Source organism: Diuraphis noxia, unplaced genomic scaffold (assembly GCF_037042655.1).
Source record: "Diuraphis noxia isolate RWA-SAM2 unplaced genomic scaffold, SU_Dnox_SAM2 contig0002, whole genome shotgun sequence".
In the NCBI taxonomy this organism is placed as follows: domain Eukaryota; kingdom Metazoa; phylum Arthropoda; class Insecta; order Hemiptera; family Aphididae; genus Diuraphis; species Diuraphis noxia.
The window spans coordinates 35398260-35470348 of record NW_028301712.1 but is presented as its reverse complement, the minus strand read 5'-3'; the positions used below and the strand labels follow the sequence as shown (position 1 = coordinate 35470348).

At 31.4% G+C, this 72089-nt stretch overlaps 3 protein-coding genes across 3 annotated transcripts; 1 reads left to right on the top strand and 2 right to left on the bottom strand.

Annotated features, from left to right (window-relative positions):
• Window positions 1-14969: 14969 nt before the first annotated feature.
• On the top strand, window positions 14970-15482 carry LOC149058384 (uncharacterized). The gene has a single exon (XM_089218364.1). The coding sequence runs from the start codon at window positions 14970-14972 to the stop codon at window positions 15480-15482; it is 513 nt and encodes a 170-aa protein (XP_089074490.1).
• A 4850-nt stretch (window positions 15483-20332) lies between these two features.
• On the bottom strand, window positions 20333-59457 carry LOC107165636 (acetylcholinesterase-like). Its single transcript, XM_089219634.1, has 6 exons — window positions 59195-59457; window positions 25000-25232; window positions 24748-24935; window positions 23357-24686; window positions 21533-21708; window positions 20333-21456 (listed from the first exon to the last, which is right to left on the bottom strand). Exons 2-6 carry the CDS (start codon window positions 25221-25223, stop codon window positions 21344-21346), a joined length of 2031 nt encoding a protein of 676 aa, XP_089075760.1. The 5' UTR covers window positions 25224-25232; window positions 59195-59457; the 3' UTR covers window positions 20333-21343.
• Window positions 27326-32687, bottom strand: LOC149058383 (uncharacterized). The gene is made up of 2 exons (XM_089218363.1): window positions 31485-32687; window positions 27326-30727 (listed from the first exon to the last, which is right to left on the bottom strand). Exons 1-2 carry the CDS (start codon window positions 32685-32687, stop codon window positions 27326-27328), a joined length of 4605 nt encoding a protein of 1534 aa, XP_089074489.1.
• Window positions 59458-72089: the final 12632 nt, after the last annotated feature.

Sequence of the window (72089 nt, the reverse complement as noted above, 5' to 3'; positions counted from 1 at the left end):
AGACGAGTGAACGATATCGACAGCTTGTAAAACGTATAGCAAACGACTATAGTGATGTTACAATTCCATATTATGGATTTGACCCAAACTGTAGCGGTAGGTTACTACAGTCAAAACTGGAATGAAAGTGCGTGTACAATATTATACGTGCATGAATGCGCGTTGAAAATAATGAAAAAGACAACTGACTACCGAGGGAAAGAAAATGAAAAAAGTAGATTAAACGCAATGCCGACACATAGTGCGTTAAGAATAATGGACCGAAATTGTAGATCATTCGAAAATCATATGTATTTTAATAATACAACTTTAATTTTTCAGTAAATAAAACGTATAATTAATACAAAAAATGTAATCTACAGTCGTATTTTTTCGGTTACTCTGTAGGTACCCAGGAGATTAAAAAAAAAATACATTTTTAAATTGTCATCAAATAAAAATTATTTTATAGATTATACTCTAGAAAATACCTCATCAAAATGTATAAATTTCCAGCAGATATCCTTATGATGTTACACTATTCTGGAACCTTTAGAACAGGAACTGGGAGTTGGGACATACCTTATACGTATTATAATCGTATAACAACAACAAAAACTGGATTATTTACGAAATATGATAATTAATTTAACGGTATTCAGTCTAACCACCGACAGCCCGGACAGGTAGTCTTATCGGTTGTCATATTTATAAATGTATTATTATATTATACCTACTAAAATACATAATATAGTTATATTTATGTATAGCTAGTAATAGTTATTTAGTATATGTTTTACTATAATATGTAACAATAAGTTAGTGTATGTTTAAAATGGCTTATATAACGTATCAGCAACACTAGCCCAGACAGTCCAGTCCATAATTAATCTTATTATGTTCACCAACTCTAAGTCCAGTGAAATTATGTATCTCCTTTATCTCCTAGTCAGTTAACCACTGTGACTACGCAATTAGACATACCTATTGTTTAATATAGGTGGGTTGAAAGTCAGTATTATTAAATCTGCAAGTTTCAAACTATTCGTTTTTCAAGATACAACCCTAGTTCAAAAAATAAACCAAACACTTTATTCGAATTCAACATAATAATTTTAATACTTTGGTTCGAATCACTAGTTTTTTACATACATTTTACGATACCTATTCTATTTGTTATTTATGTTGATCATTTATTATTAAACTAGGTATTTTTTTTTGAGCTTTTACTAACCATTTAGGCTCTTTGTTTCTAACCACAGTTCATGTGCGTAAGCTATATGTTCAAGTATCTGTTCCAATCCAGTTTTAACTTCTCAAACAGTGTTTACTATGCTAAATACTGGCCTGACAACACACAAAAACTCAACAACAACAATATGAATAACACGAAATATAATTAAAAAATTATAATACTATAACATCCTATATTATAATAATTCACAATATACCATTAGATTAAAAAATCTATTATTTTTTGAACAATGCGTATTTTTCGACCTTCGTGGGACTGCTGCAGTCTAATAATATTAGCAGCTAGCCATGATGCACACGTATATACATTGTATAGCCATATTCCCATATAGGTATATACTACCTATTATACCGGTACGACGGATAAATATTTCAAAACAATACGGTGCGCGAACGTTGTTAATAAGTAAGTGCGTACGGGCGAATGTGTATATAGTAGCTAAAAATATCGCGAGGTTTTTTTCTCGCGACCTTTGTCACGAGAAAACGAAATAAAACACGCGGCGGCGGCGATGGTAGAACGCTAAATAGTAAATCGACTTTATTCGAGATCGATAAGGGGGGAAAAGGGAACCACGACCGTAAAACTATTTCGACGGACGACCGTATACCAACTATATACATACATATATATATTATATATAGTTGGTATTATATATCCATACTACTACCGTCGGTATTATAAATTATAATAATATAGAAAATAAAAACGCATACCACAGTCGACCTACGTTCTGTAAAGTATTTTGAATATAATGTCTACGATCTATCTACGTATATTGTGTGGGTTTTGAACATGCATATTTTAGAATAGGTTCCTAATACCTATGTATTATATTATAACGCAATATGCATATGAAAACAGTCGTTGCTTCAGAGGTCCAGAAAAAAAAAATTGCATGTATCGCAAATAAGAGGTCGTTCGTCGGATTTTTTCTATAATAATAATATGGTGGAACACACACTGAAAATTACTAGACAAATTCACGAAATGTCCGAGAAAAAAATGCTTAATCGTTTTATAATTTAATTTGATGTTTATTTACATAAATTACTGTACTTGGACCCGGGTGATTGCTTTTTTCCGTGCGACGCACCTATTATACGTCTTATACAATATAGTTAGGTACGTGTCTGCGACCTCGAAGTTTCGCGTTTATAATTTGGAAAAATGCATGGTCGTTATACGTGCAGACCGATATTTTTACGTATTGCACGATGTGTAGTGTAGCCATAATAAGGTACCACGAAAAAACACAACCCTCGCAAGGCACAAAATGCCTTGGAAGTTGTGTGGTTAAGTCACGCGCGTATGTGTGTGTGTGTGTAGTGTGTGTCTAAGTCTGTGTTTTTGTCTGTGTCTGTAGTATATACAAGGTGGTTCACCGCGTTTTCCCAGGATGGCTATACAGCAAAATGCAGGGTAGCCCGCCCTGTATCTGCTGCAGCTAGTATATGATCTAATATCCAAAAATGTTCAACAAAAATGCTCTACGAATCAAACACAACGTTTGTACACGTTCTATACATAATATAATAATATAATATGTAAACGCTCTCGAAGAAAAATAATAACTTTGACTTGTATAGAAAGGATTAAAGTAACAAGGACAGAGACAGTAAGGGAAGAAAAATGGGGCTGGACACCGCCCTATCAGCATTCTTAGTCAGCTATACAAGTCGAACTATATATTACATGTTGGAGTGTATATACCAGTGGACTTCAGCCTTTTAAGGTGGCGGGCCAACTATTATTTTAAATATCCTAAGGGACGAATTTGTCATTCCATTATACTACGATATTATAGGCACGATTCAGTATAGTATCTTAATCTAGAATATAATGTTCATAGATTTTCTGTTATAATATTTTATATTGAGTATAATATTCCTTCCTCAATTATCGTTCCCAAAACTTTCTAAAATTATGATTAAAACCAAAATCGGAATATAACAGACCATCAATTATAAAGCTTTATGGTAAGTGTAGAGAACATTGTAAAAGACGGTCAGAAAATATACAATACGTTTTTATATTACCACCTCCTTTCATTCCTCAACCAGGATGTATTAATTTTTAAGTTCCTGCGATTATCTTTGTCTGCTTGAAATTATTGTCATGTTTTTATACCAATTTAGAAAATAACTCGTAGGTCGGAAAACAACAATAATTATAATACAAGCATGACAATGAGTGTATTGAATACTACACGATTATACGGTTTATTATCCAGAAAACTTGCTGGTTGTAGTGCTCTCAGCTCACCCCAGCGCAATAATATTTTGTAGTGATATTAGATTTTTAAACAATAATGATTAATCATTTTATGGAAACCCTGCTTGCCTGATTAACATAATTACTTGGCAATTATTATCGGAGAACTAGTATAGGAAATGAGATGGTGATGCACCTGAATTGCCTATCCAAAACGCCGTGTTAACATAACTTATATTTCTGCATTCTTAAATATTATTATCGTCGTAAAAAATAAAATATACGTTTTGTAAGAGTTACGGGTAAAATTGACCTGACGTATATGCACACAAACGATCCGCAGTCGCATAAGCGTTTACCGATTTCGCGATTAAAATATTATATTAAATTACGTACTATATGTATAATAATGCGCCCTCGTCGTCCGGACATACCCTAATCGAATACGGATGATGAGGGACCACCGCCCGGTCGTTTTGAAGCGAGAGACTAATATATATTTATATATATATATACGGTAGGTATACGTATATGTATTTAATATTACAACGTATTGAATTGACCCAAACGCACCGCCCGTAAATCGATAGAGATCACCCGCTTCTATATACATAATAATATAATGTATATTCGACCGTTGTTATTATGTATATATAGTACAATATATATGATACCGCGTTGCAGTACCACATATATATTAATATATTATATATCTATGCGTGGTAATATAATACGACGATTCGTAACTCGCTCGTAATATTTTATCATGCCGTTAAAATCAGCAATAGGATTTTTGTGTATTTCACTAACTGAAATAATAAGCCTTTACAGGTTAGGCAAAAAAATGTACATACATACACACATTTCCTTTATGTGGCTCAGAGGCAATGCACTCCGGGTCTTGACCACTAGCTCTTGTTGGGGATTGAATAAATGCATAAATATTTTGGTTTAAACTGAATTACTTGTTATTGAATATTTAATAAATAATTAATAATTAAATTTAATAATTAATTAATATTTGATCATTTATAAATTGTAATACCAAGAGTAATAAGCTCATACAAGATATCAAGATACAATATAAATCAGATATTGCAATAAAATTATTAGAATAATTATAATACTATTTAACACCTAATTAGTGTTTTGTTTCATTAATTAATTCTATTGTCCGAAAGCTAAAAAACCGTTTATTATAATAATACATTATGATATTCGAGTATTGCATCCCCTTAGAAAATTTCCGGTCGTACCACAAATATGACTGTGCATGCGTCCAAAGCAGTGTAAAATATATTTTCAACGGTGTGGTGATTAATTATATTATACATTTTTGTGCCGGATAGTGTTCCAACACGGAGCAACCTACCTATACCGGCTGTACCTTTGTTTTCAAACAATGATTTGAGAAAATTATTATTAAAAATATACAACGTACATATACACAAATATGCGATCGGCTGAATATCGAAACGGAGTATCCATTACTACATAAGACGGTCCTTTTGATGACCACCAATCATGTAACATGGCATGCAAAAAAGGAAACCATCATAGGGATAAGTGGCGGATTTGACACCCCTCTAGTCGTTTTACATTCTCAACAAGCACGTCTATGAATAGACGATGAAGTAAATAATGTCATTATCATAACCTAAACCCCAAACTATACAAATATTAAGGTAAACCATACCGACGGTAAGCACGGATATGCACAGCCGCATGCCTGTGGTTTACGAGTAGGTACGGGACACCGTATATATAAACCGAACAAATTTACGGAGCAAATTCATTTTTCCGTCAACATCTACTAGAAACGAACGACAAATTTAGTGCCCAGCGGACTTCAGAACTATTGGTACGGTGGCAAAGACACTCGTCAAAATGAGTCGACAACCCCAGCGACTCTACCTACACTGCTACACTATAACCAACACATGCACACTGTGTAGCAGCAAGCTGACGAGACCGGATCGAGCACGACACCATCGGGGTAGCTGCGAAGACATATTCGTCAAAACGAGAAGGCAACTGGTGATCCCGGCGTGTGCGTGATTCACTTTACGACGTAGCACAGAGTCAAATATACAATATTATTCCTCGTGCAATTACCAGCGGTTTTGCCAACAGTCGATCAACCATCGCGACTGGTTTAAAAAAGGTTATTTTCAGAACCACCAATATAATCCCACCCTAGTGTACCTGCATAGGTATTCGCTACGAGTTATATTTATCTGACCACAACTCATAAGAGACCTTGAATAATTAATATAAACGCATCCCTATTTATTATTAAATTCTCACTAATATATAAATGTCCCAATTTTTGTAATAATTAGTTGCTCCTCTACAGACCTAGCTGATACCGTCCGTCGCCGTCCGGATATAAGTTTCCCTACACATTATTCTTTTGTAAACATTAATAAACGAGCGTGATAAATGATAATACAGGAAAATATCCTGGGCTGCACACGAATTACCTTTCATATCTATACAATAGATTCTATAGGTAGGTAACCACCATATAATGCCTATAGAGGCTAGATTATATAACGATTTCCGCTATGTCCAAAAATATGAATGTATTTTAATAATGTATTTAATGTATTTTATTTTAATGTATTTTTTTACAAGTTTTTTTTGCCAATAGTTAAGACCGTTTTATGACTTTCTTTTTTACTATAAATATTTTTATTGTACCTAATATTAGTCGGTATAGGCATAATATTTTACTATTATATTTAATTTTATTACCATTTACCAATTATTACTGTTTTGTTGATCTATTTTTTAGAATATTTATAATTATTTGTTAATTAACATTATTGAAAATAAATCATTTAATTATTCATTATTCTTATATTAATGTTTCATACAAATATTTGTAGGCCTGTTAAATGATTATTAATGATAATTATTTTTTTTTTCAATATTCGACATTGACTTATTATTTAATCATTACTAATTATTCCTGTGGTGTATTTTGAATTTCGCTTTAATTTTGATTGATCTAATGGATTTTTTAAAACCCCGTTTTCTCTGAAACACACGCTACATAATAATAGGCACATGTCGTTTTTAAACCGTTACAAAACTATAACCATGATTTTTTTTTAAGATTTAAGTAACACCAATACTCATTTTTTTATTTAGGGCAAACTTTTTACACGCATAGATTTACGCGTATAGTTAAACCGTGTACGTAATGAGCGTGGAGGTGCATTTGTGTGTAGTGTGATTGGAGGCGGGTGAAAGGGACGCAAAAACGGTCGGTGAATACTAAACATTGCAACACGCGTATAAATATATGCATAAAATGTATTTGACCAACTACTGGCTTTCAGTATTTTGCATAATGGGACGTGATCGGAAATTCGTTAGCTTGTTGCAATATTATACATTATTATATATACACACGTGGGGTAAAAAAAGTTCATCGCTTTGGTGTCTCTTCCATGCCTCCTATTTCTTTTAAATACTCGAAAACGTTTATGTTTTTATTTTACGGGATCTTCGGTGGCGTTTTACCTTAAAAAAATCACGAATTTGTAGTACGGCTACAATTTTCTCATCGATAAATCTCGGTATAGTGCAGTAGTAGCTTGATATAACCTCCTGGTAGACTTGATACCGTTTTCGCTGAGGATATATTTCGAAGAAAACAATTTAAACCCCTGAATAATTGTATTGCTATATCAGTGGTAATCATCACGATTTTAATGGTTTTTGAGTTTTTGACGTTGTGAAATTAATATAATTTATGCTCTAAATTGTTAACACTTACATGAAAATTATTAAAATAAAAATAATAAATATTCTTGTACAACCTACTTATAATGATAAATATCAATTAATCTTAAGGAATGAAAATGATCAGACGCACTCGACATTTTAATATTCATAAAACTACAAAACCTTTAAATATTATCTAAAAGTTAAGTAAAATAAAATGCTCAAAACATATTTTATTGCAATAAAAGTATTATTATTATGCCACTATGGTGTTGTCAACACACATGAAAGTAAAACCAATACCAAATAGGTATATTAAAACCTATTGCTTGGGGAAGTAATATGCTAAAGTGGATCCCCCTCAGCCCTCATGCAGCGGTTCAAAATCGGAAGAAAGTATTGAACCACTTAATATATATTTAAAAGTGCTATGAATTGTAATTTATGACTAATACCATGTATATTTAAATAAACTTGTGAAATGAACTTGCCAGGTATGCTCGTACTAGTCTGAACACAAACGCAATTAAAACTTATATTAGGCAACCAACATTCCTTAACAATTTTATCATCAAGTAATTACAATAAGTCAATAACAATATAACGCCAAAGCTAGCCATTAAAATTCCGAGACACAAACCATAAAAAAAAGATTACGATAAGAAGATATTGCGCAACACCAACATTTATCTATGATGATGTCGCTTCAACTATCCGTTAACATTTCCAGACGTACACACACAAAAGAAGTAATGCGATAACAAGTTATTACGCAACATTAACACATAATTACGCAACTAGTGGTCCATACAGCATCTCTTACTTATACTTACATATCAACATGATACTTACAAAAACACCAAAATATCATTACTAACTTCAAACCTAGGAAAAACAAAAATACACTCAATATGTTATTAAGTAGATATTGACACAATTCTGTCATGAACAACAATTACATGCATAAGTTATTAAGTAAGTTCAAGAAAAAGTCACTGAATCATGACACAAGAAAACTTCATTAAACACAAACTACACATAATTCACACAAAAAACGCACTCACCTTTCACGCGAAACATACGACACCTGATCAAATACAAAAGAAAACAATATCAACAACATACAAATACATAGCTCAACAAAAACACACCCTATGCAAAGATGTCAAAAATCAACGACAGCAAAATATAACATTACGCCCATGCGTACACATGATGTGCATCATTCAACATCCATACAAGCGACAAGATATCAAACACCACATAAACGATAATGACAATAACGAGTTAGCTCTCAACGCAATGACATAATAAAAACGACCATTTGTGCAAAATCCCTGCAAACCAATGATAATGTGCAAAGCACGACGACACAACACGAACACGTGCATTTTCATACCACAGTGTGTCCATTCAAATAAAAGAGTTATTAATGGCAAACTTACAAGTTACAATCATACAATGGGACAACAACAATAATACCTAACTAAACATCCCTTTCATTCGAACACTCCCAAAGTAAAAGACAACATGCGAATCATGACACGACTGACACATAATAGAAGTACGGACCGCAGACAACCAAGACCAACGTTACGCAACCACCAAAGAGTGGGAACAAAACAATCACTTTTCTATATAAACGCCGTGCACAAATAACGAAACAACCAGTTTCCAGTGTTCACGTCCAAGCACGTTCCACGTCACTCAACAAACATCATCACACCAAGACTATCCACCACATTCAATGCACCATCATATTCCCGCAGATAACACGTTTCTTTGATGTTTAAATAGATATAACCATTGGGTTTTTGTAAACATCAGGTAGGACATTCTTTCGAGGTGTGAACTATCGAGATAATACTCACAAGTTCTGGATCAATGAAATAGGCGGGTCACTCCCGGGCTGATTTCTATTTCTTTTAACGGGATTTAAATCCTCAAAGTATATACATAGATAACACATCCATGATACAAACCTGATGAAACTACAAAAACGATACACCATGTCATACCTAACCTAACCATACGATACAATCAGCGGCAATCATAACTTGAAAATTGAAATAACACTTGTCAAGAGAAAAAACTCAATCTTTAAGAAATATGTAAAGGTATTCCAATTCATTCCAGGCATTAAATTCCTCACATCCATATGAACATTATTCAAATCGTGAGTACAGCTAATGATAAGTGTTTAATTGATAAATAAATAATTTTGTTAGGATATTGTATCTAATTCGTTGAGTGTTTATAACGTGCATTGACTGACACCAATCAGAGACACCAAATCACTCCGACAATGTTTTGCGTACGTACCTCGCTATCACTTAAGACCGAGTTTATAATACTGCTGTGTTACAATAATAAGATTAAGTAATGGAGTAATAATATCATAGATACGACTTCCATAATCTAATCAGTCATATATGTTCAAACCTCTCCCAGTTATCTACTTAATTTACTCCCCCCCTACAACATCTCGCTCTTCTTTTCCTTCTCCCTTTCTTTGCATTTTTTTTATATTTTTACTCCACTACAGAATAAATCGAATTGCATATTATAATATATAGCTATAATAAAGAAGTGCGTGAATATTAAAATTTAAAAAATATATATATAAATTTGTATGAATAAAATGTTGCTAATATCATATATTGTTCATATATTTGTTATGATTTAATTCTTCCGTCTGGAAACGTGCATATACAAAATACACCACGCACATATTATAAACGCAGTGATACGCATTATGTAGTGTAATAACGAAATAATATGAGATTTCAACAAATAAAAATTATATAATATAGGTACAAATTTAAAAAAACTTCTTACCGCCTTGTTTGTCAGCACACTGGCGATACTCAAAAGTAATAGAAATGAATAGTAATGGTAATTATAATGGTAATTATAATAAAAACAAGAAAAAAGGTGTTCCTTATACATTTGTATGACAAAAGAAGAATCTGTATGTGTCGTCGTATATAATAAGTGATACACCTTCTTGCCTATAATAGAATGCTCATTAATAAAATACTATTGTGGTGGTGCCGTGAAGGGCTGTTTCACACGTATTCATATATATATATTACATACACCACGGTATAAATTAATTGTGTATAGTGTAAATAGTAGGAATACAGGATGTCTCGTATTTTTGATTCTTACATTCAAACGTTTTTCCGACTAGTTTTGAAATTATTTTTATTTTTATTTTATTTTGAAAAATGCCGTTATGCTGGATGCGTATACGATAACGTGTCACTTAACATTGGTTAACAACACGACATGTACGTATATTATACTAACTTTGCAATTTTAAACAAAATCGCGTGGCTTTTTATTTTATTATTTGTATTGAAAACATATAAGTCCATAGAAAATATTCGTTCTATCCACATCGACCATCAGCAAATGGAAGTAGTGTGATTTCCTATTACATTTCTTAATCCTGCATGGCTGTACATGTTATAATATAATTTATAATATTAATTTGTGCTTATAGTTGCGTGTATTTTATAATATTTGGATATAAATAGGACTATGAAGATTAAAATCAATCGCTAAAAATTAAAGGCCTATTTACCGATTCATCATTTTTTACATTGGAAAAGACCACAGTCAAGCCCGAAAATTAACTTGTTATCAAGCCAATTGGACAAATTTTTTTAGACCTGGTGATGATAAGGGATGGATACAATTTAAAACTTGGATATGTTGATTTCGATTAGCTTACTGAACAGTAATATATCCAAACTTCTGTATTTTCTATAAAATCCTTATCACATATAACTAAATGTTACCTAGATAGATCTGTACATCGATAATATAGCCGTGATTATCAACGGTACTAAATCCAGCAAATCACCGCAGCTTCCGCGTTCTTCAAGACCTCAATGGAAACCTGCAAGGTTTTGTCTCAAAACAGCGTTTAGAAAAGTGCCACTGTGGCCTCATATTACATCGGAATTGCCACGTCTACCGAGTTTTTACGAAATAAATTACATGAAAAATAAATCATTTGCAGTGACAACCACCACATAACATCCCGTATACACACACTATATATACTATAAACGTATGTACATATATATCATCGTATAATTAATGCATGTGTGAGTGTGTGTGTGTGTATATACTATATCTGTATACAAGTAACGGTATTGATGTCCCTATACGCGCCCCCCGAGAGAGAGAGTGTATGTGTTTGCGCGCGCGTGCGTGTGTATGTGTGTGTGTGTATATGTGTACTTTATAACCTTCCCCCTCCACTGTTCCGAGCGTGCTGTTGAGTGCGTATATACAAGGCAAGACGTGGGGTGGAAGCGGTCGCGTTCCCCAACACCCAACCCACCCAAACCACCGACTCTTCAGCCCCTCTACCATAACTACCCACCAACGTATACCAGAGCCGGTGGCTCCGTCTCTGAGAATTCGATTGCTTATCCACGCGCGCCGCCAACGACTTTACTGCGGCGGCAGCACACAGCAATATTGCTGCAGGACTCGCGCAAAAGTTAGGTATAGCATATTATAAATACAATAATATTTAACTCCAAATATTATTACTTTCATCAACGATAATTATAGTTATTTTATGCCAGCAGCTAAAACCTCAACCACCGTCAGATTTTTCGGGTCTGGATAGCTTCCCACGAAACGTAATACAGGTATAATAGGTTGACATTTAATAGTCTTAACCAGATTCTTTTCATTAAAATTTATGTTCGAAAAAATTAAAACCATCAACTCTACTTATTATATTAATGAAATTGTCCATATTTGGTATGTAAAAATTAAATGATTTAAATTAAATAATACATTAATATAGTATAGATTGTCGATACATAAACATAGTATTATGCCTAATCAGGATCATATTAAATGTATGAAGTAAAATAAACAAATGATAAATAGCCGAATAGGTACTGAAATAAACTGAAATTTATAATTTAATAATATTAATGAGTTGATCATAGAATTAATTTTAAATTTAAATTAAAGTTAGATTGTTGACCCATAAAGTGCTCACAGTAGTGAGAGCAGCTTGGGCGCAACTTGTTTTAAGATAATAATTAATAATTGATAATAAAATAATAAAATAATTGTGGACTGTATAGTTAGATAATATTAAATATAATAAATTTATTTAGGAGAATAATAACAATATAATAATAATAAAAATTAAAGCCAATTATTTGTGATATAATAATAATGCAGTATATAAAAAAAAATAATAATATCAGTTTCAAATAAATAAATATAATGTAAAATAAATCAATATGCCTGTAGGTTACAAAAAATAAGGCAATAATATAAGACCCGTCGGTCATACACATAAACATTTGGTCGACCAATACTCACATAACAGTTGAGACACATACCTGGTTTTACACCCACGCTACCGCACCAGAGCCTGTAGTTATGTCAAATAAGTTACAATAAAAAAACAAATTGACCTTGCGTACGTGCGAATGTGTGTCGACAACAACTGTTGACGAAGAATTCACAATAGGAAACACTAAATTCAGCCGGGACAGGATCTCTAGCATACACTACTGTCCCCACGAGCGACAAGGTACACCAAAACACGTTGAATCACTACACAAATCGCTGGTAATTTTGACTACCCTAGACTAAGGAACAACAAGTGATTGATGGCAATGAAAATGCACGGAACGATAATTACCAGACGATGGATTCACAAAATCACAGCAACGTGGTTTGGGACGACTGCAAACAGAACGTGAAACTAGTGTTGTACGAACACGAAAACAAGCTGATTGGACAGCGGACAAAAATGAAGTGAAGTTCATATAACGGACGAGAACAAACGAAAAAACGAAATGAATGGTCTTTCAGTGCCACCACACTAAACAATAAACAATGGAACAACTAGGAACTTTGTGGCACTGAAAGCATGACTAAATAAAAAAAACTAAAAGTTTTATACATAATTACATAATCGAATAAATATGAAAACATTTATAATGATCCCACAGCTGCTGGCCGGTCGCACACGAACGCCTGATAAGCGTCCGCCGACGAAGGCTGCAAGTATGGAACGCATCATCGTTACGTGCACATGAAAACGATAACATAAAATAAAACATATACTACCCGCACATGGCGGGAATTCAAAATCTTGAATTAATTGCATGCGTAGACATAGGTAAATATTAATTTTTACTAAGTCACGCAGTTTGATTTGAAGAACCAAGAAAACATATGAACTTGTTATGGTAATATACCAATTACCAGTATCTAGTGCATTAGAACTATTCGAAGAAAGATATTTTTCGACAGTGAGTCGTGAAAAAACATATTTACAACCATTGAATACTTATAGGCTGAATAATTGAAAAGTTATAGTCAAGTTGGCAGGAAATGTGTGGATGATGCTTAAATCAAATGTAATGTCAATGACGATTTTGCTCTGATGAATTAAAGAAACCTGCTGGAATTCATGCTCTGGAATATTATATCATTGCTCCGTAGAATCAGTAATTGTTAATCAATGGTGTAAGATTTTTAATCAACAATGCAATGGTTAAATATATAGGTACACTATCACGAACCATATCGTCTAAAGTCTAACTTGCCAATTATTCACCAATTATATAATAGTGCGTGCATAATAGATTATTGATATTATTTTAAGGTCTGTGTATAACGATCCTTCAGAAGTGTAGTAGATATTAGGTTATTGAATTATTTATTTTTAAGTTGGCGAAATCGATGTAGTAGTACGGTTGATAGAATTTTTCAATTTGAGTTGAAACGATAAACACGTAAAAGAAAAACCATATTTTATTATTAAGACATTTTTTTTCGCGGAATAATAGCATATGCACAAACGGTGGGTGATGGGAAACGTGCTGGTGCATATCGACTCGAAAAAGATTTTAAATTATTTTTATCGCATATATTTTAATGGTGACTATATTATAGATGTATGTTCAGTCTACGGAAATAAGGGAAAAATATATTCGCGTTAAGTTTGGTGCTTTTTTCACGACTTCAAGATTTATAGTAACTATAGATTTGGGACAATATTTTCCGATGGGTATTAGGTTTGTGCATTAGTTAGAAATAATAATCAATTAAACTTGGTTTGAAATAATCAAGAGTAAATCTATTATTTTGAACTTTAAAGATATACTGATTGAATTTTGTTTTGAGGAATTTTCTCAGATATTTCGGGTTATCATATTTCCGGTCAATTTATAAGTATAAATATATTACATTATCATGCCGGGTAGACTTATATGTGACGACACAAGCTGGTAACGGGTAATTTATCGTTGTTTAGGGGGTCACGGGGGTTGTCCCGTATACACAAAATACATATTATAATATATGTATGTATACGCGTTTTGAGCTTGAAACGTTAAAGGTACCTGTATAATATTGTAATAAGACGTAATATAATAATATATTATAAACGACGGTGGCGACGACGACGACAAAAATCGGCACGCAGCGTTCCACGTATATTATTATAATTTATGAATCCAAAAGCTCGCGGACATACAGCGCCGGTGTAATATAATATTATACCTATGTATAGTATAGTCGGCCGCTGTGTTATTGGTGTTTTGGAGGCCTTGTTTGAACTCGAGCCTTTAATTAAGTACAAATATTGACATTTTCCTCGAGATTGCGTATGTATAAGTATATACATAATATAATAATATACACAATGTACACGCCAACCGCACTATAGTAAAAATTGTAATAGTAATAGTAGAAGTAGTAATAGTAATAGTAGTAGTACATCCAAATGGTACGGAACAAAGCCCTGAGGACAACGGTCGCTCTTTCCCGCTTGATGCCTAATGTTAAAAGCCCGAGGCCAATAAAAAGGAAGCTACTCGTATCAGTGGTTCATAGTCAACTATTGTATGAGGCTCCCGTGTGGAGCTCATCGCTATTATTTCATAACCATAAACAGGTACTGCTAGACCCCCAGCGGACAATAGGCTTGAGAGTCGCCAGCGCGTATAGAACGGTATCCATTGTCGCAGTATTGGTTGTGGCTAACATCGTTCCGGTACACCTTATGACGAGAGGACGGAGTGAGCTAAGACGACAGCAAAAAAACGGGATCGAGGACGCAAGGCACGTGGTTGATGAAAATATCTGGAGTTGGTGGCAACAGGAATGGGATGATGAAAAGGATAAAGGGGCGTGGACAAAGCAGCTCATACCTAGAATTCACGATTGGACAAGTCGATCACATGGTGTGATAAGCTACCACATAACACAGATGTTGACGGGACATGGCTGCTTCTAGGCAAAACTACATAACTTTGACCGTGCGGAATTCCCATATTACTTATTCTATGGAGATGATACTGACGATGCGGAACACACGTTCTTTAAATGTGGTCGGTGGGCAAGGAAGCTAGCAGATCTGGAAGCCACTGTAGTAAAATAAGTCATTACTCCAGAAACAATAATACCAATCATGCTACAAAACAAGGGGGGCTGGGAAGCGGTGGAACGGTACGTAACTTTAATCCTGAGGACCAGAGAAGAAGAAGAAAAGCTGAGGAGCTAAATTCGTTCCAGGTGCAAAGCACAGACGTGTAACATTGTGAAATTAAGATCTTGTGTTTTGAGTCTTGTTCTCTTTTATTTCTATTTATTGTATAATATATATAATTGAATGTTTGGTATTAGGAAAATATGTTTATGTATAAAGTTAATTGAGATGGAAATAAAAGATGGTGGCTCAGCGGCAAAAGCAAAGCAAAGGCAGTTCTCCCCCGAGTTCGGCGATAATAAGATTAAAAAAAAAAAGTAGTAGTTGTAAAAGTAATAGTAGTGTTGTAGTTGTAGATCGTTAACAACAGTTGTAGTAGGTATACTTTCAAAGGTGGGTATATTAACTAGTTAAAAAGTTAATTCTTTTTTAAACTTCCTACCGTAACTAGTTGGTTAATTTTTTAATTAACATTAGGGATTAACCAGTTTAATTTAATAAATTAAGTGATTCCATATTTTGAAAGTATTAAAAAAGTTTTATTCGTTAAAGTAACGAAAAATCTAAAGAGCGTAAATTGACACTCAATATATATAAATGAATCCTACATGTTAAATTTTTAATGGTGTATAATACCTCTGGTCTGTGGTGTAGGTAGTATAGACAGGTATTTCAGAATCAGCAGTACTATTATACAGGAATTCTATTAAGTTTTATTCATTTCACCAGCCTTCAGTCGACCAGATTTTAAAACATATACCTTACCCTCCGGCGACGACGACACATAACTTATTTTCTCGTTCATCTATGAGTTGATATTGTAAACTATTGTTATTATATTATGACGTGCTGTTTTTGCGTGTCAAAAAGTCTACCATGCACACTTGACTTATTGGCGGCAGCGACGAAACCGGAAATGACATCTGCCAAAAACAATGTTTCATCCCTTGCTCCCACTGGTTGCACACACACAAATATTACAGTGCACAGGATATACGTTTTTCGAACCCACTACGGTTTCTAACCCCCGGATAATTCTTCCAGTCCGTTCGTTTGTCGGTGGCGGTATAGTACATTTCGCGCTACGAAGTTCACGACGACTGAGTGAAAATATTAGTCGCGTCACAAATGCATCGCATTTCACGGAAATGAACGCTGCGCCTCGCTTGCTTCTATCATCGACTTTGACGACTTTTTCACGTAGGGTTACTGTGGACATAATCGTAATGTATGTTATTGCTTCAAAACGCGCATAAATCAGAGTTCATTCTTATCGTCTGAAAATGTTCGTTTTCAAAACATTTTACCCAACATATTTATTTGTATTTTTTTCATAATAATATTATTGATATACCACACTCCCCTGGCCCAAAAACCCATAAAACTTGCGGACGAGATAACGCAAGCGCGTTAGGTGTTAACCTGACCTAAAATATCACCTTAAAATACGGACCATAATAATATTTAAAGTAGATACGAGTTGTGAAATATTACCGTTATTACTATAAGTATAAACGTTAGTATATACATATATACGGTGTGATTTATTTTGCGTATGACACTCATTATGTATAGTTCTTTCAGAAAATTCTAAAGCTTTGATAATATTTCTTTAACATAATCTTAAGACGTTACAAAACAATATTTTTGGAAAAATCTAGATTTTTCACTATCTCTTATACCGTATTTTTTATTTTTATTTTACACTTTTTGATTTAATTTTTTAATTCTTATTTCGAAGCTGTATATTATTTGTAATATTTTATAAAAATGCAGTTTTGAACTAGCAGTTATCAATATTATAGTCTGTCTATTATATAGCCTTACTAATGAGTTTCTTGCGTTGAAATATAGATCAACCATCATCAGTATTCAGTACCTATAAGTAGTCTTACACGATACACTGTTACTATTATTATATAGTGTGTCAATCTGTGTCGACAATACGACGCGATTTTGCGGCACATTTTCATCAATAATATTTGATACACAATGTATTTCACTTGCAGTTCGCTACCAAACGACCACGGCGGGATCCAGTCATCGATCGAATTCGTACTCTGTAGAATAGGCTGCTTTAAATTTTTAAAAGTAACTTTTAACTAGTTGGTTTTGGTACATAATAAACTAATAAGTAATAACTATCTTTTCTAACTAGTAAAATTAAACACATACAATTTTCTCATCTAACAATAGTGCCGGCAGAATAAAATTTCACTCGTCGCAAGATTGAAGTCCAATGGCAAAATTTGACAGTAGGTACTTACCTATATTACTGTATTTCGGTACACTAAATTCAATAAATATCTACATTTTAATATATCATACTACATCATTGTTAATACTTTTAGCATTCCAGAAATATTGTATAAGCTATTATTTGATAATATTCAGTATAAATCGCTGCTTACGAATTGTGTCCCGTATAAAAAGGTATAATACTAATTGCGTCCCGGGTTTTTCTTGAGCATGTCTGAATTGCGTCCCTATTACCTGTAATATCTTAAAAAGCGAAATTATTGGTTATTGTCAATTTATTATAGATTTAATGAAAACGACTATGTTAAAACTTTGATAATTTTATAGTGAGTTACGTTCTGTAGACAAATACAATTGTCGCAGTGCAGTGTAAACGGTTCACTTATTCACACGTTTCACTTTTTTTAAACCAAGTTTTTAACTTTTAATAACTATGGCGAGTGAAATTAAAACTATGTTTAGCGAAAAACAAAGGGATTTATTTGTGATTGTTGTGTACAGATTTCGCTTCCACAAGAATACTTAAAAAATAATTTAGAACGGTGGTGTTGTTAATATATTAAGCAAAACCAATATTTTTGACCTACATATTGTAGTAACTATTACTACAGATAGTCCTAAGTCTGCACAAAAATGGGAAGGAAAATATTGTTTTATTTAATTCGGGACGCAATGCAATTAGTATGACCACCAAAAAAACTCAGGACGCAATTAGTATGACCTCAAAAAACACCCGGGACGCAATTCGGAAGGAATTTTTGACGCGGGACGCAATTCGTATGCAGCCGTATGAATCATGCCACTAAATTCTGTACAGATAATAAAATCTTAAGGTGGCAATGACTTCATTACCCCTCACACCCTCAACCCTCGCACTTGTAATCTACCACATTAAAATCAAAAAGCAACTACAGCTGTGTCTCGATAATTTTAAAAACTTAAATATAACATAACTTACATCACTTCAATATTTTACTCAGAGTGCTCTTTGAACTTTTGTTTACAAACTATAAATAATGTTTAAGGTATGTCACTAGAAAAATACATATGTGTGTAGAATTTATTTTTATTTCCTGCTTTTAGATTTGAGTTATCGAAACTCTACTGTAGTCATTTTTATAACTTCTGCAAAAAATATCAATGTCCTAAGAACTTTCATACTTATAATTGACGACTGAAATACTGAATAATAATTACTACATATACTATAGCATTTTGTAATATTATATACATTTATTATCAGTCATCATAATATTTATTTATATTAATATTTTAAATAATAACAAAATAACTTCCAACTTCTAATTCAAATTATTATTTTCACCAATTAACCTAGTCAGAAATTGAGGGAATTTCAGAACCTAAATTAAATTCTAAATGTATTAATTTTTATTTTAAAGTAATTCAACTTTAACCAGATAGTTGAAAATAATCACTAACTTTCAAAACTTTGGATATTAAAATGTTGTAATACTCGTCGTACTGATATCAAATCCATCGGTGTGTGCTTGCCTTAAAAAGTGAAAAGGCAATAAATTATTTAAAATTGAGTACATAATATTATAGAGGTACACGCGTCGCTCTTGCGTTTCGTTGTGTGATATATATTCAAATTACAACAAACATATCGCGTTAAAAATGCAATATTTAACAAACTGTTTATGGAGTGCCATACATGTTTTAAAATTTAATGATGAGAGATGATAAAGCGAAAAATGCACAAAGAGATTAAGTAATTTCATATCCATACTCACCGATTAAATGTTAAAAAGCGACGGTCCACTTGAACCGTATAGTTAAATAGATAATAAAAGTTATGTATGCATTTTAGGGCGCGTACGAATGGAAATCGATTAGAATTTGAAATGGGTAATACCTATATTCTACGTTAGCCGACAATCGGCTTAAAAACTTTAAATAGAAATGTCACTTTAACACACACAGTGATTAAATAAATAATATTTTGTTTCATTTTAAAACACTATAAAAGGGTGTTAATTGTACCTAAAATAATAATATATTAATATATTATACATATTTCAATAAACATACTTGCATACCAGCATAGTTTGAATGATAATTTTTTTTCAATTAAATTGTGCATTTGCAGCATTGATGGTCTAATAATATTTCTGATTTATTGTCTTTAAAGTAAATTACACCTAAACGATAGAACGTAGTTATTTACTACCGTATATTCTACAGAATGATCAACAAATAAGAATATAATATGTTATTTTGATATTTCATTATATTTAATTCACTAATAGAATGTATTTAAAAGTAGACCTTTATAATAAATTAAAATTAAAATTCGTCGATGAGACTAATGGATATATTATTATGGATTTTATCTACAAAATACACTATGGAAAAAAGACATGAGGGAAAAAAATATATTTGTTCTTGAATTCCGTTTTATTACACTCAGAAACGATTAAATTGATGGCAGTTTAACTGTTCTTTCAATAATACTAAGCTTAAAGTAAAACAAGAATGAACACTTAACAACAAATAGAACATTGAAAACAATACGAAAATTGTACAATAAGCATCTTAAAACTATAATAACTTATCTATGGCAATGGACAATAGTCCTGCGCGCAAGCCAAGAGACGAATATTATGCATATAGTAAACGCAAATCTCGTCTTGGTTTTTTTTTCTCATCGCACTTGCACAGTATAGTTTAATAAATTATATTGTTCAAATGATTAAATTATTTTATTATTATTGTTCGGACAACAATGATTGAAGTTTTCGGAAGCGAAAGTCGTGTAAAACTAAATTTCTCCAAGTGGTCGAATAAAAATTACAATAATAACATATACATATTATATTATAATATATAGGTCACTATTATTTACCACAACAAAAGCAAGGTTTTTGAAGTGAAACAATATTGGCTAATTTTAAACCAACATTCTATACCTACAATATTATAAAGGTACACGATGATATGTTATACATAAATATAATATATATATAATATGTATATATATAGATTCATTTAAACATAAATATAATAATAAGAATAATAATAAGAATAATAGTAATAATAATAATAATAATAATAATTGTTATATACATGGTAAAAAAATTTTTAAGCCTAAGTACGGTGTGAGAAAAATGCCAACGTCACGCGTCGCACGCGAAGGCCGATTGGCTAACAACTTACTATAGCGCAATATTGTCGTTTAGTAGACCTATATAAATTTTAGAGAAAAAAAAAACGAAATTTATTTTGTGCGCGCGATTCTGCTGGAAGCCCAACGGTAGCTTAGACTCAATTGTCCTCGAAGTTTCTTTTATTGCCAACAGCTTGAAATTAATACAAATATGTGTTTTTTTTAAACTTGTTTTCATGTTTTTTGTTTTTTTTTTTATTTATTAAGATGAATCAAATGAAATTCATAACATCAAAACGGCAGTTGTCATCACAATCGTCCAAACCGATAACTCGATCATGTTAGTTTTGGTCCCTCCACTTATGGTTGTACAGTTTTTGTCAGACTTCATACTCTCTGGAAAAAAAAATTATTGTAGTGAACAAATTAGTCTTCTACCAACGAATGGAAAATTCATCTAGGTCAACCCTACTTGAAATGGCCATAAGATCAGGAACGTAGTTTTTCCAAAAAGCACATTGTTCTAGTCTTGGCCCAACGCCGATAGAAGTGTTATTTGTATCTAATGTTAGAAACTCTTTTCCATACGCCGTGTGTACGGGCCACTTGGGCGTGACCCAAGACCCTTCAAGTGTTTTGCTTGGATTTCTAAAAAAATAATAAATAATGATTTAAAGTATTTATAAGGCTTGAAACCTTGAGGGTTTTAACCATAAAAATAACTTCGAAACCATAATAATGTTTTCAACCAAGCACGGAAATGAATTTTTTTTAATTGGACGTGACAAAAATTCAATATTTGGAATAATATTTTATAGCACGTCATTGTTATTAACACACATACCTACCTACTTAATTATAATTAGTTAAGCTACAAATCGTACTAATATTTATTTATTTATATCAACTTGATAACATTATAATTTACACTTAGAAACAAGCTCATGGTTAGAGTAATGAATAATGAATCTAAATACTAGTTACCTATTCGCTTATATTTGTTTAATATATACCTATAGGTTAAGGAAGTTGAAAAGTTTGAAAACACACTTTTAAAATGTAATTAAATGTTTTTTTTTTTTTCATAGTAATTCATTATGAGTTTATATTTTAACGTGCGGTTAAATTATTTTAAATGCGTCAAAAAAATATGTAAAGCTGAAGAAGTAATAAGCTCGTATTACATACTATTATATATACTATTAATTTATTAAATATCTAATGAGTGTAATTACTATGAAATAGTTCACATACAATGGCATGGCGAATAAATACAATTTATCAAGTTGCAAATTTTTGTAATCTATTGGACCAAATGGCCTTATATTGTGTTTCTTATTCATGTGAAATTACAATGTTTAATTTTTTTTGGAGTATGTCTACTTTGCCAGAATTATTATAAAATGAGAATAATATGTTGTTCCTAACGTTATACGAATTTCATAGTTCTATTTGCCCATTATGCTGTTTACGATGAAGATTCAAAAGTAAAGAAACACTTGTGGTTTGGCTAATGAATATAATAGTGTCAAAATGTGACCGGGGTAAATTTCTCAACAACCGGGAACTTAACAGACGCTCGTAATGGCAATTATTAGGGTCAGAATAATTAATTTTGAGTGTTTCACTGACAATATAAGTGTTTTGTTTGAAAAATCGATGTGTAGCAGGTCAAAACGCTAGCATTATGCTATAACAATTATTATTTAAGAAATACTCGTCATTTAATTCATTATAAAATAAGATAGGGAAGTTTAAATAATTGCTAAAAAAGTTTCCTGAATAGAATCACATATAAATTTGATATTTCCGTCCATAATAAGTGAAATATAAAACAATTATTTTTATAACACTGCTATGTAGTTAACCCTTTATCAATTATTGATGTTTATATATAACTAAATTTACAAGTATTATACTGGTACCATACAATTCATATACCTATCTATAAAAAAGTATATATTATTTATATTATGTCTTACTCATTGTTTATTATTGACATGTTTGAAAATAAAATCAAACTCTGATATTCCCCCAACAAAAATTAAGTATTTCGTATCTAATTTTATATTAGTCGTATTATTGTCATGCGTACCAAAAAATAATAATACTAACAATATTTTTTTTAAATTATTGCAATTTTGATAATCCTAAAAATCATAATGTTAATTTATTTTGATGTGATATCTATTTATAGCTTAAGTATATTTGTATTATATATCAACGTTCTAAACTAAATGTTTTATAAGTGAGCAAATGTTTTAAGTGAATATATTACAAATAAAATCAAACTAACCCTGTTTTTGCAAAATTGGTCCAGTATCTCATCATTTTCTTGCTAAGTTCGATTTCTTCAACTTCGTAACGTTTATTTGGATTTAAAGGATCTCCAAATACATAACTTATTTCATCACCATGCATCACACCCGTCCATTTTGGCCATGGATTGTTTAAAGAACGATGTTTAAAATAATACATGTACACATTGTTTCCAGTAAGTGCATATTTATGAGCGAATTCATTAACGTTGCAAGTAAACTGATAGTCTCCGACCATTTTGTCCAGAGCATTTCGATTTTTTTCTGGGTCATTAGGGCTAAACCAATCCGTATATTCAAACTCTATAGCTGATTTAACCGCCGCATCTGCATTCGGATTAAGTTGTCCAATAGCTTTAATAAAATTTTCACGAGACACCACTACGTTTTCCTCCTTTTTGAAAAGCTCTGTCAAATAATAAAATATTGAATAGTAACCCTCTTCGGAATTACTACCCATGAGTATATTCGTTTTTTTAAAATTGTTTGTTGATAGGGACTTTTGAGGATAATCGTCAAGAAAAGCGCCATCCACCACAGGAACAAATGGGAAAAAACATATAGCCACGTGGTCCCATTCTTTTTCAACCATCGCTGTACTGTTCACCTTTCTTAAGCACTCGACCGTTTTATGAATGGCATTTCTGTCATCTGGACATCCCATTGCCCTTGCTAGCTTAAGTCCTCTACTAAAACTCTCTTCCCGTGATAAAATCGCCCAAGGTGCTGTTGATGATCCTGACTCCATGATGGCTTGATTAAAAAGGTTTCTACTCAGTGGAGACAGTAAGTGCAGTGAAACCGAAACAGCGCCGGCTGACTCACCGAAAAGTGTCACGTTGTTTGGGTTGCCGCCAAATAATTTAATGTTCTCGTGTACCCACTGCAAAGCCATTAGCTGATCAAAAAGTCCAGCGTTTCCTGGAACGTCTTCAGTGTCAAAGTATAAAAAGCCTAATGATGCTACCCTGTACTGCATGGATACCAAAATTACGTTTTCTTCCGATACGAGTATTTTAGGGTCGTAAATATCTAAAGTAGCAGACCCAGAGTAAAATCCTCCGCCGAAAATCCATACCATCACTGCTGCGTTTTGTGGTCTAGGTTTTGGCACTACTACGTTAATGTAAAGGCAATCTTCCGATACCGGGGAATTAGGATTCCACATTGTAGCACCAGGAAAATCACCAAAAAGCGTATCGAATATTTGAACACACGTGTTTGGCGGTGTAGTGCAGTTAAGAATCGTCTCTGGGTTTGTATTGTCCCAACGGTCAATTGGGCGAGGATGCCTAAACCTAAGATCACCTAAAACACAAATATCTTAATACTCGAACCGGATATTTTCTATTTCAGAATTGTTACTAACCTATTGGTTTTTTTGCGTAAGGTATTCCTAGCCATGCATCAACTAACTTTCCAGTCGATGCTGCCTGTGTTATGCCTCTGATCTTACCCTTGTTTGTGTGAATTACCAACGGGTCATCCGATTTATACGCACTGTATGTCTCCCCGGAAGATTGGAAATCATTATCCTGGTTCCCACTGAATTCGGACCTATTTCATATTTAAAAAAAAAAATTAATATCTCGCATTGGTTTTTAATTTTGTTGGTATTTACCTCCGTCTATGATTGAGGTTTCGTTTCTCCGTGTATTCTGGCTCTTGGGCAAACATATCTGATGCTCGTTGTCTGAATACATGATCGGTATCTTCAATTAGAATCTGCGGTTCCAGTATTTCTTCGGCCGTTGGTGTCCCAACGCTTTGATGTCTGGCATGACGCAATGAAAGTCCATAAGTAGAAGCTACTAAGTAGCCAAACCACAGCAACCAATGGCCCATTTTTAAAGACTAGAAAAAAAAATAATATATCAATCAAATATTGTAAAATGGGCAAGAAAAAACTTATATTAAAATCAATATTATATTAAACGTTATAACATATTACGTTATTGTAATATATTATGTTTGCAGTATTTCTATAAGAATAATAACTAAACAATTGTTTTACTCTGCTATTATTCGAACCTTAGTAAAATATATAACGGTAATACAATCAAATATATTTAAAATGTTGAGGTATTACTTTACAAAAACATTTAGTTCTTTATCTTAAACTTGGAATTTGAAATCAACTCATAGGTATCTTTTCGTGCACATAAAACAACGAAAACGTATTTAATTAATGTTTAATTAGTACGTTTTCTCGCCGCTCTTCAGTAATAAAACTTAAATTTCAAATATCCATTAAATTTTGAAAATTGTATTATCCGTCAACGCGATTTACGAGTATATTACTTGTATAAAAGTTGCTACATTGACTTAACTCTACATAAGTTACTTAAGCCATTTATTTTTACAAGTCTGATGTATTTATAATATCTGATATCAAAATATTATCTATATCAGTCATTTGTAAGCGTCAAAATGATAATAATTATGCAACGAAATAGTCAAATATTATATTCGATATAATTTGATGTTATAGCATTATATTTGTACATAATATTATAATAATGATATAGCATGTTGTGTTTCAGGATGTAACACACAAAAAGGTTAAATTCTAGCGTCAATAGTGGGACGTCCAACATTTGAACTTTTTTTTTGAGAAATGTCAATGCTATCGAAAAATACACGTATAAATGTTTCCTCGTGCGAACTCCCTTAATAATAGAGTTCGTAACGCATATAAAAGTCAGTATAAGTCACACACGCGGTATTTGAGCGAGGCGTAAGTATAGGTATATGAATTTGGTGTGCCAACATTACTACATTAGCAGCCATCCCATCACTAAAAAGTCAAACGTTTTCGTACGACTGTATATTATTATAAAACACATTACGCTATAGCTATATAATATCAAGGCTGGACATAAATGAGTTTCAAAGTTTTATTTGATTTACTTTTAATTGAATTAATTTAACTCTAACTTCCAACTTAACGATCTGATTTTATTTCCATAATATGTAGTTACGTCCTTATCAATTAAGTTAGTTCTATAACAGCATTAGGTTAATTTGTGTTCTTCGTATAGAGTCCGTAGATTTATCCGTAAAAAGTACATCTAGATATTACATATAATATGGTTATAAAAAACTATTTATTTATTTTTTTAATTTTAAATGAGCCTCAACAACAAAGGTTATTGGCTTTTAACATTAATATTTTTTTTTAAACAAGAATGAATCATTAACAATAATATAAACAAAACAAAGGCAATAGTATGAACAAAAAAGGATTGAGATAGTCTAGGTTAAATAATTTGATATAGTTTAATTTGTTTTAAATAACTGATTAATACAAAACTATTATTTCACTCAAACATATTAATTACAAATCTCACAACAAAAACTTGCATAACTTAAGTATAGTACGTATAAAGAAATGCTGGTGGTTGATGCTATGTTCTCATACAAATTAACTAACCAACATTTTGTTATTTTTATCGCATATGTATACGTATTTATATCGTGTATTCTATTATATTTTTATTCAAATTGCTGATTGTACTTTGCATAGATTGTAAATGCTAAATTATTATGTCAAAAAAAATTTAACATAACTGAATTCAGCTAATTTTTTCTGTTTTACTTGTAACTTTTATAACTTAAAACATAACCTAACTTAATGAATTAACTTGTCCAGCATTGTATTATATTATAAATATATAATAATGTGCATTTATTTAACGATTTTGGCAAATAGTGCAGTATAATAACTGTGTTTTCAGTAAATTTAGTTCTTTTTAGTTCAGTCTTATGATAGATATTATTATTTTTTTTTTTTTTTTTTTTTTTTTATTTAGAAATACGCCTCAACTACCAGGGTTATTGGCGTTTAAGATATACATGTTACAGTTTAATTATATTTACATAATGATACTAGAGTATAAAGAAGAAAAGTATATAAGATAAATAATATGATAACAATAAATATATAGTTATATTTTTTGTAGAAGGTTCTTTTCTTTGAGAAGTTCTAGGAGTGAAGATGTTCTTTCCGTGTTTGGTGCTAGTATTTCGCATAGGTTGTTGGGGAGCATGAGTTTTTCTCTGGCATCTTTTGTGAGGAGGCATTCTGTTAGAAGGTGTTTGACAGTAGTCACGGTGTTGCATGAGGTGCATATAGGTTGTTCTTTTTTGCTCATTAGATGTTCATGAGTGTAACGTGTGTGGCCAATTCGTAATCTGTTGAGTACGATTTGATGTCTACGCGGGAGTGATGTGTTAGGCAACCAAGGGAGGGTGGATGATTTTATTTCTCTTAGCTTGTTGTTTCGTACTGATCTCCATTCTTGAAGGCAGATTTGGTCAAGGTTAGTGTTTATATGGAGTTTTGTATCTAAATGTGTTGTTATATTCCAGAAAGAAGTTGGTTCTTTCGTTGCTCTTTTGGCTATTTCGTCTGCAATTTCGTTACCAGATATGTTGCTGTGTCCAGGTACCCATAGAAATCTGATGTCTTTTTTGGATAAGAATATAATGTTTAATATTAGGTTGCCTATTGGGTTGTTTTTTTGTGGATTTGCTAAGTTTGTGAGGGCACTGAGAGAGTCTGTGTATATGATTGAAAATTGGATATCCGAGGAGGCAGCTAATTCTGTGGCTTTTAAAAGAGCCAGGTATTCTGCTGTATAGATTGAGTTGTACGATGGAATTTGAAATGCTGTTTGGGAGTTTGGCTGGATTATTGCGATTGCAGTTCCTTCCGTGTTTTTGGATGCGTCAATATATATTTCTTGTGGTGGAAGACTGTTTTTTAGATCGAAGAAATTTGATTTGTAAATGTAGGAATCGGTTTCTTTTTTTTTGTGGGCAGTTAGGTTGAAATAGATGAGAAGATTTGAGGTAATCCATGGTGGTTGTTCAGAAACTTGAGGAATAAGTTGGTTTGTAAAAATAATATTGAGGTCTGAGGCATAGGTGGCTGTACGAGTGCCAAGATTGTTTATATCGTTATTATGGAATTGGTTCATTGAGTTTCTTAATATTGTGCTGATGGGATTTTTTGTTGCTATTAATGTTTTTGATGAGTATTCTAATGTATGTTTTATTCTCCTTTTTTCAAGTGATTTATAGCCTGTGATGTTTATGATGCTGAGAATTGGGCTGCTTTTGAAAGCACCAATTGACAATCTTAGGGCTGTATTGTGAATAGGATCTAACGTTTTGATTGTAACAGCAGATGCTCCTGCATATAGTATAGAGCCATATTCGAGTGCTGGGAGGATTATTGAGTTGTGTATTATTTGTAATGTTTTGCTTTCTGCACCCCATTCGAGGTTACTTAGTGTTTTTATTATATTGAGATTAGTTTTTGCTTCATTTTTTATATTGTTTATGTGGGTTCGCCATGTTAGTTTTGAATCAAGGGTTAAGCCTAGTATTTTTATGTTGAATACTCGAGGAATGTTCGTGTTTTCCATTTTAAGAGATGGGTTGTAGGGGATGTTTTTCTTTGAGAAAATAATGAATTGTGATTTGATTGGAGAAAAAGTAAAACCTGAAGTTTTACTCCATAGTAGTAGGTTGTTTATACAATTTTGTATTTGCTGAATTAATGTTGGTAGATTATTGCCCCTGCAAAATATGTTACTATCATCTGCGTACATTGTGATTTTGTTTGGGGGTTTTATGATAGATGGGAGGTCATTGATAGCCAACAGAAAGAGAGTTGAGCTTAGAGGAGAACCTTGAGGACTGCCATTATGAAGAATGAATGGGGAAGATAGTGCACCATTATTAGATACTTGTATTGTTCTATTTGAGAGGTAATTTATGATGAAGTTAATTATGTTACCCTTAAGATTCAACTGTACCATATATTTAATAAGACGGTGGCGCCATATAGTGTCAAAAGCTTTTTGTAAGTCGAGGCTGAGTAATACCAAGTATTGATTTTGATTGAAAGTTTCTTTAATTTCATTTTCAATTATTGCTAAAGAGTCCAAAGTAGAATTATTTTTGCGGAAACCATTTTGAAAATTGGAAAATAGATTGTTAGATTCTAGGTACCACATTAGTCTTGAGTTAATAATTTTTTCTAGTAGTTTTGTCATGGAACATATAATGGATATAGGACGGTAACTAGATACGTGGTTTTTAGGTTTGTTGGGTTTATGGATCGGTTTGATTATAGCGGTTAGCCATGTTGTTGGGTACTGGTTTTCTATCCAAATATGATTAAAGATCTTGAGTAGGTAGAGTTTTCCGTTTTTTGGAAGATTAAGAAGAAAAATCGTAGGTATATTTTCTATTCCGCAAGCATTGCTTTTCTTGGAACTGAGGGCTGTTTCCATTTCTTGGATAGTGAGAGGACTATTAATGTGAGTGTTATCGTGATTTTGACAGAGATTGATGGGTACAATTTCTTGAGCGCATTTGTATCTTTGAAAATCAAGGGGATAGCTTTCAGTACTACTAGCTTTTGAAAAGAAGGAGCCAAGTTCGTTTGCGATTTCTGAAGGTTCTGAGTATATTGTGTCATTTTCGTTTTTGAGGATTTGTATATTGTCGTATTTGCTGATGCATTTAAAAGCCTTAATTTTATGCCATATTTGTTTTGGGTTTGCTTTAGAATTGATTGAACTTGTATAGGCGCGCCAACACGTTGTTTTGCTGTCTTTAATTGTACGTCTGGCTTGAGCTCTGCGTTTTTTGAATTCTATGAAATCATCTTGGGATTTAGTGCGTTTGAATTTGTTGAAGGCAGTATTTTTTGATTTGATAGATTCATTACACTGAGAGTTCCACCAAGGAACTGGGGGCTTTCTACCTGAGAATATAGTTTGTCCTATTGTTAAGTTGGCTATTTCTAGAATAGCATTTGTGAAATTTTGTGTAACTTCATTTAAGTTGTTAATTTTTGGTTTTTCAAATTCAAGTGAATCTATTTTTTGTTCTAAGAGGGATGTGAATAGATTCCAGTCAGCGGTGTTTAGTTTCCATTTTGGTTTGCCTACTTGAATATCTTCTGTATTCCTGTACGTTAATTTCGTGATTATGGGCAAGTGGTCACTTCCATATGGATGAGATAATGTGTCCCATGTAAGGTGAGGGGCAAAAGAAGGTGTTGTGAATGTTAAGTCAATTGCTGATTGTGTTCCGGATGCTGTGCCAAAGTGAGTTGGCTTACCGTTGTTCAGTGTAATTAGGTTTTCAGAATCTATGAGCGATTCGATTATTTTCCCTCTAGTGTTTGTAGTAATGCAGCCCCATAATTTGTTGTGACTGTTGAAGTCACCTAGGAGAATGAACGGCGGAGGGAGTTGTTGAATGATGTTTTTTAAGTCTGCTTCGGTGAAAGGTGATTGGTTAGGAAGGTAAAGGTTGCAAATTGTAATCTTTTGTTTGAGTTGAACAGAAATGGTTACGGATTCAAGCGGAGTATTTACTAGTATTTCTTCGGAAGAATATGAGTCTTTTATGAATATTGAGATACCTCCGCTAGCTCTGATTGCGTTAGATCTTATTTTGGTATAATTTGTATATCCTTTTAGTGTGTTTTTTTTATAGTTTGTAAAATTTGTTTCTTGTAGACAAATGACTTCAGGGCAGTATTTGTTTATTATTATTTGTAAATCACTGATTCTTTTGTAGAAACCATTTAGGTTCCATTGTAGTATGTTAAATTTTGTATTATTATGCTGCATTGTAGGTTTTATTTTTATATTGTTAGATTTACGGTCTTGTGAAGGATTAATATACGTGTTATTGTTTAATGTATTGAAATATGTATTAAGCTTCTGATCCATTAGAATCATAGGGTTCTGCGTTTAATGTTTTTGTGAAACGAGTTAATCTGTTTTTGATGCTACCATTTTGTAGGGCCGGTTTGATAGATATAATAATGTCTAGTAAGTCTTCTTTTGATATATTGTATTCATTATAAATTGTAGGTGGTTCGAAGTGGCCTTGATTATTTTCAAAAATGTGTTTAAAGGTAATAAAGTCGATCTTAAAATTGTTTTGATCAGTGAAGAATTTTTTTGCTGGTTCTAGATATGTATCAATATTTTCTAAAAATGTTGTTAGTGCTGCTGATTTTAATTTTTTGTTCTTTTTCTTTTTTTTTTCGATGATTTCGTTTTGGGGGGTCACTGGGTTTTGTGGAGCAGGCATCGCATTTGAGTTTCCATTCGGTTCTAATGGAGATGGAGGTGGAGAGTGAGTTAGAAATGAGTCAGGAAGAGATCTTTTATTGCCTGTTTGATGATCAATATCCATAGGGATAATGTTAGAGTTTGGAATCGCATCTAAATTTTGAAGTGTTGGTTTTGATGTGATCGATGATGTTGGTGGAAGATTTGATGGCGATGTAGGCTCAGAAGCGATATTGGGTGTTTCAAGTGGGGATGTGTCGGTGTCCGATGTGGAGGTAGGTACTATAGGGGTATTATATGTGTTTGACGAAACGTCTAATTTAGACGGTGTGATTGCAATGGGTTGATCGTTGTTTACTTGTGACATTATGTTGTGCGAATTAATCTGGTTTGAGCAATGAGACGCAATGTGACCTTGGGCCTTACACAAGTAGCAGGTTAGGGAGTCATCTGATAAAAAGATCCTGTAGTTGGTGTCTTCGTAATTTATAAGTATGGTAGGTGGGAGTTTGATAAGATCGTCATGTTGGATAAAAGTTTGACGACGAAAACTTAAAATATGCGTGAAATCTTCAACCTGAATTCCGGCCCTTAATGGTGTTATAGGGCTACAAAGAGGTATATTTAATTTGATAAATTCGTTTGCGATTATGTCAGGCGGTATATTAGGATATACGTTAGATAATATTATTCTTTTATTCGGATTGAAAAATTTTCGTAATTTGAATTGTTGGTGTTGTATTGTGATAAATGGGTTATTATCAATTAGATTATTTACTAATGAGCTGCTTGATAGGAATATACATAAGCGACCTTTAGATATACGGGACGCAAATAGAATATTAGACGGTTGGACTATGTTGCCGATAGCGATAATATAATCTTTGTGTGGGATGTTGTCGTCTATATCGATTAATAAAGCTTGGTCTTTTTGGGGTATTAAGCTGTTTGCAACAGTTGAGGCGAATGATTGTTTGTTGATATCCGTGTTGATAGAACTGGTTGAAGTGTTGACGTTGGGTGAATTTTTTGGTGACATTTGATGTGGTGGTTTAGGATTTGATGCGATTTTTAGTGAATTTGGTTTGGTTAAGTTTTTGGGTGTAGTTGGTGATGTTTTATTTTTTTGTTTTTGTACATCTTTTGAATTAGTTGGTTGACGAATGGAGGGGCTTTTTAAAGCTGGTAGTTTTGTAAACATTTTATAGTGTTTAGGGCTTGCGCCCGCTGGGTGTATTGTGTATTAGCTAGTAGTATTAATAACGAGCATATTACCTGCGATAAGGTGCGTGTGTAGAATACTGCTATCGAGAGCTATTAAAATCGGTACTCGTGAAACGCGATAAGTAACGTGTAGTCTGTACGGAGTCTAACAACGAACTGAGATATTATTATTATTTTCAGTTAGGTAGAGTATATTTTACTTTACAGTTAATAGTAATTTACAACGTTATCGGGGTTTCGACACTGCTTATTCCTTATTTTTAATTAAATACAAATATTGACTTTTCCTTTTTGAAGAGAAAATGTGGTTGAAGCTGGAAATATTTTATTCATGCAGCGGTTCTACCTGCAACCGTGCAGATAAATTTAAAAACTAATCTTTTTAATTGTTATTTAGTTTTATATTAAAGAAAACAACGCTTAAAGGCTTTTATTGTAGTAAATATAAATGAAAGAAGTATAATATATATGTAATCGACCATAAACTTATTTTTTAAACAACTAGTATAAGTACTGTTAATGATATAAACTATTAGACATTTTCAACTTATGGATAAAAACCATGAGCAATATTTGTCTTTGACTATGAGTACTTACAAAAACGAACAAAAGTTTTAGTATTGTCAATATATGTATCAATGTACATTTCAAGAATTATGAAAACTATCTAAAATATGTTCAACTTAAGACACATTACACCGTAACATGAAAAACATTTATAGTATTGTAAATTAATTTGTGAACACAACTTTGAGTAATAATAAAAAGTACATATATTGCAGGTTGTATGCGAATCATAAATTTAGTTTTAAAAAATAAAAAAATAAACTAAAAAAAAACAATTTTTATACAAATTATAGTAAACATTTTTTTATTTATTTCATTTTGTTTTCATTTTTCATTAAAAAAATTCATAATTCACAAAACATGAGATTAAACCATTTACAATTGTTGAACATTATTGAACATTTTTACCTTTGTAAGCTAAAGTGATTTCTTTTTTGTTTTAGATGCATTAAATACTTAAAGCTAACTTAATTCAATTTGACTTTAATATAAGACTTAATTATAATTAGAAGTAGTTTGTAATATAATTTCTAACACGATATTTTTATATATATAGTACAATTTTATATTTTAATAAACGTTTTCAATATATTAATATATTGAATAAATTATATCCGATTTGTTTCATAAAAAAAAAATCATGCATGTAATTTTTATTTTGTAATTATTTTGGTCCTTGTAAGTAAAAAATTTCAAAATTAGACAAATTCCACAAATGACGATAAAATTTTAAGTAGAGGTCTATAGAAACTATATTACCTATAATTGTTTTTAAAATATTAAAATATTTTTTGAAACAGCTTTTTCCTCTACACAACAATAACTGTAATGCACGATTACTTTGGAAATCCACCACACGTGGTTCTTTGGAGAGGAAATTGTCAATATTTTTTCCCTATTTCCAATACCTTGTCATTCACGAAAGAAAAAAATAATCAATCAACAGTTGCCGTTTTCATTATAAATACAATCATAACACGTTTTCATGAACACAAATTCTAATGCATTTATTATTGCTTTTAAATGCTGGACATAGTTTGTACCTAAAACCGAATGCCCTAATGATTCAATAACTAGACGCAGTCAAAAATTACAATTAACAAGTGGTTTGGTATTTTTAGATGTACCTCTTATCTTATTCAATTCAAAACCTTCAGGAAGTTTTAGTTTGGATGCTGACAATGCAATCGATTGGAAAAACCATTATTAGTATCTGATAATGGCTTATGCATGTTGCATTGTATTCACTGTTATAATGGGTTAGATATGTGCAGTTGATATTTTATTACTTACTATAAGAGAATAGTAATATAAACAAACTAGGTGCATTAAATCTAGGTATTAAAATATTAAATATCATATTAATATATTATATAGGTATTGAGTGCAAAATGCATCACTATGCACGTGAGTATGATATATGAATACACACAGAAATATAAATATAAACAATTGTTAAGCATTATAATGGGTACAGGGAAGTCAATAAATAAAATACACACACACACACACACACACACCACAAGTACAACAGACATATTTTGAAATTAATTCCAAACGTAATTATTTCGGATGATATTATAACGATAAAGTGTACCTTTATACGTACCCGAATAACCGTGCAAAACACTTTGAATATTATACACCAACAAAACCTTGACCCAAAGCTTTTATTATACGCTCTATGTACATTCTTTTTCTCAGTTTCTCTCTCTCTCTCTCTCTCTTTATTTTTTATTACCATCTTTCATAGCAGCCCCAATCCATTTTTCACCGGATATCGCGGATTTAATAGTACAGTTTACGAGCGTCGCAGAAAGTCCATGGTTGCCGTTTCTACACAGGGCGTTTAGAATAACCGAGAGTGCAGAGATGTACTCGAGGTTTAAGTACAAAATACCTTCAGGTTAGGTTAGGTTCAAATGCATTAATGCTCTAATTTTCTTTGGCATTTTACTTTTTAAAATATTTAACAATTTTTCACATAATCTTACGTTTTGAATAATATATACGAATCAATGCATTTTGCATTATTTTTGTTCAACAACACTTTATATTTTGTTTAATACGACCTTTTGCAATATTCGGAAAGTTCACTTGCAAATTTAATTCTTTCATGTTTATGTTCGTATGTAAAAATCAAAATCGTTCACGTTCACTTTTAAGTTTGCATTATTAAAATATGAACATGTTTTCTGAACCAGGCGTTCATTTTGATTGTTATTATACAATTCTTTAAATACAACTTTGAGATATTTAAAAAAATGGTTGTATTACTTATATGTGTGTCTAAATAAAATATAAAATTATATAATCTATATGATAATAAAATGTATTATAAAATAAAATGTCTTTACATAAATTCAATATGATAATTACTGGAGTACTAAATCAATTCAAATCAAAGCCAAATTAATATAAACATGTATAATGAACATATATTTAAAACAATAAATTAATTATAAGGAAAAGTTCGACGGAAGAATCGCAAGAGCAGTTCGTATTTACTTTTTAGGGATACTACAAAAAAAAAATAAAGGTTAATGTTTGAAATTTGAACTGCAAAGTAAAAATTATTCTTTTTAGTATAGCAAACCATATAATTATTATCAACTATAAAAATATTATGAACTACAATATAATTTATAAATCAATACATTCAATACATGCATAAAATGAATACAAAAACATTTAATTGTGATTTATGAATAGACATTAAATTTAAATTTAATTAATTGAACATGTATATTTTTCATGTTTATTGAATTCATGAAAGTTTCTATAAATACTAGAAAATATAAATACATATTGATAAATATATCACTTTCGTATATTTACGACAAATTTATGGTTTATAGTAAGTGCCCTTAGTCCTTATTGTAACTTTCAGTAATCTTTAGTCGCCTTGAATTGCATCGTATACAAATAAATTTGTATGCAAAGTATTTTCTAAATGTTAACAACATTTTGAACAAATCTTGAACATTTTACTTAAAACAATTAATATGAATTTGTTGATACATTAACATTATAAGAAATAAAAAAATTCCAAATTATATTTTAAAAAAGGAATTTAATTTAAAAGACCTATAAATCGTTCGAGCTCCTTCAAAAAGAAAAAAAAATAGTTCATATTCTATATTTTGATATAGGTAAATGAGTGACGTTGAACTGTTGAAGTGCCATTCACAAAATATGAACGTGAACACGATAAGCGGGCATTCACGAACGCATTCTTTCCAGACAGTTTTTGGCCTATGTTAGAGGTACTTATGTACCTAATATGCATATTTTCGTTTAAACTAATTTAATTACTTAATTACTGAAATTCGTGAAATGGAAAACTTTATTTACCCTCTTTTGATGGTGTCCTACGGCAATAAAATGTAAATATTAATAAGTACATATATAACGGGTTAAGTATATGTACATTTTTTAGTAAGCAAAAAATTATTTTACTTCTCATAACTCACAAGTTATACTTTATTGAAATATCTTGAACTATTTATTAATAATTTAAACAATTACTCCTCGCCTTAATTACATCGCGTGTATTAACATTTTACATATATATTTTCAGTTAATTATATACAATAACATATACCTATTATGGGCTTACTATTTTTTTCTTTATTTTTTCTAAAAATCTTTGACAGAATACAATTGAAAAAAATAAATTAACTAGCTACATCATTAATAAATTAAATAATATGTTAAGAACAATAATTGTGAAATTATTAATGTCCCCAACACAAGATCAAAATTATTTGTAAGTAATTCATAATGAATTTTTAGTCAAATTCATGAAAATACACAACTCGAAATTTGTAGTAAAAAATGTTTGTAAAGGAAAAACTCATAAGATGGATCAAATTATGAATGAAGAGTAAAATCACTCTTAAAAGTAAAAGTCAAAAAGTATGCATCTATGACAAAATACGAATAACATAATGTGCCAGCAGTAGAGAAATATCATATGTATTACTTTAAAAAAAAGAAGTTTAAATTTAAGTCTATTTTTCTTTTTCTTTTGTTTGAAATATATGGATAATATATTCTCTTATGAATCTTTGATATGTTGCATTCCAATTGGATCACTATTCTTATTTTTATTCTCCTCCTCATTTTTGTTTTACGGCATGGTTTCAAGATAAAGACTAAAACACTGTATTTTATATTCTTCCGTCTGGCTGAGTGATAAAAGCTAAACGCGAGATATTTATTTGGTGATACAATTAATTTTAAAGTTCGAATAGAGTGTAAACGACAGTTATTCGACGTAACACATACTTCGTTATTATTAATGGTGTGAGGTTTGACAACAGAAAAAGGTTCGTAACGTTTTATTTATTTTGATTTAAACAATTATGTGTTTTGTAAAACATATACGGCTGATCTAATGAGTAAAAACGACCGCCTATCATATGGCACCTGTCTCACAAACACATAACGATGGAATGTCGTTCTTACACCGAACTAAAAATTATCGCAATGCTTCCTAAAAGCCTATCAAAATCTCTCGGCCAAAACAGATCCTCACTCAGAGCCACCATCTAATTCATCATGAAATCAATTCTTAAAAATAAAACATAAAAAAAAACTGTTATAAATAAGCACACCTATTTAGTTTAATATCATCATTATTAAGATTTTGGCGTAGTTTTGTAAATAATGCTTGTATAATGTACACAATACAGTTGTATTCCAATGACCTACGTCGCCGCAGGCGCGTTTTAATAATAATAATAATACAATGAAAACTATTCTATCAAACACATCATGAAGCTTCATCAAACTTAAATGAAGCTAGGAAAGACTTCAACATCCCTGACAACCTGTACGAAGCAATTGGTCCATTTTCCAACTATCAAAACATAATTTTATATCTTAAAAAATTTATTAATGGTACAAAAAACTATAATAATGTAAAAACGTAATACTTTTGTTAAAGCTAATAACCCATGTAGTTGATGCTTATCCAATAACAAAAATATATATTATATAATACAAATAAATAAACATTTATGTGTGCTATAATTGCTATTTAATTGATTTCTTATTAGATGTTTAAGAATATTAATCCAAAGAATTTAACATTTAAAGGTACAACACCTCGGAATAAAATTAAAATATAAAATTAAAGTATAGAAGATCTTAAACCGTTTTGGATATTAGATATGGATATAGTATAGTACCCTAACTATACGTAAGACGTGATGACTATAGTTTAAGGTAGAATTTTAATGGTAATTGTTGTAGTATAAACATTGTTGTAGTATTGAACAGAATATAATTAAATTATACAACAAATTTTCAATTCTGAGATCGATGTACGATTTATTATTATCCGATATGTCGACAAGAAAATAAAAGACTGTTATTATTATTAAATAATTTACTCATGCTATATTATAATATGTATTGGATTAATGTTTTAAGCCGAATGTGTGTCATTATATTATATTAAAGTAAACAGAATGTCACTGCAAAATGTGTTGTTTGTTATATTATTATTGTCGTATAATAACATAAGGTAGGTACTCATTGCATAAACGCGCGTGCAATATCGCGTGGATCTGTGTTTTATGTATAAAACGTTTTACCTTCAAATCAAGAACAAACAAAATATTTATTACATGTTATATAATATATAAACATATTAAACATATATCGTCGTGTATATGTAATATCTATACGTTATATACCTACATTACCAACTGCGGTACTAGTCGACTGCGGCGAATACCTCCAACTAATAATAACCAACTAAAAACTAATAATAAGCCCACCATGTCAGTGTAACAAACTAATGCCACTATATAGTACACCGAAAAGGTTAATCAAAAGTCAAATAACAATAATTTATTATATTCCGTAGACACCGCCGCGTCTAGTGTCTACGTGTCTCGAAATGACAATAATCCAAAACACAACCACCGCGTCATGACGTGAAATTTTGGTGAAATATTGTATACGTGTAAGTCATAGATATATACTAGATTTACGTCAGTGTTTTAATAAAAACACTGAATAAACCTGTAATTCTAACAAACATATATTATTGTAAAAATTTACAAAATTATTATTTTATATAAAGTTGATGACTTCACGATCAGTCAATTTAAGGTTGGTGCAAAAAATTCCAACTAGCCCAATAAAAATCTCGGCTAATTTTATTCAAAATAAATCCCCATAAATACTTAGGAATATATCACTAAGCTAAGATATTTTAAAGCTTAAAAGTCATTAACAGTAAAAAATAAAATATTTTATTAAAAAATAACCAATATTACTGTGCATTAATAAAACTCTTATTACAAATATATTAAAATAAATTATATAATTTAAACCTATAGGTTTTAAAGTAAACTCAAATGATATAAATAACATGCTTTTTAAATATATTATCATTTAATCAATAATGCATCTTATTAAAAAAAAGGGTTTTAATGTTTTACATGTGTTATGTGTCATGTGTGCTTTTTTGCCAACAGCTCGATAAAAACTCCCGCTATCCAAATCCTAAAAATCCCTTCGGATTTTTCGGCTTTTATTGAAAAAAAATCCTAATAAATCCCGTATAAATTGGATTTTCGCAATAAAACCCGTGTTTTCCAACCCTGAATTCGCTATAGGCATTCACCGGGAGCAAGCAGCAACATATTATAAATTACAATGTATTACACGTATTCAACTATAACTTAACCATAAAACTGAAAAAATATTAACTCATATTTGTTTTGGAAAGTTTTTTAAACGAGTACCTACTTGTTAAAATTTGTTTTCCATTTAAACAAAACGCTTAAAATATTACACTATCTTACTACCTAATTTTGAGTTTATCATGATTGTATGTTGTTCTAACAAAATTTACCCGAACGACAAATCACCTGGATCGTAATTTTCCTGTTCTTCACACCACGTTAAATAACACAATTTTCGTCAAGTCACTCGTTTTTAAATTAAATTAAGAAACGCTTTAGCAATAATTGGGCTTTCTGCGAGGATGATCGTCTGCTCTTGCACGCATATATAGCGAACTATAGAAATAAAAACATAAGGTTTATGCGCTTGTAAACTATTATTTTATAGATACCATCAAAGTCCAAATCAAATTAACGAGAGATCTGTCCCTTCAGGTTCGACTCGTCATCCCTTTAAGTAGTTAGTTCTGTCTCTGAAGAATATACAATAAACCGTAGCATTTATCCGATGTCTGCGAAAAACAACCTATCTCAAAATGTGTTTCTAATGTTTCTATGCCGTGTCCAGCATTCAGTATTTATAATATTCATCCGCCGAAGACCTTCGACGCCATCATTTCTATAAATTATTCATTCACTATAATACCAAATTACTCTTTTCTGTATACTAGCTACTGCAGTACATGCCGAATCGTTTTCATTTTTCCAATAAATAATTCAAGCTCGTCGCACGCGTATCTATTAACACGGAGTACAAACAATATAATATCCTGATTTCATTTCTCGATTACTTTTTTCTTTCTTTGGGTAGGTAACTCTTAAAGTGTATTTCAGATATAAATACCATGTTTCATTCGAAACGAGATGTATTTTTCTTTATCTTGTGTACCTACTTCTAAATAATATTCATTTCAAAGAACACGACGAAAAGAATTATTAAGGGTTCATCAGATAACAATAACAAAAAGAATATTTTTGCCGTTTGCTTGTACAAGTTATATAAGTATAAGCACACGGACGCTTCGTAATGCGATCCGAAAAAAATGAGTTCTCTTTGTACGCTACATTTATATATATATATATATATATATATATATATATATATATATATATATTATATAATCATTCTATATAGTCATAACTTATTTTGGTCCATTGTTGTATAATGGGCCAGACATGTCAAAATACACTACCCACATAGTACGTACCATCTGAGAGTTCGGTATGATATCAATCAACTGCATGGAATTAATTCCAAATCAATTTTCCATTGATTAAAAGTAGAGTTCATCAGGCATTTTGCCCAATTTTTCAAGTTCTTTTCCAAACTTTGTAAGTCATCAATAAGTTCGCGTCGATTGATTTAAAGTTGGCATTTAACCATAATGCAATATATACTTGGCAGAATTTATGTTCTATTATGCAACTACAGGGATATATGTTTTCAATTTCCAGCCTATAAAATATCGTTTCCGTAATTACTTAATTATTTAAAAAATCACAACCCAGAACCACATAATTTAATAAACTATAATAGGTAATATAAATAACGTATATTATAGTCGTTATTCGATTCTTTTTTTAAATTGGTTGAAATCGATGTTCTGGCTGATTACTAATATTACGAATCTATAGTATATCAAGCAGATACATGTCTAAAGTTTAAACTCGATGTACACTAGATTGATATGTATAATTATATTATTTAGGGTGCAGTATAATATAATAATAATATGGTGTACACACTCCATACGAAGGTACGTAAAAGTCTTAGTAAAATGGGTAAAAGGAAACTATTGATTTGCCCGAAACGTTTTCCCTGTAATTTCAAGGGTAGCGATGTGGTTTGTAAAAATTATTCAAAACATTCTCTCTACTTCGTACCCAAGGTACCCAAGGTCCTCCACCACCAATTCTACTACGATACCACGAATTACTACTACGACTACTACTACGACTACTACTACTACTACTACTATTACTATTACTATTACTACTACTATTACTATTATTACACACCACACAACTTTCGCCGATAATTTCATCGGGGAATGCATTGCGGTGTGCCCGCCAACAAATTTTACGGCCACCTCGTCGACTGTGTGAAACGCCGCGGCGGTGTGGGTGTATAGGCTCATTTTGCACGCGAGCGCCTCTTCACCTCGCCATGATTAATCGTTCACTAAAAGCCTGCGTAATTCCACGGCTGGCAAAGATAAACGATTCTGAGCGTGATGGAGGTGGATGTGGTGGCGGTGATGGTAGGTGGAGACGCGTAACGGAGAGGGCATTATTATTATTATTATTATTATTATTATTATTATTATTATTATTATTATACGGTCGTCGGTGGCGGGTGGGCGCGCGTGTGTGCGAGAGGAAATCGATTCCACGGTTATGCGCGAGTGTGTAACGTGTGTGTATGTGTTCCTGTCCCCGTGGACAGACAAGTCTGTACGCAAAGTTGTTGCCATGTGTTGATGTATATTTGTGTGTGTGTGTGTGTGTGTGGGGAAACGGGTGACGAATAATACACGACGATTATATACGTGGTATGGATTAATTCAACTAACTACAGTAAAATTCCAAGTAAACCATAGTTTTTATATTGTATTATATAGTTCATACAACTATAAAATGTATGTATATAGTTTAAAGTATTTGTAAAACTCCACATTTTTACAAACGAAAATCGTTTTGGTTTGTTTCTAGATTTTTTCAATTTTTTCATTTTTTCCAATGACATTCTATATTTTTTTAATCTCACAGTTATATAGTTAACACTTTTCTAAAGACGTTCAAGTGTAACGTACAAACTATAAATACCTACGAGTACATCAAACATTGAAAAATAAATAGTGTATTTTTAAAACAATTATAGGCCAAAAAGCTTTTAAACTTAAGATAAGAAACAGAGTAATAGATGTTAGCCTACTTGCGTGATGACCTCTTGCCATAGAATATTTCAAACTATTGTTAGAAAGTATTTTTATTTTTATTCGAAAATGATTGCAGCCGCGTAAATGATGGATCACCCTGTACATAAACTTGTGTACGGGTAATATCATTGCCATCGTTAATGCAATGAGGAAGCTGGTAGTTAGTGGCAACTATTATTATACGTTCGTGTGCGTGTTTGTGTGTGTACGTGACGAGGGTCGGAACCCATGTGAAACCCAGCACAGTCGTGGTGGGTACGAGCGCCGGCCTACCAGTTATACTATAAAAATATTATTATATTATATTATTATCATATTAGGTATATTATTGTACGTCATACACGTCGTCAGACCGGCTATCATAGTATATTATATGCACCCATGTTATCTCGCTAGGATTCAGCCACAGGATGTCGTAGTTCAAACAAATATCATGTATCTGCTACAATATTATTATTTACAATTTTTCTCGATAAGTGTATTACAATTTACAATAATATAATCTAATACATAATATATATATACATATAATACACAATGAACCAAAACTTATGGGTGCAACTTGATGGGAGCTTGAGGAGGGAGTTCTTAGTTCCGAATGTTTACTGTGAATGTCTTACTATGACCATACGATTGGCAAGACTGTTTCTCAATCATGGTAAATGCTTAGATTTGTTAAATCATTTTGAGGAGTGTCTTGTGGTAATCCTAACTTCTATTTTTAAATTACCACCAACGTACTTTATAGTAAATTATTAAAATTATGAATTTATATAATTTAAAATAATGTGTTCATTGAGCGTATTTAAAAATTTCAAAAATCAGAATTTGAATAAATACATAAGATTTTAAATGAATGATGATATTCATTCTGCTAGGTGAATCACACTGGATAAACATTGATGTAGGACCTACATTAGCCTCAACCTACATTGTAGGTGCACTTATATTTAATTTTTTTTTCTCAATTATTATTTGAGAAACTATTTGCGGAAACTAATATTTCATGTGCGACCGTCCACCCGTTTACAAGGGTCTACATACAATATAACGTGCAATATAGTACAAGTACCTAGATAAATACGTCTGCAGTGTGGTCTGAACTACTGTGTATGCGAAACGCCAATGCACGCTATTATTGACGTAAAGAGCTACATATACATGCTTCGATGTACGGTCACGTATTTCAAAACCAGTCAATTAAACAAATTAATCGAACAAATCTCGATCCGAACGTACATGAGAGGCTAACGTGCGTCGTACTACCTCCCCAGTCGGATGGGTGGCGCTATTAGACTTCCATGTATAATTAAATTGTTTGTAAAAAAAAAAAAAAGAGAAATAACAACGAGTACAGAAAAAATATGTAATAAAATCAATTGCGATTTGATTAATATACCACGCGCTGAACGGCGACGATATTATATTATTATTGTTAAACTTCCGACCGACGACATAAACCTATAAAACGTATTATACCTAAATACACACACACATATATATATATAATAGAGACCGTACAATACACACGCTCCCTCAAGTATTCGACGATTAATTTTTGAATATTCATATACACACGAACACACACACACGCAATATACCTGCGCTTTCAGTATACATATATAGTATACGTATTTGTATATCAGTATATATATTCCGTATACCAGATACGTATATATAGATAGTTTTAGTCCGATAAATAAACACGAGCCGGTTTTAGTCGATATTATGCCAGTGCCAACGTTTTGCGCGTTTCCCTTGACAGGGCAATTAGGCGATGTATAATATTATATAATATACGAGTACATAATATAACGCTAAAAATTGCAAAGCACGACTTTAAATGCATTTATTCACTGTTCCACAACACCACCGGCTCGTCGTATCACTTAGGTTTACAAGCGCAGCGCCCTTTCCATTCCGACGTATATATTATATTATAGGTACCTATATCACATGGCGCGTTCCGGAAGGAAGACACGTTCCGGTGCCTTGTCTTCGCGTTTCGACTTGTGCAGGATATATATGAAAAGCAGCAGTATACCTGTACACACACACACCAGGTATATAAGGTATACCTGCATTTTGATTAGGTACCCGGTGCCATCGCCTAGCCGTACACACGCTCCAACGATACGGCTTAATTGTAAAACGCACGCAAATGCATAAGTAGATACCTACCTATATAATATACAATATGTATATCGTAAACATGTATACATTCCTACAGGGTCTATATTATATACTACGCCCGTGATTGTAAGCGTATATATATTTAAATATAGGTACAGTGTACACAGTATATACACACACTAAACGGGGTCACGGGTCAAAAAACATAAGACTCTTAAAAAACGAGTAAACGGGGGAGAAAACGCGCGGTATACATATAGTGGGCATACAACATAATATGCGGATATGTAGGTATAGTGTACGAAATTCAAGGTGAAAATTTAAGACCAGCACTACTAACAGCTCTCCTCTCGCTGTTAATGTGATGGGGGTGGAGAGGTGGTTGTGTTTGTGTGTGCATACATTTATATATATATATCCTAAATATAGCCTAAATATTATTATCCGCATTGCGGGTGCAACGATGCCGAGCCGCAACGTGCCATGTTTCGCGCGACCTAAGCTCGCGCGCGTGTGTCAGCGGACAACGGTCGGCGCAATGTCTTATTATTATTATACACGCGTGTAGTTACGATAGTAATAATAATGATATACATTATATTATATTATACTTTGTGTGTGTGTATGAGTTTATTTTTTGTATAACAAGACGATACGAAAATATGGGATATTGATGGATTATATTGTGTACTGAAAATGTATACCGTTCAGACGTGGAGTATGTCCAAACAAAAAAAATTATATGCACACGCGTATCGCACGCGCACACATATATTATGGCAAGAACCGATCAATCATCGACAAAACTAATGGAAGAAACTGTCGAGGTTTGTTTTATTTTCCAGTTCAAATGATAAATTCTGCAAAATTAGGTATTGAAATTATTCAGATACAGCGTACCTTCATAATAATATATACCTAACGTTATTATTTACGGAGATGTTGTTATATAACACCACTACAATGATGGAGTGGGCCAGAAAACTTTTAGGTTATTTTTTTTAAATAATGTAATTCACACAGAGATCAGTACTGTACCATTGTCGACAATAACCGACGTGTTAACATTAGAAACCGTATGTCCGTATGGATACTTAGCTCGCGAATAACATCGATGTATTATAATTGGAGTGTAATATTGAATTTAAGATAGAAAAAATTGGGAGCACTCGTCCTGCTGTATAGCTGAATTCCAGAGTACATCATTAGGTGGTTCGTATTATGTATGTTATAAATAGGATTAATATGAATTCAATGATAAAACAAATACATTTACAACAAAACATTTCAACGAAGATCCTTTATTTTTAAAAATATCATTCAATAATAAAATATTTCTATTAGTGCAAGTGAAATATGAAATACAAACGCTAATAATGAAAATTTTACCAAAGTAAGTTTGTTCTATGTTTTCAAATTGTTACAGAAAAAACTTTCGAGGAACTTTATATTACATTTTCAAGTTGTTTGTCTAAAAATAAAATTATATCAATAAATCGGGGAAAAAATAAAAAAGTTAAAATTTCTATAAAAATAGTTCAATAAGAACCAAAATATTTTGAACATAATATTATATCTAGGAAATATAAATATTTACTAAAAAGTTAAGTCTTTTCTAACTACAACACAAAAAATTCGATATTATTCAAATTGATGTCACATATAAATATTCCCGTTTTTCAGCTAATTTTTCTTAATTTTTACCAATTATATAGAAAATTACTGTGAACTTTTACTATTCCTCCCTAAAAGTACAATTTAGATCCAATTTATCATCCATAGTGATCCATATGATCCACCTTCAACTGCTTCACCCAGAATCTAAAATTATTGATAAACAATAATGACGTAATACTGATTTTACTGCAGTTATTTGATGTTCGAATCATTTACTCAGAATTATAATATTATTTTAATTTAATTTTTGAAAACAATTTGATTTAATCACAATTATTAAGTCACATCCATTAAAATATCTAACCTTTTAGTTGGTTTAAATGAACATTATCAAACAGCTTTAATAATGATATGGTATAAATATTATTAAAAAAATTAACTGTAGAAATTAATTTAATTTAATATATTTTTATTATTATAAATAACGTTTCCGGAATTTACGTTTAATTATTTTTATTTAAACAGTTGACATTTTTTGTTTTTTAATATTTTTCCAACAAATTTAGTAATATTTCAAGGTACTTTAGGCAGGTATAGTATTCATGACATTCAGTTATGAATATGTATTTTCTTTTTTTATTTGATGAAATAACAAAACAAAAATGTAGAATATTTATAACACCACTTCAAAAAATGTTCATACGTTAATATCATTATTACTATTATAAGTTATTTAATATACTTTTCTCAAAATGTACAGTTTTTTAAATACTTACACACACTCACTCTTAAATTATAACATAATATTTAATGTTTCAATGCATAAAAAATAAATTTAAAAAAATATTTGAGATTCCATATTTTTAATTAAAAAATTTGATTATTAGTTAATTTTATACCAAGAATTTTATACATTCTATACATACGCTAAATTATTAATTTTGAAATTGTAATAAGGTGATCTGTACATTTTCATTATTACTATCAAAATACCAAGATTTGTATGGTTTATTATTGTTTTTAACCAATACCGACAAATGAATATTAATATTTTTGAAATGAATACGAGTAAAATCCGAGGAAGTTTACATTTTAAATTTGGACGATAAAAATATATTAGCTGAAAAATTGTTGAGTGGTATGTACAAACGTTTTAACGGGTTTTTTTTTTCTAATCGAAATTGATTTACTTTCAAAATATTCAATAATGCATGCAATTGATACAGGGATCATTTTTTAAAATTATCATTAGCGATTGGCATCTTATATCCTGGACTCTTATTATCGACAGTTGCTTTTAAATAGTTTCAACGCTGCAATCAATTAAACTCCATCACTCGATTTGAGTTGGACGCGAAAGGCATTGTGATTTGTAACAACAAAATATAATGAAAGGTTCCTCTATAATATATTATGGCCTATACTCGTACCTATAATGACGACCACGACTACTCCATAATATAATATATAGGTATAATATATACCGCAAACTTCAATGGCCCGCATTAATCTAAGGAGTAATTTCGTACGGAATTAATCTAATGACAGCACATAGTGTAACAACCCAATCCAATATACGAGAATTTATCGACTTTATCAAGGCCCTGAAAGTTGGAGAATGTTATTATTTTGATTCCGGTGGAATGTACCATATTAAAATTGCACAATCGCTTACGGAAACACGAACAATGTTAACGCGTACAATGTACATGATAATTCAAAAACTATGACGCAAACTATTTACAGTTTTCAGTATTACATTATTATAATTGTTGTTGTATATTAACATAATAAAACCAAACCTAATATATATAGGTGGATAAATCCCACCGAATCGACCGGCGTCGAAGTTATGCACGGTGTCGGCGTGCTCAAAACCATTTTAAATCGACCAAATTGATTTGAACACAAGTTTTGTTTCCCTTTGGAATAGCATTAATACATCGTCGCGTAACACTATCAGATTATATGGTTTCGAATGTTTCGATGAATCGCTCTCACCGTTTACATCTCTTAATTAAAGAGGTAACGTATCTTAGGCATTTGTCCATCATGATATTATGTGGTGTTATACCTATTACAGACATCCGTTTATACTCCGACGCGAAATCTCGATTGTGCATAACATTTTCATTTTGCGGGTAAATGTATAAGGTCCGAGAGAGCAAAGAAAAATCTCATCAAAATGACTCGGTACTCGTAACCGGGGGGAAAATCAATATCTTCTCTCTCACTCGTTCTATCTCTCTCTTTCCGTCAGCCACCGCCGCCATCCCCGTCCCCGTCATCGCTGCGTTCGTGCCCACCTCACCGATTCTCGACCACTCCAACAACGCGCCCCCTTGCCAAACCCTCTCCGCCACCCGCCGCCGCATTACCCACTTACCCTTGATGCCCAAGACCCCGCTCTTCGTTCTCAGACCATTCGTGTCGAACTATTCCCGCGGTTTGACGCCACCATACCGTCACGTTGTTTTCTTTTTAATAACAACAACAACGTCGCTCAATGTGTTTGTGCGAATAGCTGCGGAAGTGACCGGCGCGACAGCGTTTTAATTGCGAACGGAAATTATTATTATTATTATTATTATACCGACCAAATATTGTCAATTCCATCCGGACATCAAAGCGGCACCGTAACAGAAAGTTGACGTTGGCGCCATTGTTTTCTTTTGACAGGGAAATTATACGGAAACGTTCGGTTTAATCGGTTAGAAGATGTGCGTATACACGGCAAGGGCTGATGAAAGGAGCGTGTTATGCTGGGGTGCTAAAATACTGAATCAATTGCGGCGGCATGTTACCAAGTTTTTACACACACGCGTATATATTATATATATACGCACCATCACTCACGTATGATCACCCCTTGTCATATTATTCGCATTATAGAACGTTCATTTTTGGCGTCCCGTCCTACCACTTTATACAATCACCTCTACCGTGTTATTTCCGACGACACTCTAATTATCTCGAGTTTTTCAGCCATCACACCGAAACGTCGACGTCTTTGCGATCTACAAAAAGATATTTTTTAATGATGGGCTACGCCATCTTTTGCTCAAAGGAAAACGTACCAAATAAAAAAAAATATAATATGATGTATAGTAAAAAACCGTAGCATTGTATACAGATGCTTTTGCTTTACATAGTTACGATGACATCGAAAACTTACTGCGATCTCACCACCATCGTCAATATTATTTTATAAGCGAATGAATGAATGAAGATAATGGCTATGTAAGACTTTTTGTGCGGTACATTGATAAGGACGAAATGAGATTGCTGTCAATGTTGTTCACGCGCAAATTGAGTAAAAAGTTCTTTTTCAACCCGGAAAATCTTTAAAAATCAATTATCATGCGTATAAATTCCATGTAGAATAAACAACGATTGTGGTGTGAAAACATCACGTAAAGCCGACAGGATGACGATCCCCCGCACGCCTCATCCTATATATAACACTCAACACGGCGTATCGACAATATTTGGATACGGGGTCGGGAAATGTAAAAATGAAATGCGCTGCTCGTCGTACCTACATAAAAATATAATACTGCTACAGCGACGTGAATTTAATATACAATATATAGCTATTATATCATATACATATTATTAGTACCGGTACTAAAAGACCAAACGACGGAGGAATTGAAATTTGATTCGAGTGTATAGTTTGGTGTATTACGGTATCTATATGGACGGACGGACGACGCAACTATATAATTTATTACTGCTACCATCACCACCTATATAGGGCTAGGTATATATATCTAAGTATAATCATATGTCGGGTATATAGGACTAAGGCCATTAAAATATCGCTATGATCATGGTATTGTTGTCTATACAGCGTATATATGCATTACAATATTGTTATACTTATATTGTGTGGCCGCGTACGCGCCTTTTATGTTATTATTTCGAACAGTATATTATCTAATAATTAGTTCGTTATTTCGTGCGAAATACACACAAATGTGAGTCGCAAAAACACACACAGCTAGGCGCTATAGTGTACAACATACGCGCTGTATGCACGGTAATTTATTTTAAATCGTATAACCACGTTCCTCCACTTGCTCGTTTCAAGCCGTTATACATTGTTTTGTCTGCGCCTCTTGTCTCTTGTATAGTTGTATATATATATAATGCCGTATTTAAGTAGTTATATATATATATATATATGTAAAGCGCACAGGCGATCTGCCTAGTTACTCGCACCAAGCTCTCTTGACATCAGCTCGAGTGCTGCACCCGAAAAGAAAACCGATTTAATTGCTTTTGTTCTGTACGCCGCGGCATTTCACTCCACACTTCCAAAACATCATTATAACTTACTCTGTGTGTATGTATTGTATATTTAGTGTATCATGTGTATATTATATAGTATGATTACGGCGAGAATAATATTATATTCGGTCTCCTCGGATCAGTGATTAACGAACCAAACCGATAAATTATACATATTATACTCACATACTATACTATATATAGGATCTGCTGGCCTGACGGGCTTACCTGATATGCTGACAACCACTATTATAGTCGAGTGCATGCAATCAACAGATAAAATATATTCACATAAAACACACACATTACTATAGTGTGGAACGATGAACTTTTGTTTTTAATTTTACCGGCGTTAAGTGTTTACATGAAATTCAAATATATTTTTCGATTACATAGAAGTATATACTATGGATAAAGTTTGTTTTTACTTTAACTTGTGCTTATTAAGGATTAAAACTTACTTATTTCCGCTACACCGACACTCCAATGAATATTGATCGCTTTTGCGAATATCACAGTTTAACGGTCTACTCCGATCTACAATTATAATATGTATAGGTACCTTAATACGACAATAAATCCAGTGCTACGATAAACAGAAAAATGACTGAAATAAATAATAATAACGCTTTCAATTTTTTTATATCGGATAAAATGACGATTAAACTTTACAAGAAATATAAAAATAATAAAAAAATAAAAAATAGATAGGTATAGTAAAATTAGGCATGGTAAAAGTTTAGAAAATGAAATCATTCAATTTAAAATCACTATTGAATATTATTTGGAAAAAATTAAATATCTATAAACAGTTCATAAAAGCGTTAAGCAAATAAAATATAAGTAACGTACAATACTTTCATAAACGTTTTATTTTCAAATCATGTTCTAATGATAATATGCAGGTATCAAGGAAAAATTATAAATACCTACTTGATTTTATAAACTACCAATAATTTATGATCTCCCATACCAAAAACAAATAAATATATACGTATAAGCAGTAATTATTTATTTAGGGAATTCGTAATACAGTAATTATTATTAAGAAAAGCATAAAAAAATTTAAGATTTGTTAACAGAATATACTAATTGATATTGTACTTATACGTATGAGCATGCCATTTACAACCAAAATCGTACCCTTCCCTTTTTGGCCAATTCGATTTTCGACCAAATTTAAAATAGGTTGATTCCGTTTTCGACCAAGACAAAAATGTATGTAATAAATTTAAAATAAAATGTAGAAAATTATTTAAAATATATGAATATCTATATAAAATAGTAATTATTTTTTCATCGATTTTGAAATTACGCTTTCTTTGCGTCATTTGAGCGGATAGCAAGTTTAACTTGTTTGTCTGCCCTTTCATTGCTGTCTATTACTATGTATCCAGGTATCCATATAGGAATTATGATATTGTTCTTTTTTTGCTTCTACTAGTCTGTTTTTGATTTGTATAGCTATATCACTAGGGTTAAATTTGTTTTTTACACTGATGAGTTCGCAATCTATATATTAATAAGTCACAATATGTATAATATTATATAATAAAATAAAATAAAAATGTATAGTTTTTGTCAATAATGTGTATAATTATAATAAATATAAGAAAATAAACTAATAGATTTATAATTGTTTTAAAATATTAGTAATAATAATTAATAATATATACTTTATGTTATGCTTATAGAAAATTATTAAAATTATAAGTTTTTTTTTAAATGCCCTGAGGCTTTATTATTTAACGACCCAAAGGTCTTAATAAATATTTTTTAAAAATGTTTACATACTAGATATATATATATGTGTGTAATTTATATCTAGTATAATATATATATATTACACGTTGATGGAGTCGTAGGAGTGCCTCCTGCCTTAATCTAAAATCTTAAACTAAGTCGTATGGTTTCAAACGTTTAAGACGTCTGATATCCTAGGAGTTATCTAATAATTGAATGGCCAATGGATTGATATGGTTATCTAGCCTCGTCTCGTGTTTGCAAGCAAACCTTTGGATTTCGTCTACTATTGCTGGCAGCATCATATCACGGCGAATTGCGTTGTTTCTTTCGAACCGGTAAGCTGCAGGATGGTCCGAAGTGCAATGTTTTGACAGCGTTGTATTACATCGATGTTAGACTTACTGGCACAACCCCAAAAATTGAATGCCATATATCCAGATCGGTTTTATAATTATTACTACATACAGTAGACGTTTGTTTTCGATGGTTAACTCGGAGTGAGGTCCGACTAACCAATAAAGTTTTCGCATTTGTTCTTTAATCTGATTTTTTTTATGGACGTGGTGTTTCTAGTTTAGACGAGAGTCAAGGTGCACTCCAATATATTTTGCTGAATTTTTTTTTGCGGGATTGGTGATTGATTCAATACTATTTGGATTTTTTCGGTTTTGCGTATATATATATATATAATTATAAGTTGCATGAAATATTATATAATTATATATTTTATCTTGATTATAAGAGATAATGACTCTTTACACGTATAACCATCAGTCTTGCAGTTCCATACTACATATACGATATACCGATATTAAAGTAGTTTCCATCATAATCAAATACGACGACCACAGATCAAATAATTAATGACAAAAATTATGTATAGGTTTTAATAATAATAATTTATATAATAGATATGTATGACTTAAAATGCAATATTTTAAGCTTTTTGTATCATATAATTTTCAAAATTACCTATTTTAGATTAATATTATACTTAATAATTATTGACCAAAATTGTACATCATTATTTTATTATTTTAAATTAATTATATAAATTTTTATTTTTGTCGAAAAAGAGATCGACCTATTTTAAATTTGGCCGAAAAGTGAATTGGCCAAAAAGGAAAGGGTACGATTTTGGTCGAAAACAGACTCGTCCATACGTATACACATAATAATACAATAGTACTTATATAGTTATTTTTTAGACTTACTTAAATCCATAAGTTATAACCATTATACATATACGTAGATACTAAGTACAATATACATTATGTGTATCGGTCATGGTGGTCTAAGTCTTAATATTATATATTTAACATTTTTGACTACCTCCGTTCGATTTTTAGCCATATTATAGTACCTATACTTATACTTCATACTATATATTGTACGTAAACAAGAAGGTACTAATATTGAACTGCGCCAATCATTAATTATTGAAAATGGAAGAAAGATTATCGACTTTTATAAATAATTTCTTATCTATACAACGACACATAAAATTTATAAAATACGTTTGTATTTTTACACATGTATGCACGTATACGAATCGCCGGGGACTTGCCACATCACCCCATAATGTGTATAATATGGTTTTTATACAGACCACAGAGAGATTCAAAGACCATACTTATCCCCTGTTTTCTTCAATAATGCAGTAATTTAAAATCTAATACTTGTGGAATTTTTATTTAATATACTTAAAGACAGATTTTTGAATTCTTGAGATTTTTGTATTATTTAAAAAGGGTCCAATAGGGAGATCAGTAGGGAGTTGAATGTTTAGATATAAACATCTAAAAACTAGATCCAAAATTACATATTATATAATTTTGTAAATGTATTTTTATAAGGGCTATTATTCTTAGATTAAAATTTAAATAACTGAAGAGACACCATTCCTTCGAATTTCGAATTAGGTATATCAAAATTTAAAAAAATATAAATTACTAAATAATTTACGGTAAAAATGTGGGATCCTTGTTTGAAAATAAAAGCATGGACACACCTTGACACCTTAAGTAGTACAAAAAAAACCTCAAATATTTTATAGTACATTGAATACACGCATATTGCATATACCTAATCAATGTGAAAAATGGGAGGCAGGTATTCTTGATAAATCACCATGTATATAAGCAATATGCGCCTAATAATGTGCGTAAATGTGTGTATTATAAATGCCCACTGGCACTAATAATTTACGCTATAGTTCGTCGGTACAATATCACATACGAGCTATGATATACAATCTCATTACCTAAATTATTATACGGCAAACTCGCACACAACAATAATATGGATTTCGTGTTATTGAATTATTGTGTGTGTAGTATATTATATTATTATTATTCGGTGTGTCTCGTATCCTAATTTTATTTGCGAACAAGCATTTCGAATATTTGCGCATTATAATATGTATAGTATAATGCATTATTATAATTTATATTATGTTAAATATATTGTGAATTTCGTACCACCAGTACTTTTTGAGCATATTATTAAACGGCATAATATTATAAAGCATGCCTCATATAATATAATATACGATAATGGATGTGAGTAGGCACCTATTGGCTAATTGTGACGTTTATTATACATTTGATTGACATCTCATTGTCCTCAATCATAGGTTCGTCATTTACACGTACTTTTATTTACAAACTGCTTATGATTTGATAAAATTTAAAACTGTCTATTGTACAACATGATAGTGGTAAGTTTTTGTCTCTGCCTATGTTGCCTAGCCTATGGCTATAGATATATGTGTACATAGACACACGGAAGTTTTCTAAGTCACGAAAACAAAATCATCGCTTATAGACGATACACTTCATATCTTTTGAGTATAACATGATAACATAATATATTATAATATTCTATAGACCCCAGACCCCAATAGCTCGTCAAAAGTAAGTGAGATTTTTTTCAAAAAAGAAAAGTTTTTCCTCTGTTTGGCGAATACGAAAAGTTGGAGTTACGCACTAAAAGCCGTATCATAATATTTTTTATTTTACGTTAATTGTTCGTGAGTGTATTACCTACATTATGATTTTCCCAAAGGCTATCGAAAATTCGAAACATTTATATACAACCGTTATTTAAGCAACAAAATCACTTCTAGACATTTGCTTTGAACTTCCAATGGTTCATAACTTTTAAATATTAATTAAATGTATTCTCTGTATCGAGTTGGTATACGTACGGTACGGTTGTGGTTACCGTAATACATACGGTGGCATATTTATATTATTTTAAAATGTTAAGATGAATTTCATTAGCCAACTGTATACACCGTTAAGACGTCAAACTGATAATTACATAGCACACTTTTCTTATGTAAAATCTTTTTCTGTATGTACAATCCCGTGTAACAATTAAAAATGTTAAATATTGTACATATTTATAGTAATATTTTGTTTTAATTTGTATAATTATTAAAATGAAACAACTCGATTAAATAATAATGATACCTATATATATATAAAGGTCTGTGATGGTTTCAATCCAAAATAAAATTATTTTATCTTAAAACCCCAGAGGTCAGTTAGTATTACTTTAACTTGAATTGTTTTTCCTTCACAGTAACACTAATGTCAAATAAACGCTGTATTTGAGGATTATACGATTACAGTGCTTACGATCCATTTTATGGGAATACCAAGCTACCAGACAACCAATTTAATAATATATTGTCAGTATTATCACATTCATTAAAGATGTTTTTATTATTGTTATTATTATTATTGTTTTAGATTCTGAGCGGAGCGATGAATGTATTTATTCTACAATGTTTTTTTTTTTGTGTCTACAGTCTATGTACACGATAAGTTGTCGAGATAATGCTTCGATTTTCAACTTCAATAGCTTTTCCGGTAAGAAAGTGAATCTAGATGGTGCACTGAGGAGGTAAATTCCCAATAGTTTTCAATAGCACCAGGAAAAACCAAAAAAAAAAAAAATTGAGGAAAAACAAGAATTTTTAAGCAAAATGATTTTTTGAGAAAATCTATATTAGATATTGGTGTAACTATAAAACAAATTACCGTAGACACATACAATTTTTATGAATGTTTAAACTGGCATTTTCTATAAATGATAAAATTTTTAAAATATTTTAAATCCTTTAAAGTTATTTATAGACATATCAAATTTTTAATCTTTTTAGTTTTTTTTTTTTTTTATAAATTAAAATAAAATCTTATTTGTCCGGTAACATAGCTTCAAAATTTAATACATGGTCATAATTTTTTTTAACAAATATTTATTGTTCAAATTTTGACAAAATTGATTCTGCTGCAAAAAAAATTTAAAAACTATTCAAACACAATATTTTTTATAGTTATTGTAAGTTCAAACTTCAAATTTTGATGAAATTACATATTAAATAATCAAGAATAACAATTTTAGTTATAGTTGTAATTTAAAATATTATTCGCGGGTACTTAAATTTCTAGATTATATACTTAATATTCTAATATCAATAGCTAATGTCGTTAGTGACTTATATTAATACTTTATAATCAATTGTATATACCTACTATAAATTATGCGTGAGTTGGGTTGTTGGGTACATAATGAATATGATTTGATTAATTTTGAATTTATTTTATAGGTATCTACATTTTTTTTCTTTGAAATAATAACAATATAATAAATTAATATAATATAACATATCCTACATTGATAACTGTTTCCACTCAGAATCGTTTTTCGTATACAATGACTTTATATCATTGAATTCAAATTAAATACCATCCATTACAGTAACCCACTTGTAACCCACTATACTGAGTGGGAGATATTTAATATTTTAGATTTCAATATTTAAAAAAATTATAACATAACATCAATCAAAAATGTTTTATAAAATAATTGATTAATATTAAACGATCTAGGGAGTATACATCTGTCCTATGGATGACTCGCTGAACTAGTAAGGCCGTAAGGGTTATTGATAACTTGCAGTAACTACTGGAGCTTTTCTCTCACGGGCACTCAACATTTGAAATTATAATATAATTATTTATGTTATATACTTAATGAGTCGTGCATAAAATAATGTTATTTTGTTTACTATTTAATTGTATTTATTTACTATATGAAAAATTTTAATAATTTATACTCTTGTACTTATTATTTTATTATTATAATATATATTGTGTATTGTATTAAGAAAAAAATCTTAAGCCCAATAAATCAAAATTTATTAAAGTAGTAAATTTAACAAATATTTATTATTGCGAATCGTAAATATTAAAGAAATTTAGATGTAAAATAATTATGATGATATTTTATTATTAATATATTTGGACATAAATATTCATTCTAATTTTATAGTATTAATATAATATAATATAATATTCTAATATATACTATAGCATTATTTTTTTTATTATTTATAAATAATTAATGTATGTATATTATGAAGTCACTAATATTCTGAAGGGAAAAAATAAAAAACAAGACCAGCTACAAATTACAACCTCACTCAATCTACGGAAATTCATTGAAATGTATTTATTTGTTTATTAAAATAATATTTTGTTTCCAAAAATGAATGAAAATTTTACACTTAAATCAATCTAAAATTTAAAATAAATTCCCATTTTGACTCTCAAGTCATTTCAAACAACAACATCAACTCGCCACTTGTCTTCTAGTCTAAATTATAATATTATTTTGTTCCTAAATATAAATACTATTACAAATACCTATATATTACAATATTATACGATATATATATATATATCATCGTATATCATATCTAATTGAATCTTAATGTACAATAAATAAGTGTTTCATTTGGTTAGATAATTAAATTGGAGTGGCACATTAATTTCAACTAAATAAAATCGTGTTTAATTGTTTAGTTCCTACATAGTTTTAATATACGAATAACGATTTTTTTAACACATATACTTTCAATATAATGTATATTTATAGCCTATAGGTAATATATACCTACTTATAGTTCAAAAATAATATTAGAGTAAACCTTCAAACGAGCACTTAGATATTGTTTTAAACAATTGCACTTTAACTGCTTAAAGATAGGAAAATACTTATAATTAAAGAGGTCTAAACATAAATATTTTTGTTGTAAGTTAATCATTTTGCCGTCTATTTACACAATGCGTTCTTAAATATTTATGCTTCAACTCTAAAAAAAAAATCGATGAAGTACCTCAACTGGAAGTTCTCTTAAAGTCTTAACTCTATTATTTCCATGTCATTATTTAATTTTACTTATAATTAAAGCTTATTGTTCAAACCTTTAACAAATAGTGTAGTAAAAAATGTTGGGGAAAAAACCGATATTGTTATATTTTATCAGCCTAACCTTTCACTTATAATATTTTTGTATCCTTAACACTATAATTACGTTATCTCGACAATTTATTAACACGTATAATATAATGTTATTATATATATTACATGCATATGCATTTTGTATATATTAATACTATAGGCTCTCTTACCAGATTTTCAAATTCCCAGTGAATTCGATCATCAAACTATAAATCAGTGGTAAATGTTCGACCAACCACTGGCCTAATTTATATCTTTAAAAAAAAAAAAACCCGCGACATTCATTTGGTCAACAAATCTGAAAAAATGTAACAACGTCAAACGAATAAAACGAGCAAGAGGGAAAAAAATACAAAATATCTCGTCACTGTTTCTACAGTAGAATGTTGTGCTGAACTTGTGGTTTGTGGTGCGATACGAGCGACGGCTAACGACTGACACTCGGACTATGAGGCGACGTTGCTGTGTGTTTTTCCCCCATGGTTGTACGCAGGACCGCATTGCGTCGTCCTGTACCTGCACAAGCACAACTCTTCCCATTTTGATTGATTCGGGGTCGGGAGGCGGGTGTCACCCGCAGAAAAAGAATTTTCGGCTTTTTCCCCCTTTTCGGTGATCTCTTCAATCCGCTAACATTTCATACCCGGAACGTTTCAATTACGGCTAGGTACCTGTACCATTTAGGATTTCGACGACGAACGTTCTATATACGCATTGTGATAAATTTTATTTTTATCAATTCAACGTTCTCTACATACGTCATAATCGCGAGACATAAATCCACAAAGTTTTCTCAAAAAGTCAAAAAGTTCATATACGATATCATAAAACAAAAATATCAATATACCGTATGGTCTGTATCACAGATAGAAAAAAATATTTAATTTAGCACGAATTTGTGTTCAAATTACTAAGACGGCGTGTAGGTTTTCACTCACTAGAAGCTTGGTGTTGATACCGCATCAGACGTATAAGTCAAAATAAATTCTTTTAAAGGTAGTAATTTTTAATTATTTTGGAGTTAACACAACCAAACCAATCATAGATTATTCTAATTCCACTTATTGTCAAAATAACATGTAGTACCTATACAAAATTAAAAAAATTTTATTGTGTTCAAAATAAATTTTATGTGATATCAATAGCTGTCGATTGGAGTGTTGAATTAACAACAAGCAGTTTCAAAAATATTGTAATTCTTTAGAAAAAATTTATCAAGTTTTATTCTCATTCAACGGGGTTCGAATTCTTGACTATCATCCTCAATTACTACCTAACAAATGTCTTACCTACATTCCTACGCGTTAAACCATTAGACTACCTATCGGGTTTGTATTTTATATGAAAAATATACTATTTAAACAAGTAAAATTATGGGAAATTGTCTTGACATATGTGACACTGTTTCTCATTGTCACAATCTTCGCATATTCCCCATTTTGTGTTAGGTACAGTAATAACTAATAATGACTTTACCTTTATATATATATATACGCATTGTCTCGTTCCCGTCCTACTTTTGAAAAAATTGGATAGGTAATCGTAAAACATTATTCTACTTTGTATATTTTTCTAAAACTAAACTATTAACATTCATGCTCTTTTTAGTAATTAATATACATTTTGGAATCATCCGAAATGAACTGGACACGACAAGTCGATTAATAAATCAAATCGTTTATTAAGTACATTTTATTAATACGTATACGCATTACTCCAAATCTTCTTCTTCTTTTTCTGGTTGAAAGGCCTTTCAAGACCAACCCATCTCACACCCATTTCTCCATTCTTCTCTATCCATTGTTCTTTCTTTCCAATCCGTTCCTCCTCCAATACTTCAAATATACTGATAAATTATAATAAAAAGATTCTAACGGACATAGTTGTATTTATATGAATTAATATAATATTATCAACTGCGGTCAACCAGGAGTATAAATAATGATCAGTAATAAATAAAATAAATATCACTATTTATTCTAAAATATTATACTTAAATTATTTTAAAAAACAAAACAATACAATAATTTAACTAAAAACTGATAATAATACTGCGCACTTCAAATAAATGGCCATATATTCATATATATTATATATAGCTGATCCCGTGCACTTCGTTGCCCGTTAAATGTACCATCTCCATATGACTCAAAATGTATTCAATTTTATTTGTTATTTTTTATTTAATTTAATTTGTATCACCTCCCCGTCACCGTACTCGTCCTGTCGGGGCAAAAAATTCTCCTGAACAGAACCGTTGCCCTGGTGATAGGGCGGTGTGAATAAAAAATAATTAAATAAAACATATATAAGCATAATATAATATAATACAATGTAATCAATTGATTGTGTTCGTGAAATAAAGTTTCTAATTGTTCTACAATAGACCTCTTTACTAAATTGTTATGTGCACAACGCAGATCAATTTCTTGTGGTGAATTGCCCATAAAATAAATTTGCAGGAATTTGTAGTTGCTATCTGATACTGATAACAGTGAACCTGCTCTGTGATATATTAATTGGCCTTGCATCTGTAAATTAAAAAAAATATTATGTTTGTACCAAACACTATAAAAATAAAATAAAATAAAATAAAATAAATAAGCAATGTGGGATATAAATGTATGGATTGTCAGTGATCAAACTTTAATAATATTTGTTTTTAAAAATTATATCTGTCTCCTAATTTGAATCACCAAATAATATTTAATATGCTTAGGTACCTCAATATGTAATATTTAGTTGTAACTAAATTGAATAAATACAATTTCATGTACATTTCGAGACGAATCGACTAAAAAATTTAAAAATCGATGTATATTTGAATGACTATAAATACAATTTTATGTATATTTTGAGACGAATCGAAGAAAACATTTAAAAACCTATGAATATTTTTTAATCATCAAATAATTATATTGAGTTTCAAAATAATAAAAGTGTCACTAAAACTGAATCACCAAATAATATGATGACTAATAGTGACACATCTTAACTTAGGTGACAGAAAATATTGTTCGCTAAAATAATTATGATTAACTGCTATAATACATACCTTGAAAGTTGGCATAAAATTTTCCCGAACTACATTTGTTGCCCCAAATGAAGTCATTTGAAAGCAATTGTTATATTTGTCAAAAAGTGTATGAAATCTGTTTCTATTCCTGAAACCAATGAGTACAATGGCTCTGGTGGTGGATCCAATGGTATCAATTTCACTTTACCATTTGCGCAACACAATCCATTGGCTTCGTTTTTGTATTTCAAAGCCTTACAATATGAGCAAACCGAGTTCATATAACCAATAACAACACAGTGGTAGTTACTGTAGTCAATTGACACATCGTAACTGAAAGCAGCTCGATTCAAACTTGCGCGATTATTAGTTGAATGTCGCGCTCGCGCTTCACGCGTTTGTGATATCCGAATTCTTTTACGTTAATTTCGGTCGTCACGTTCTTGTGCACTTTGGTTATATCGGCAATTACCTTGGTTTGTAGCATTTCAGGTTTTTCTACCTAAATTGCTTCGTCGTATAGGAGGCATATCAAATATAAATTATTGTGCCACATGCAATCATTAGTGATCATAGGTAACTTAACACTCTGCGCAAAACACCGATATACGAATTTAATTCGTGTATCAGTTGACAAAAGCAAACTCAGTAGAGTAGGTAAGTAACAGAAAATCCAAGAAAAACAACACTTACGACATATTGACAGTTTGTTGATGTTTCAATTTTCAACTTTTTTAGTAAAAATGTACGTCTTTAAATATTATACATACACGAATAATGAATAAAAAATGTAATGGCATTGTAAATTGTTCATCTACCAAATCATTATAATTTTAATCGTTCATTAACAGAGAGATCACAAATAATCGACCATCATAGATGATGTTCTTGATCAGTGATAACATTTCCATGGAAACGATCAATATTATATTATCCATATTATAGTAAGGGCTATTTTAAAAAGAAAAGGCCTGTTTTTAGGGTCTTCCCAACAATTATTCGAATTATTCTCGCTGTAAAAACCATCCTTGGACTTCAATGAACATTAAAAAAAAATAATTGGCCAAATTGGTCCAGGCGTTGTTGAGTTATGCACTCACCAATACATTTTGCGATTCATTTTTATATTATAGATTATTATTAATTCATATTTGTATAAAACAAACTAAAATTAATAATTTTAATACCAACAATTATAAAGCTTTCGATTACGTCAACAAATCAATTAATAATTCATTTTCCCCTTTTCGCAAAAGTTTTGTTTAGTAATTATTACTTTATTAAGTATTAATATTTATTTAAAACTTTTGATTACATTGTTAAATAATGATTTTAAATTAATAATAAATAGCATAGGTACCTAAGAAAAAGGTATGGCTTCCAAAAAGAACGTATTACGTAGCAGCTGTTCTAATTAAAATATTGAACAACTAAAAACCCTACATTAAAAATTATACCATTATTAAATGTGTTTTCATCAAAAACATAAAAAAGCTATTAAAAATGATTCTTTGCAAAAATAATTGATTTCATTTATAGTATTATAGTAATAATAATAATATAATATTAAAATAGTTGTTGTTTGATTTAAATTTATAAAGAACCCTATACATCTGTCTTTTTATATTTATGAAATTAATGACACTATATTATATGGTGCAGTAATACCTACAACCTTCCTGTAAATCTAAGTATAACATTGAAATTGTTTATAATATTATATAAAGTATATATAGGTACTTATAAGTTATAGCTGTTTTTAATTATTGATAATTTAGATATTATTATTTATATTAATTTATTAGGAAATTTGTGTACCAGTTGATCTTCCTTGTAATTATTATAAGTGTATCAAGTAGTAAGCAGCAGGTGATCTACCTATTGATTTTAAGTCCAGTTGGTGATCAATAACATTTGATAAATTGTTCACAACGGTTATCTTAAAGTTTCTTTTAAAGTAATATACTGTGATAGAGTCGATAAAATTAATACGTCATAGAAACGGGATTCGCCCCGAATTACTATAATTCTATATAATATATATTCGTTAATAAAACCGTAGGCAAGCCGGATTTTTATCATCATTAATAACTAATACAAAATCATTTATATTTTAATAATTAATAACTAATTATAGGTATGTATTTGAATTTTGTGGTAGATCACTTATTTTTGGTTTGGTAATAACATAATATTTGTAATATAATGACCAATGCCTTTATTATGAACCATTAATCCATTCTAACTACATAAACCTAAAATAATCATTGCATTGCAATAAATGTGTAACGCCACATAATATATACTATATAAGATTAAATGTTGAACATAGTTAATGTACTAATCTATGTTTTAAAATGAATTGTAATCTATTATTGCACAAGAAAAAACTTGAAAAACAAAGATATTATTATATTAATACTACGCCTTGGAAAAGATATGTAAGCATATCAAAAGTAAAATAAAACGCGACCATCCATCTGAATGACATAACTGCAGTGAACGAATTAAAAAACATGTTTATTTAAACTTTAAAAGAAAAATGTATATTATATAGCAAGTGTGTTATATTAAGTCTCAAGATACCTATTTTGAATAATACTCATAATAAATATTATTCTCGAGTACCTATTTGTTATTTCCCTTTTTGAACTTTTGTCTTGTTATTTTTTAAACACAATGAGTAATTATTTTATGTAATACCACAAGCGAAATGCTTTTTGTGTGCTAATTAAATACCCCTCACCGATTCTTCCCCTACGCGTCGTACAACGAATTTTATGAACAATTCGGGTTGTGCGTACCATATAGTATTGCCCTTCACATTTTCAACCACCTTTGCACGAATCCCTTTTGCTCCACCCCACCATCACCATACCCTTACTATCACTACCATCACCAAACCTTATACATCTCATCCCTGTCAATCCCTCTTAAAATGGCTTATGTATAAAAGCGGCCCTACCATATTAGATTACTCTGTTTTATGCTCTATATAATGTAACACAATACGTCGTCCTTCGTAAATCATACGCGCAGTTTTATCCCTTAGAATTCAGAACATTGTGCCACATCAACCAGCTTGATGATATAATAATTACAAGCACTTTACAATGTTATATATAAGTATTTGTAATTATATTTAGTAGTTACCTATTATATATGCTAAAATAAAAAAAATAAAACAATTGTAAGAGAGATTTATGTCATCGTATCGTAATAATATTATGTATGTTCAATTAAACACGTTTATAATATACGTAATTGAAATAGATATCATAACTATTTACCATCATCCCTTACACCAAACTTTATAAAATTACTCTACTCAGTTATGCTTTGGGAATATTCTAATAGCGACGGTAAATAATAAATTACGAAACATGAATTATTCCACGGTGAAATTGTTAAAATTTTTATTTACATTTTAATCGAAGTTTATTTGAATATTTGATCAACCTTTCTCGTAATGATATTTATTTTTTTTTTTGTACAAAATGTATGTAAAATAAACATACGTTTACTCAGAAAGTTTTATTTTTTTATGGCAACAAACGGTAGGTAATTTTTTTATGTTATTCTCAATCAGCTAATAAAAAGTTGTCTTTGGAAAAGTTTAAAAAGATATTTAATTAAAATGTTCAATTCTTTACTTCCCTTACCATGTTTATGTATGTATTATGTATATATTATATGCATCAACTTGGAGAAAAAATAATTGGTTTCATACTGAAACCGAAATAACAGTGAATAATTCAAAATTAAATATAAAAGTTGGTCTTCAAAACATTTGAAATTGTATTCCAAAAAAGTTAAGGGGCTAAAAATAATATTTATAAATAAGTTTTGCGCACTATTATAATAGTGATTCATCGCCTTAGGTGAAATTGAAATGTATAAGCTTCATTCAGGAATATTATCAAATTTAATTAGTTGTTAAAAGCTTAAAACAAAAAGTTTAAATACACGTCTAAAATCGACCTACTGAAACTGCATAACCTTGCTTGTTTAAAGCTGATATAAAGTATTATAAAAGTTTGTTATCACTTACATAATGGGCACTATCATAGTTCCAAACATGCAGGATAACATTTTTAATGTGAACTCTCGTAAAAGTGGATATTTTAGAATAGGTAATTTTTTCCAAAACCTTATGTCCATCTCTTTTGTAGATAATAATAATGGAAATGTATGATGCAATTTGAAAATGTAGCGCGGGTCAGATAAAAAAGGCTCGCGGGCCACATCCGGCCCGCAAGCCGGATAGAGGATAATACATTAATACATATTACATGTTATATTATACTTAATAATTTATGAATAATTTAAAGTATAAAAATATATGTTATCTAAACATATGGTCGTTTGTAATGGTATGATCATTTTAATTTACGGATATTAAAAAAAACAACATATTGTTAAGTATTAAATGAAGTAGGTACTTATTAACACAAAATAAGTTTTTATAGAAAAAATATTAATATATTGCAAAATAAATAACATAAATTTCAGTATTTTTAAGTTCATACTTTCACAATTGAAACTTCTAAACCTATCAAGTTACAAGAAAATCTCACAGACTCACAACTGTAGTCTAGACTTCCGTGTAAAGTGTAGAGTGTTTTCCAAAAGAAACTATAGGGTAAAATGGTTTCTAGATATTAGTAAGATTGGGCTGATATGCAAACTGATATTAATTATATCGGCCGATATTGGCAATATCGGTTTTTTTCACAATTCAATATTTGAACCAATTCAGTAAAAAAAAAAACTATTGATCATGCATAGGTAATCTAATATTAAAGCTGCTCTGTGCTTGATTATACTGTAAACGAATGTACAACCGTCAACAATGTTGATAAATTGATAATTATGTAGGTTGTAGGTATATTATCAATCGTGTTATTGTGTATCAATATTGATGATTATCGGTTTTCACAATATCGATTCATGGTTTTGGATAAAAATTTTTTTTTTTTTTTTAACGTTTATTTAAATATACACAATCTGTAAATGTTGTTTTACAATAAGTGCATGTGATGGAGGTGATATGGTTTTTGAGAGGCTGGAAATAAGAAACCGCCCATTGGAGGCACTTAAGGTTAGGATTTTAGGCTAGGATTTTAGTTTGCTAGTAGGAGAGGGTGTGATTACAAAATTAAGGGAGATAGAGGTATAAACAATTTTAGATTAGTAGGTCACGACACCAGGTACGTTTTAGACGCCTTCTGGGGTCACCAGGAATAGTGTTGGTAGATAGTTCGGAAATCAGGGGATTACGATGGCTGTGGAACTTGGAGTGTGTGCGTTTGTAGAAGGTTTTTGCGACGTTTTGAACTGTTGGAATAGCTAGATCTTTATGTAGAGTGTCGTTAGATATATAATAGGGAGCTTTAGTTATTTGACGGAGACATTTAGATTGGAAGATTTGAATTTTGTTTAAGTTGGACTTTTTGGCTGCACCCCAGAGTTGGATACCGTATGTCCAGATTGGTTTGAGTAGGAGTTTGTATAATAGTAGCTTGTTTTTTAAGTTGACATGATGTGATGTGAGGAGATAACGTAGTTGTCGAGAGCGATTATTTAAGGCAAGTCTTTTGTTGTGGGTGTGGGTTGCCCAAGTTAACCTGCGGTCTAAATGTAGACCTAGGTATCGAACATTTTGGGCGGTTGGGAGAGGTATATTGTTGAGGAAGATGGGCGGGCAGACTATTTGCCTTAGTGTGAACGTACAATGGATGGATTTTGTTTCGTTGATTTTTATTCCCCAGTCTTTATACCAGGTTGATAAGAGATTGAGATGATTTTGTACGAGGTTTGAGGCTATTTCGGGGTCGGAATGGATCGCTAGAAGCGCCTTGTCGTCGGCAAAGTCACAAGTTGTAGTGTTGGGGGTGGTAGGTTGATCTGAGGTGAATAAATTGAAGAGTAGAGGTGCTGTTACGGAACCTTGAGGTACCCCTGCGTGGATTGGTGAAACTTCGGATAAGGAGAAGCCAGATCGAACGGAAAAATGTCTGTTTTCTAAATAGGATTTAAATAATAGAAAATAGTAAGGTGGAAGAGTAGATTTGAGTTTGAAGAGTAAGCCTTCATGCCATACTCTGTCGAATGCCTGTGATACGTCGAGGAAGGCAGCTGTGCAAATAAGCTTTTTCTCAAGAGTGTATGATATTTTATCCACAAGACGATGGACTTGGTGTATTGTAGAGTGGTTATGACGAAATCCAAATTGGGTATTAGGTATACTGGCTTCAATGATAGGAAGGATGCGTTTTAGGATAATTCGTTCAAAAATTTTAGAAAATAGTGGAAGAAGACTAATGGGCCTGTATGATTCGGGAGAGTCGGGAGGTTTGCCAGGTTTGGGGATCATAATGATGATTGAGAATTTCCAAAGAACAGGGAAGTATGACAGTCTAAGTATAGAGTTGAAAATGTGTGTTAAGAGAAGTAAGGTTTTTTTGGGGAGTTGTGCAGCTACCTCAGCTGTGATTAGGTCGTAGCCTGGGCTTTTGTGACGAGGGGAGTTTTTTATCGCATATTCAACGTCGCTAGGTCGAATATGTTTAGGTGGGAGAGTCATGGGAAGAGGGTGAGAGAGAGAATGGTTCACTTTTTCGATTTGAGAAGGAGTGAGAATATTGTTGTGGGGTTGGAAGGTAGAGTAGAGATGATGTCGAAATATATTGGCTTTATCTAGGTCAGTGACAGCCCAAGTACCATCGGATTTTTTTTAGTGGAGGAACAGATTGTTTTGTTCGAAGGATTTTCCTTGTTGTTTGCCAAAGCGAGTTGTCAGTAGCCGAGAGGGAGACGAGACGTTTGGTGAAATTATCTGATCTAATAGAGGCTAGGAGTCTTTTAAGTTTATTTGTTAAATTGTTGAGTTTGCGTTTGTCCGAGGGATATTTGGTTCTTTGCCAAGTTGCACGCGCTCTCCGTTTGTCTGAGATTAGTATTCTTATATGTAGGGGAAGATTTATGGAGGTGTTTTTAATTGGCATTGGGGAGGAGGAGGACCAAGCAGCTTCTTGTATAGACTTGGTTAGGAGGTGTACGGCTTCATCGATATCGTTTGGAGATTTTAAAGTGATTTTGAGGTTACATTGATTATCAAGGGATGATTTGAATTTTGCCCAGTCCATTTGGCCTAGGATGAGGCTTGGTTGTTTTGGTTTAGCAAGAGGGGCAGAGTCAATTGTTAGGAGGATGGCTGAATGGTCAGAATAGAGGTCGTTGAGATTAGTTGTTAGGCTGTGGAAACTATTGGGAATTTTAGATATAAATATGTCCAAAATGTCTGGCCTTTTTCTGGGTGAAGTGGGCCAGTATGTCGGGGATGGGGGAGAGTGTACTTTGTAGTTACGATTTTGTGTTGCGAGTTCAAGTAGGTTACCACGGGGATTGTTTACGCGACAGCCCCATTGTATATTTTTAGCATTTAGATCGCCTCCTATTATAAATTTATGACCAAGAGTAAGGAAGAAGTCGTTGAATTGATTTAAGGTTATTGTGTGGCGTGGTGGACTATATACTGCGAATATATTTAGAGGGGTGTTGTTAAGTGTTATTTGTATGCCACTGGCTTGAATGTGGTCCGTTTGGAATTGCGGGAGAGGATAGAATAGTAGGGGAGATTTTACTATGATGGCGGCTCCCGCGTGTGCGGTGCCATCAGGGTGGTTGGTTTTGAAGACTTGGAACCCAGGAAGGTAGAAGTGTGTTGAATTGGTGAAGTGAGTTTCTGATATGAGTGCGATGTCGATTCTGTTATTTTGTAGTAAGGCTAAGAGTTCGTCTTTGTGTTTTGCTAGACCATTAGCGTTCCAATTTAGGATGAGGAGAGAGTGAGATGTTGCGTTATTATTTGACATTTTTGGTGTTAATGAGATTTGAGAGGACGGTGGTGAGGAGAGAGATAAGAGGGTTTATTATAGATTTGAACTCATCAAGGAATTTTAGAAGTGAGGATTCGTTGTTGTTTGTGGAGGTATTAGAGTTTGTGGACTGGTGACCCTCAGTTACATTGGCATACGTACGTGACCTGGGCGTGTTTTCGGAGCCTGGTTGTTGCTGTTGATACTCAGGATTGGTGTTGATGTTGAGATTGAGATTATGAGGCGGTGGCTGCTGGGCTTTCTTGCTTGAAGTGTTGTTGTTGTGTTTCCGGGAAATTGTTTGATATATTGTGCATCCCTTGTAGTTGGCTGGATGCGCACCTTGACAGAGGCCGCATTTTGCTGGTAGATCTGGAGATTTTGTGCACGATGATGAAAGGTGGTTTTCTCCACATTTGACACATATGGGTGGGTAAGCGCAGTATGAGCGTGTGTGTCCATAGCTTTGACAGTTTTGGCATTGTGGTATCTGACGTTTTTTATGGGGCTCTTCTATTTTTACTTTTGTATGCAAAATAGAAGTAATAGAGAAGATATCGGTAACGTTTTCTCCATTAGGGTCTATGTCAATAAAGAACATGGGCAACGAGGTTTTGGTTTGGTGGTGTTTAACATTGGTGACATTTCTCACCGTGAAACCTATTTCTTCTAGAGCTGTTGTTATATCAGATTCTGGAGTTGATGGATGTAGGTTCCTTATGACTGCTCTTAGAGGTTTGTCGGATTGGAGCTGGTATGTGTGGTACTGTGCATTGATTTCTTTCAATAAGTGAATGATTTTTCTGTAATTGTCTGGGGTATCAGTTTGGACTTTTAGATGAGTTGATGTCGATTTGCACGAGAAGGTGTTTGGACCGATAGTGTGTTTAAATTGGTTTAGCAACCCCATGTAGTTAAGTACCCCTTTAATGAAAATGGGTGGAGGCAAAATTGTTTTCGGTGTATTGTTAGTGGTATTCAGTTGCTCCTCGTTTTGATTATCAGATATGACGTCGAGGTGTTCGATAGTAGACTCGTCTACAGATAGAACGCTATACCTGTTTGGCGTGACGAACGATTTAGCTTTCTTAATGGCGGCTGTATAGGATGGAGATTGCGGTGGAGTGGATGATGTCGATAAGTTACGTTTTTTTTTTTCCTTTTTGTCATCATTATTTTTAATTATTTGGTTATTGACAATTTTAATCGGGGATACGGTTCTGGAGGCCATATCGCCAATGTTATCGGAGTCCAAAGGTCACCGCGCGCGACGGTGCCTGTGGCCGGTTTGTGTTTGACAAGGTATGTTTCGCAGTAGTGGGATGTATTGTATTTAGATTAATTTATAAATAATTTAAATATTTGACGATGTTACTTGATTTGGAGAAGTATTTATCTCGTGAGTTGATCAGCTAACAAGTTTGTAACAAGAGTGTCAGGTATTTCGTTGAATGAGATGAAAAATAGAATTTTCTGTTCAGTAGAAGTTTTAGAGCTGGACATATTCCGGGAGCGACGTATAAATGCGTGCGCACTATCGGACTGCCCAGCAGGCAAATGGATAAAAATTAAAAATATTATCGGTTACCTGCAGATTTAAATTTGCATAACATATCGGATTATCAGTTATCCATTAAAAAAAGGTGTCGGCCTACTTCTACAAAATAGTAATAACCTTCATACTCAAATGCTGTCTAAAATGTTTTTAGAAAATAGTAATGTTTTTTAAATTTCTTTGACTAGATAAAACAACTATATTATATCTGATCTTATCATTTTAGAAATGAAGTTTTTCTTACTTAATTTTTTGTTTACCTAACCTTTTTCCTAACCTAACCTAAAGGTATTTACCTCTATAATTTTCCAACTAAGTTAAGAAGAACGTAGAGTTCGTTGTTTGTGCATCCTCCACGTAAAAAATTTGGTTGGTCATTATTTCCCCATTGCATGTCTTTAAAATTTAATGTAGTAATGAGTATTAGTTTAGTATGGTGATATGAATGCGCATGTTAAACCAATAACATAATACAAATAGTTGGTTACCTATCAGGTTTAAAAAGATTTATCTTTTAGATTCAAAACCCTTTTTTTTAATTATTATTATTATAAATTATAACGAATCTAGTCAAATCAAAATAATTTCATAATTACATATTATTTTAATAACTT

Coding starts and splice junctions, on each gene's coding strand:
- LOC149058384 (XM_089218364.1), top strand. CDS start 14,970: ATGGTACGGAACAAAGCCCTGAGGACAACGGTCGCTCTTTCCCGCTTG.
- LOC107165636 (XM_089219634.1), bottom strand. CDS start 25,223: ATGGGCCATTGGTTGCTGTGGTTTGGCTACTTAGTAGCTTCTACTTAT. Junction 24,687..24,747: donor TTACGCAAAAAAACCAATAG/GTTAGTAACAAT, acceptor TTTGTGTTTTAG/GTGATCTTAGGTTTAGGCAT. Junction 21,457..21,532: donor TGATCTTATGGCCATTTCAA/GTAGGGTTGACC, acceptor TTTTTTTTCCAG/AGAGTATGAAGTCTGACAAA.
- LOC149058383 (XM_089218363.1), bottom strand. CDS start 32,687: ATGTTTACAAAACTACCAGCTTTAAAAAGCCCCTCCATTCGTCAACCA. Junction 30,728..31,484: donor TGCCTGCTCCACAAAACCCA/GTGACCCCCCAA, acceptor CTCAAACAAAAG/ATTACAATTTGCAACCTTTA.